Source organism: Corylus avellana, chromosome 1 (genome assembly GCF_965113065.1).
Source record: "Corylus avellana chromosome 1, dhCorAvel1.hap1.2, whole genome shotgun sequence".
NCBI lineage: Eukaryota > Viridiplantae > Streptophyta > Magnoliopsida > Fagales > Betulaceae > Corylus > Corylus avellana.
The window spans coordinates 38,894,318-38,958,826 of record NC_142490.1 but is presented as its reverse complement, the minus strand read 5'-3'; the positions used below and the strand labels follow the sequence as shown (position 1 = coordinate 38,958,826).

General features: G+C 36.0%; 4 protein-coding genes, 1 non-coding gene and 1 pseudogene across 5 annotated transcripts; 2 read left to right on the top strand and 4 right to left on the bottom strand.

Moving 5' to 3' along the window:
• The window catches only part of LOC132170354 (senescence-specific cysteine protease SAG39-like), a 2,026-nt pseudogene extending 751 nt beyond the window's left edge, over nt 1–1,275 (top strand).
• A 2,565-nt stretch (nt 1,276–3,840) lies between these two features.
• Nucleotides 3,841–12,479, top strand: LOC132170353 (long chain base biosynthesis protein 1). The gene is made up of 13 exons (XM_059581305.2): nt 3,841–3,982; nt 5,928–6,164; nt 6,264–6,358; nt 7,691–7,782; nt 8,061–8,154; nt 8,253–8,325; nt 8,462–8,594; nt 9,986–10,160; nt 10,775–10,915; nt 11,007–11,102; nt 11,264–11,405; nt 11,829–11,956; nt 12,061–12,479. Exons 2-13 carry the CDS (start codon nt 6,014–6,016, stop codon nt 12,229–12,231), a joined length of 1,491 nt encoding a protein of 496 aa, XP_059437288.2. The 5' UTR covers nt 3,841–3,982; nt 5,928–6,013; the 3' UTR covers nt 12,232–12,479.
• An 816-nt stretch (nt 12,480–13,295) lies between these two features.
• On the bottom strand, nt 13,296–16,678 carry LOC132171465 (ARM repeat superfamily protein). Its single transcript, XM_059582785.2, has 2 exons — nt 16,107–16,678; nt 13,296–14,426 (listed from the first exon to the last, which is right to left on the bottom strand). Exons 1-2 carry the CDS (start codon nt 16,571–16,573, stop codon nt 13,580–13,582), a joined length of 1,314 nt encoding a protein of 437 aa, XP_059438768.2. The 5' UTR covers nt 16,574–16,678; the 3' UTR covers nt 13,296–13,579.
• An 11,491-nt stretch (nt 16,679–28,169) lies between these two features.
• On the bottom strand, nt 28,170–28,240 carry TRNAG-GCC (transfer RNA glycine (anticodon GCC)). The gene has a single exon. It is a non-coding gene; the product is annotated as a tRNA-Gly (tRNA).
• Nucleotides 28,241–29,635: 1,395 nt separating this feature from the next.
• On the bottom strand, nt 29,636–34,797 carry APG7 (ThiF family protein). The gene is made up of 14 exons (XM_059583226.2): nt 34,610–34,797; nt 33,686–33,903; nt 33,296–33,487; nt 33,148–33,202; nt 32,957–33,051; nt 32,605–32,794; nt 32,384–32,489; nt 32,153–32,297; nt 31,814–31,972; nt 31,528–31,716; nt 31,147–31,344; nt 30,946–31,061; nt 30,686–30,845; nt 29,636–30,085 (listed from the first exon to the last, which is right to left on the bottom strand). The coding sequence occupies exons 1-14, from the start codon at nt 34,746–34,748 to the stop codon at nt 29,909–29,911; spliced, it is 2,139 nt and encodes a 712-aa protein (XP_059439209.2). The 5' UTR covers nt 34,749–34,797; the 3' UTR covers nt 29,636–29,908.
• A 25,323-nt stretch (nt 34,798–60,120) lies between these two features.
• Nucleotides 60,121–63,178, bottom strand: LOC132169746 (putative transcription factor bHLH107). The gene is made up of 2 exons (XM_059580729.1): nt 62,855–63,178; nt 60,121–60,633 (listed from the first exon to the last, which is right to left on the bottom strand). Exons 1-2 carry the CDS (start codon nt 63,176–63,178, stop codon nt 60,121–60,123), a joined length of 837 nt encoding a protein of 278 aa, XP_059436712.1.
• Between the last annotated feature and the right edge of the window lie 1,331 nt (nt 63,179–64,509).

The window sequence follows — 64,509 nt, the reverse complement described above, 5'->3', positions numbered from 1 at the left end:
AGGTCAACTCGTTTATTTTGTTTTTGACTGGTCAACCCGCGGGTAACCCACCACACCCGTTTAAATGATTTTTTTTTTTTTAAAAAAAAAAAAGCCCACATGTGCAGCCTTTAGATTAAAAGCCCACTTTATTGCAAGCTTACTCAGCAGCCCATACGAAGCTTCCTCCTTATTCTTTTACTCCCAAAACTGCACGTTTTGTACCTTGATACAATTGTTAAGCACTATATCAATAATGCGTGCCAGCTGATTTTACCCCCATGCAATGTGCTCCACGTGTCCAACTTTATTGAATAAGCTTCAAATCTATTTTCACTTCATCGAGAATGTTCCTGCCTTTCTCTTTTTGCAAACCAACCCTAGTCGTCTCCTTCTTCTTCCTTTCTTCTCACCCTAATTCCATCTCTTAGGTTTAACTCCTCATATTAAACCCTAACATGCCGCCGCTCGCCAGCCTCGCCCCTCTCTCTCTCTCTCTCTCTCTCTCTCGTCTCCATCTTTCTCTCTCTCGCACCGCCACCGCATCCCTCTCTCTCTCTCTCAGCTCGCGTCTCTTTCTCCCTCTCCCTCTGACTCCTTCTCCGATCTCTCTCTCTCTCTCTTGCTCTGATTTTGTCTCCATGTTGACCGGTTGACACGGTAGCCCTCTAATTTTGGCATTTCATGTCCAGGTTGGAGATTTTCACCCGTTTACCTAAACGGGCCATGTACGGGTAGAGGCTAATCGGGTGGCGGGTCATTAAAGGTCGTAAACGGGTTGACCCGTCAACCCGTTTTGCCAGCCTTAGTTATTGTCACTTGCAATGCCCAAAAGACTATTGAGCCTGCAGCCATAATAACCGAGTATGTAGATGTGCTTGCCAACGATGAGAAGGCTCTGTTGCAGGCGGTGGCCAACCAACCGGTCTCGGTTGCTATTGAGGCCAGTGGGGATGCTTTCCAATTTTACTTGAGTGGCATCCTCACTGGGACGTGCGGTACAAGCCTAGACCATGGTGTCATTGCAGTTGGGTATGGCACTACCGCTAATGGGACAAAGTACTGGCTGGTTGAGAATTCATGGGGCACTAGTTGGGGCGAGGGCGGGTATATAAGGATGCAAAGGGACATTGATGCCAAAGAAGGCATTTGTGGCATTGCCATGAATGCTTCTTATCCAACAGCATGAAATTAAGGAGAATGGTGCATGGCTGCTCCATATATATTAAATATTACTACTCCTAGATGTGGATAATCAATATTAAGTAATTTGGATAAACCTACAAATTGCATTATGCAACCTATCTTTCAATAAAGTGTCAATATTTGTGTAGTGTGATCAGAAATGATGCATTTTGTTGGCTTGCTTGTAGCCATGGGTGGGGTGTGAGTGTCCGTGTGCCTTCCTGCAGAGAAGTACCCTCTACCTAATCTAGAGGAAGTAGCCAAGATTTGGCATGTTCAAATGAAAGGAGGTCTCGGTAATTTTTTTAGGGTGAGTTTCATTACGATTTTATAAATTAAAAAAAAAAAGTGATTTTAAATAAAATCGCAAAAAATAAATTGTTTGACATTGCATTTTAAAAAAATTGCGATTTGAAAATGTAGAAAATCTACGTTTTCAAATCGCAGGTAAGAAGATTTTTTTTTTTAAAAACACAGAATTTTAAAGGGTAAATTGCAATTGTAAAGGTCAAACCATGATTTTTCCGAACACTTAATTGTGTCTTTAAAATTCACTTTATCGTATTTTTTGAAATCGCAAACCCAAACGGACCCTTAGAATCATAGGGTTTACAATTTTAAGGATCATTTATTTAGACCTTGTTTGAGATTGTGTTAGAAAGCTGTGCCAAATAAAAAAGATAACATGTTTGGTAAAAAAAATTTCAAATGTATTTCTTTGACTTTTTTACTTTGAAAATAGTCAAAACACATTTTTGAAAAAAAATTTAAAATTGATTTTTTTTTTTTCTCAAAAAACTCTTTCATTTTAAAAACTTTATTTCTTAACACAATTTCAAACATGCTCTTAAGGGTAAAGATATAGAGCACGCCCGGCGTGCTTCAACAGTGAAGCACGCCGGCCGTGATTTTTTTATTTTATTATTTTAATTTTTTTGAAAAAAAAAAAAAAAAATTTAGCCTGGCGTGCTTCACTTGAAGCACGCCGGCGTAAGTTGTATAATGACTAGCCTAGTAAAAGAAGTAACAAGCCGAAATGACTACCAACTTATGAGGGAAAAAACAAAATAAGCGTCAGCCAAGAGTAGCAAAGCCAGAATACCATTTCAAAACGAGTAACGACCCGGAACTGAAAGATTTTGAGAAGTCTCTGTTTCGTTAACTTATCAACAAAAGCAGAGTAGTTCTTTCTATTTACAACCAAAAAGAAGGTTTTGACAATAAGTTTAGAGAAGTAAAGAACACAAAAGAAAAGCTTGGTGATACACGAAAATGAAAGGAAAGAAAGAGAGGGGACTTCAGCTGCATCTTATGTCACACGAAACAATGTCACCAATCAGCGTAAAAATATGAAAACCAGTATTACACAATCCTCTTCTTAAAAGAAAAAAAAAAAAAAAAAGTTAAATACGTATGTTTGCTCAAATGAAAAAGTAAGTTCAAAATCATTCGTAGGGTTAGGTGAACAAGAACTTATCAAATTTGAAGCTGGACGACACTTGAACAAACGTACGTATATTCAGCTTTTTCAATAAGAGGATTGTGCAATACTCATTTTCAATTTTTTTTTTTTTTTTTTTAGAATTTTTTCTACAGAAACAGCGTTGTGCATGAGGAAGAAGAAGGCAGAGTAAAACGACAAATTTGTGTGTTGTTGTTGTTGTTCTTTTTGGTTTTTATTATTATTTTATTTTTATTTTGGTAAGAAAACGAGATATTTCGTTTCCTTAATAAGACCCAAAAAACATAGTATTTTTTTTACCTTTAAATATAATAGATGACCGATTTAAAAATTTGAAAAACTCGAATTCCTTAAAAATTAGAGGGGATCCGAATCCATAATGGTTCTAAAAGAGGCATTTAAACCAAATATCTAGTCCACCATAATGAACAAGTAGTACATGACTTCAAAGAATTTGAGAAAGGGAAGTCTTTTCAGGCTTCAGGGCAAGTATCTCTAGACCTCCCAAATGTGCCCCCACATTAATTCTTTGTTTTAGGAGAGTTGGATGTTACAGTGAACTGTGGAGGCACCTGTCCACTGCAATGGTCAGAATTCAACAAATGTAAGAAATCAAACTTATTAATTATATATATCCCTTGGGCTTGGGGGACCTCAAATAAGGGAAATTAGGAATTAGGAAGTGAGAAGTCCCTCATGGGTACAAATGAGTACTACAACTATTTTAATGACATGGAATAGACACAAATTCTGAGAAATCAAGTTAGATATAAAGTATATATATATATACGCATGTGTATTTTGTGATTAATTTCCTTACAGTTTTATAAAAAAGTATCATATATTATGAGGGTTTAATTATTTAAATTGAAAATATAAATACTAAATTGACATTTAGAGCATTATTAGGAGCGGATCCCGATCCCCTGGAATTCTTAGGAGAAATTTTAGTTTCTAAAATTTTAAGTCCAGGCCATTTATTTTTATGTAAGAGTCGTTATCCTGCTACGTGTTTTACTATTAATAAAATAAGAATAAATTTTTAATGATATTAATAATTATTATTATTTTATTAATAATAAAACATATTGCAGGATAATAACTCTAGAATAAAAATAAATGGTTTGAATATGAAATTTCATAAACTAAAATTCCTCAAAGAATTCCGGGAAATCCGAATCATGCATTAGGAGCTTCACCAAAATAAAATTACCTACAAGAAAAATAAAATAAAATTACCTTACTCTCAGCTCTGAGCTCAATCAGGCACTCTCTCCCAGCTTTCAATATCTCTTATAATCCAATTTCGGGGAAAGGACTGGCTTTTCTCATCTACTTCATCTTCGTCCCATTCAGGTATTTCATATCTCTTTGGGTTTGTTTAGTATAGTCAGTCCGATTCAGCTCCTTTATCTGAATCTGAGTTCAATCGGTTTTTATGTTTGACCATGCTGTACATATGTTTTAATTGCTTAGGATGATGGAAATTCTTGTTAGAGGCTTACTTGTACCCAAAATTGTTGTGGTTGAGTCACAAAAATAGACATGTGAAGAGGATGGTGGATCGAGAATTTGTATCTTCATTAACGTGATTTGAGATTCAGGGTTACTGGACATGGCCTTGTTCTTGACAACATTGTTATATATGTTGGATTTCTGTTTTATATGTAATTCTGTTTCATCGTCTTTTCTCAGAAATGCTGGAATTTCATGAGGAAAATATTGTAGGTGTAAGGTCAATGTTGGGATGACGATATTTGTTGGTGCATCCTGGTGCTAATAAAATTAAGGATTCCACAGATGTTTCTGTGGCTTTCATCTCTGGTAAATCTTTCACCTTGTTCTGCCCAGGGTGAGAGGGACCAGTTGGAAACTTTCGTCCCTCTGAAACTTCACTTTGATGGTTGCTTTATAAGTAACCCAGGGTGATTAGGGATTGGCGGTTTCCTTAGCGATCGTTTGGGAACATTGAACTGTCTTACTTGAAGCTGATCAGCGAGAGAAATGTAGTGATGGTGGGAATTCTCACTATGCTTTGGGAGTCATTGAAAGACCTTGATTTTGATTTATCTCATGTGATTACAAAGTTTGGTTCTTCAGTTATTATGAGTGGGCTGAAGTTTGTATCAAGATGAATGGAGATTGTTATGGAATCACAAGTCGAAAAAAAAAGAATGAGTTGGCTAATTTTAGGTTCTTAGATTCAAGGAGTCTGGAAGTGAACTTTATGCAATAGGGGGCTATCATCTTGGAGAGTTCTAATGGCTGTTTCCTTGAGTTGCTAATCGTTTTGGGTATTGTTGTAAGTGGCACTGGTTCAATGGCATCTTCCCTTTTCTTGGGTGAAGTAGAATATGGTCCATTCCAAAGTTCATTCCCATGAATGTCAACTGCCTTTTATGGTTACAAATTTGATTATGATCCATTGCAATTAACATACAAAAAAAAAAAAAACAAAAAGAAGTTAGTATAAGGAGATGGTGATTGTAAAAAGAAAGTTGGAAGGAAAAAATAACGGCACAGAAATTTATTTGTTGAAGAAAAGAAATGTTGAAACTTCTTACAACCAAATAAGGGGTAAGGAAGAAAAGAAGACACTTCTGAAATAGCTATGAGCCTATGGCAAGCCTAAACAAAAACAAAATAAGGGGGTGCAACTGGAAAAAAAAAGAAAAAGAAAAAAAAGAAAAAAAAAAAGGAAGTGACATGGGCTTGTAGCATGACAAAATCAAAATCATAAAAAGATGTTGGAGCCACTTACAAGTCATGCGAAAATGAAAACGCTCGCAAGCCATGCAAAGGAAAAAAAATACTCACTAATGAAAAAACGAGTGGAAATTGGATACAAAAGCTAGAGATGCTGAAATTATGCAGGACTCATGCCACATGATGGCCTGCTTTAAGCAAACCAATGAGAACAAGTGAGGTGTACTACAAATCATAATTCATTTAACTATGTTTGCCTTCTCTAGTTTTCAATTTGGCTCATGATAAAGGAATGAAATACCGACTGCGGATAAGGAGTGGAATAATTCGAAATTAGTTTTTAACTGGATGGCACCCTTGCCAACATTTGCTGGTTCTTGGTGACTGCTTTGATGATATAAGATATGGTTCTCTACCTGTAAATGATTTTTACTTTTGTAGGAATGTAAATTATGCAATATATGCAGTCACCTACCTGTGTAGTTGCATCTTACTACTTTTCCTTCTTTTTTCTGTTTATAATCTTATTTTGATGTTTATTTTATAATACTTTTTGCTACCATACCAACTGGGACATCACCATAACTATATGCAGGATCCAGGTCTCTTAAGCCTTTTATTGCAATGATGAGTATCAAGACATTGTACTTACAGGAAGTGAGTAACATTGCCTATTGATTGATGTTTGAAGCCTCTCTAAATCCCCAAATTGAGATATCCAGTGCAATGGCATCAGCTGTTTTGAAAATAGTGAATACCACTTTAGATTGGGTGACTTTTGCTTTAGATGCCCCTTCTGCTCGAGCTGTTGTTTTTGGAGTGCATATTGACGGTAACCTCGTAAACCTTAAGAGCTAACAGTGTCCTTGTCCACTTCTGGCTGATAATAGTTTGTTTAACTGTGTTTTGTCTTTTTACCTTCTGGTTGAAGGGCATTTATTTGTGGAAGTTCTTCTTTTGGTGGTCATCCTTTTCCTACTTTCCCAGAAAAGTTACAAGCCCCCTAAAAGGCCTTTAACAAAGAAGGTTTGTTTGACAGTTCAAATGTGTACTTTTTATTATGGCTGATAGTCTGCTCTTATTGATTTATTGGCCCTTAACTGCTCTAGTATTTCTTTAACATACTAAAGTTGAGAAGTCTTGAGTGTTGACAGGATATGGTATGACTAGCATATACTTTTCAAGCTGAAAGCAAAACCTTTTTATTTAACAACAATCAGCTGATCATGCTCTTCAAACAGAATACTCGGTAATCACATTTTTGCAGATATAATATGTAGAACATTTCTTCCCAATGATGATTGGTGTGCCAAAATACTATATTTGCTGCAAACCTTTTTTGGAGACTTAAGGCTCCGCTTGTTAAAATTTTCTTCTTCTCTCTTTTGTTTTTTATTCTCAAAACAAAAGCATTAACAAAACACTTAAAATCCAAAACACTCAAAGCTATTTTCACTATGTCACATCAGAAGAATTTTTCAAACTAAAAACAAGAAACACTCCCCAAAACACATTTACAAACATAGCCCTTTTTTATGTGGGTGTAAATGGGTGTTATTTCATTTTATTCTCTTAATGCTGTGTGGGTTATTAATGCTTCCCCTCTTTCATGGTCAACATAAATGAACGTTCTACTGCTGCTTAGAGGAAGTGTATTTTGACCCAGAAGTTTTCTTTTTACCTTTTCTCCCCCTGGACACTTTTCTCCATTGCTAAATTCAAAATATATGAAAAACACTTTGAAAAAAAATAAAAAATATTGAATTTGGTTTAGTTTGTGTGAGTTTCCTGAAAACATTTAAATATATACCATAAATCTAGCATGTCAGAAAATGTTGATATGGTGTAGAATCCAGGCTGAATTTATAATTATGTTGAAATCTAAAATCTTGGTAGAAGTTGAACGAATAAGATGTAATGAATTTGTCACCATGCTCACTATGCCTATCTATATGTATTTTTTGCTTTTTTGCCTTCCCTCTCTTTTTTTCATCCAGGGAACAAGACCCAAGTTTTGTGATTTGTATTGCAAAAGTTTCAAAATTAGATATTCCCTTTAAAAAATTCAGATTTTGCTCCGCCAAAGTTCTGTCATATAAAATCTAATCCCATCAATTACAAAACTTATTCAGTTTGGCCCTCCTACTTACCATTGTCTCGCATTGACTCTAGTTCCAACAAAGTTCCATCTGATTATTTTAATGAACCGCCTTTGGTATATATTAGTTATTAGTGGTGATACATGCGTCTAGAGTGGCTTTTATGCTTTGTATTCTGTTAGTTCTTGTATCTCCCAGTCTTATGTAGATTGTGCTCTCTTGACCAAAAACTAATGAAAGTTGTGCCTTATGTTTATAGGAAATAGATGAGCTTTGTGATGAATGGGTTCCAGAACCCCTCATTCCTCCACTTACAGAAGAGATGCAGAGCGAACCTCCAGTGTTGGAAAGGTGAAAATAGTTGTAATATTTATGCAGAGGATTTCTTTAATTCGTGTGAGACAATGCCTTTGGCCATAAATTGTTTTTTTTTTTTTTTTATATTTTATATTTTTTTATATAAAAAAAAATTAAAATTATTATCTTAAATGGACATATAATTGCATTTGTGGACTTTATTATTTTTCATAAGTCAAACATTTGAATAAAAACCATAAAGTGTTTCAGAAAAACCTTTAAGGTATTGAGTATTGACACTGCTCATAAGTTGCTTCCTTTTCTCCTGGCAGTGCTGCACGGCCGCATACAGTAGTCAACAGCAAAGAAGTTGTCAATTTTGCTTCGGCAAATTATCTTGGATTGATAGGACACGAGAAGTTGCTTGTGAGGAAATGCAGTTCCTATTATTAATTTTTTTTTTTTTTTCTTTTGTGATAATTTCTTTGTTTGATTATAGCCTTTATAGCAATATTTTACCTCAGGCATCATGTACCACTGCATTGGAGAAATATGGTGTTGGTTCATGTGGTCCTCGTGGGTTCTACGGAACAATTGGTAAGAGTTAATTTTGAAACTACTTTCATATGAGTCAGGTTGGAGGTCCCTTCCCTCCTCAAAACTCATGCCCCAGTTCTTCTCTGGGAAAACATTTTTCTTTTGACAATTATTTTATATTTTCACATCTTACTAGATGTACACCTTGATTGTGAGGCCAGAATAGCAAATTTTTTGGGAACTCCTGATTCAATTCTCTATTCCTATGGACTTTCCACCATGTTCAGTGCAATTCCAGCTTTTGCCAAAAGAGGAGATATCATTGTGGTGTGAGTATACATAATCTTTGACTATTTAATTATTTTTAGTTTTTGTGGCTGTTCTATAAAAGTTAGGTTCCTTTTGGATTCTTTTCCTTGTGTTTCTATCTATTATCAAAGGAACTAGTTATACTGTGTTAAAATCAATTCTAGGAGGAAAATCATTTTTTTAATAAGTAATTCTAAGATGAAAAATCTCGTATGGTAAATTCTGGGAAAAAAAAAAAAAGAAACCACTTGTGGTTCCAACATGGTCGATAATGAGATGCTTTTCTTTGTGGTGGGTGAGACAAAGATGGGAATGATGTTGGGGGTGGCAACTGAGGTGTCAAGATGCTAGTGATGGGATGGATGTTACAGACAGTAGCAATGATTGGTGGTGGAAATGGGGTGGCAAAAGTGTTGATGCAAATTCAGGTGTAAATAAAATAATGGGGACCGTGAATGTGTCCAAGTTTTGCTGTTTATTTGTAGAAGTCAAAACTTCTGAATCAAATGGAATTTTTTTTTTTATAAAAAAAATTGATTTTTCCTAAAAAGCTAGCCAACCTAGTCGGAGGAGAAACTGTTTTTCTACTTTTGCATACTTTATATAATTGCATTGAAACACAATCTTTGGTCACAATGTGTTATTGTTATGAAGGTGGGTGGTATGAATTACATGGCATGTGTGATTTACCCTATGTTTGGGAGTTTTGTGGAAGAAGAGAAGATAAGGAGGAAGGGAGGCAGAGGAGAAGAGGAGAAAAGAGGGAATGATTATCCCTTCTGTTGTCTGAAAGTTCTAATAAATAATAGGAGAGAGGGGAATATGTATTCCACCCATTGTTTGATTGCAGGGTAGAAAGGATAGAAAATGAGAAGTTATTATGTAAATAGACTATGGAGAGAGAGATTAGTGATGATTGTTTGTTTAGACGTCGTTGAAAATTTAATAAATTATACAGGACAAAAGGAAAAGTATAAAAAAAAATTTAAAACTTGGTCTCACCTCTTTTCAAATTTCCCCAATTTGAGGGAATTCATAAAAAAGAGCTTGGAGGGGATATGGTACCCTTCCAAATCCCCTCGAGTCCTCTCCCCCTCCCTAAAAGAAAAATTCCTAATAGGGGTTATCACGCCTCTTAAAGTGGTAGTTTAGGCCATTAATTAAAATGACTAGTGAGGTGAATAGAATTTCAAAAGAAAGTAATTATGAATGTGACAATTGCTTGGGTTTATTTTGCTGATATAAGAATATCATCGAACCTTGTGTCCTGTCTTAGTAGCCTACCAGAGCTGCTTGCAACATTTATCCTGTTGCCTTTCAGATTCCAGCATACATTAGGAGTTTTTGCTGTTAAAATGGCTTGCATCAAATTTTTGCTGTAAATTTTTATCTTTAATTGTTCCTTTTTCAGGGATGAGGGAGTACACTGGGGAATACAAAATGGCCTTCATCTTTCTAGAAGCACAATCGTGTATTTCAAGCACAATGATATGGAATCCCTAAGAAATACGCTGGAGAAAGTCACTGCAGAGAATGAGCGGGCTAAGAAATTGCGGCGCTACATTGTTGTTGAAGCTGTGTACCAGGTAAACTTTTTGTGCATTGTGCATATCAAAATTTCACCTCTTTTGTGTATTTTCACACAACAATTGAGCTCGACTTTGTGAACAAACATAGGAGGCACCTTGATGTATTGGCTCTATGTTGCATGCTGCAGAAGATGTTAGTTTCTTTATGTATGGCATAAATTCTGGCAGTAGAAGGAAGATGGGCAATTACAAATGGATGAGTGTATCTTTAAATGATGCAATCTTTCTAATTGGCTTGTTTGCCATTTTTCTCCAGTTCCAGAGAGAATTGAAAGAAACATAGCTTTTATGCTCAAAGCATAAATGCTAAAAGTTCGTCATTTGATATATTCTGCTAAGGTGCTATATATGATTACTTATATTATATGTATATAAGAGAGAGAGATTGCATTAGCTGCTAGAACTCCATGGTTTTGATCAAACTTGATAAACTAAGGTTGAGTGTGGTTTCTCTGTGTTATTGTTTCTTAATTTTCAATTTCTTTATGTGAGCAAGAGGATGATGGGATGAGGATATGGCCATCCCTCTCAAACTTGTCTTTACTAATGATATCAGTGTTAATTCTATGCTTGTAAATCCACCGTGCTATATTTGATTCCAAAATTTACAGAATTCTGGCCAAATAGCTCCCTTAGACGAGATCATTAGATTGAAGGAGGAATATCGGTTTCGTGTTTTATTGGATGAGAGCAACTCATTTGGTGTGCTTGGCAGTTCTGGAAGAGGTCTCACTGAATATTATGGGGTTCCGGTATGTTTTGAAAGGTTAACCAACCCCCTTTTTTTCTAAAAGTAAATTGAGCCAATTGCTGTTTGTGATTGATGGTGGTCTGGCATTGCAGATTGAGAAGATAGATATTGTAACTGCTGCAATGGGACATGCATTAGCCACAGAAGGAGGATTCTGCACGGGAAGTGCCAGAGTCATTGATCACCAAGTATGCAAATTATACATCATAGGAATGACATTCTTGTAAATGAACTATTGTGTTGATAGGATGGAAGTCTTAACAAGACAAAATTGTATCAATTATTATATTTTCGTATATATTCCAGCCTTTAAGTTACTAATGTCTCAGTCTATGCTAATTGTTGGCAGCGATTAAGCAGTTCTGGATATGTTTTCTCTGCTTCTTTGCCCCCCTATCTTGCGAGTGCTGCAATAACTGCTATTGATGTCCTGGAGGAAAATCCTGTTCTGTTAAAGAAACTGAAGGAAAACATTGCTCTATTATGGAAAGGTTGGTTCTATTTTACTGCTAAACAGGCTTCAATATATTTGTAAACAATAAAAATACCTTACATTGGGTGCTGAAGGTTTCTTAGTTCAGTAATGCATAGGTACATGAAACAGCCATTGATAGGGCATTACTCTTTAGAGAGAAAAGCTGTCAGACTTGATATCCTTTTTATAATGGGTTGCATTAGGTCTGTGAGGCCATTGGTATTATTCGTATGGATGTACCAGTCACTTATACCTTTTAGAAAATCTGCTCAATGTAGATATATGTCTTGGATACATGCTTATTCATATTAAATCCATTAAACACTAAAGTTTTTGTTCTATACATATGATATACCAAAATCAACCAAAAGCAAAAATTACATGCTTGCTAAAAGCTGCCTCAACACCTCTTTGATCTCAATATATTTTGTGACCGTAGGATTGTCAGATATACCGGGCCTCTCGATAGCAAGTAATGTGGAATCCCCCATCGTTTTTCTCAAATTAGAGAAGTCAACAGGCTCCGTGAAAAATGATCTAATTCTTCTTGAAGATATTGCTGATCGAGTAAGAAAATAGTTATCTGGTTTATATTCACAATTTAGGCAAATCAATTTCTTCAGTTTCTATTTTCTTATTACTGAATGCCTTTTTTTCTTTTTTCTTTTCAGGTTTTGAAGGAAGACAACATACTTGTGGTGGCATCCAAAAGATCAACACTAGATAAATGCTGCTTGGCTGTTGGAATTAGATTGTTCGTTTCTGCCGCTCATTCAGAATCTGATCTGCAGAAGGCGTCTGCATCATTGAAAAGAGTTGTGGCATTGGTGTTGAGGAGTTAAACTGAGTGGTGCATGTCAAATCTCTGTGAACCTGCTCGACCTTTGTAGGCTTGTGTAGATGGCCTTTATTTTTTAGACGATTTTGATAATTTATGTAGTAATTCTTGTTTGATTATTTTAGAACTTCAGTTTTTGCTCTTTTAACTCCATCGAGTAGGGTTAATACAAACTTGGAAGTGTCATGCTTTTGTTATTGGATGGAGAATTGGGATATTGATTGTAACAAATGTAGAGATTATGATTTAATTCTTCCGGATCTCCTATACTTGTAATTGCACTAATGAGGACGAGGAAAAGATGATTACTTTCAATGCCTTTGCTGTGGATGCATTCTGAAAACTGCATTTTTTTTTTTTTTTTTTTTGTGGACTCAACTCCGAGTTCTAAGTGCCACTTTGATTGGGCTATGTTGAATTACTTCAAATAAAATTTAGAAACTACTTCATAATGAACCTACAAATTTCTTTTTTCCCGAGTATAATTGCCTTTGAAGAAATTGCAGATAGGAAACAAAAACAAAATGGAGTTTGTCATAAGACTTGACTAATGTGGGGTTTTAGTTAGTTGCTAGAATAGGTATTTAATATCATTAACCCTTTTAGTCGGTAATACCTAACACCTAACAAAACAGAAAAGACGTTTTGAAGTTTTCTTTTTTCTTTTTTATTATTTAAACAAGTGTTTAGGTAAAAAATACAAGTTTTGTGTTTTTAAAAGTGTTTTCTAGTCAAGTTGTTTGTTATTTTAAAGTAAAAGTTTTAACAAGCATATTCATTCTCTGAAAGAGAGAAAAGGTCATTCTACTCACTGCGGTTGGCAATGCGATTTCGTAAACTTGAAAAGGTCATTCTAATGTGATTTTAAATCAAATCACAAAAAAAAAAAAAAGTATTTTTTAAAAGTTGAAAACTGCGATTTTACTAAATGTTCAATTGCGTTTTAAAATCACACGTATTGAAATCACAAATCCAAACGAACTCTAAAAGTGTGTCGGGCAGTGATCTTAGGTTGTGTTTGTACCCATCAAGGAAGACAAAATTGCAAAGAGAGTAGAAGACCTATGGTTGAATCCTGAAGGTATACACTTATGTATTCATCAAGTAACCTAGTTTCCTATGCCTCAACATCATCACAGACGTAGTTCCGTGTGAAAAGGGCAAGAATGAGTAACAAGCTTTTATGATTTTCATTTTTCTCCATTATTTACAACATTCATACTGCACAACGAATGCATCTCCAAGGCAAGGAGTAGATGATCATCTCCTCCCCCCACCCCCCTATGGAAAAACATCAATTTTCCCACAAATGCTTCTCAAATCATCTCCCGTGGAAGAGCCTGAAAAAACTTTCAATAAGGCAAGCTCTTAGAGCTTGTGCTGACCACAAGAGCCTTCAGCTTCGAAGCGTCTGCAGCAGGATTGGCTCGTCGCGTTATCATTTCCATGTTCTTATTCAAACTCTGCTTCACCAAACTCTTCATCATTTTCTTTCCTTCTTGAGTCTCCCTTCCATTCAAGGGCGAACCCATCGCAATCCTTCCGGTCTGCGGCCCGGAATGCGGCTTCATATTCGCGTGCCGCTCATCTTTGAACCACTGCAGTAGCTTCAGCGCCCTCTTCTGAGCCAGAGGGCTCCCCAATAGCGCCACTTCAAGAAGCACCGGCACAATCCCCGACTTGCACATTTTTTCCCGTTGGGCTGAGCTCTGGTGAGCCAAAATCATCAAAATGTAAGCCGATAATTCTTGGCATTTGGGTTTATCTTCCCACGTCAAAATCTCTATCAAACACTCCGGCACATTTGCACTATTTTCCATTTCCTTCTTCCCCATTAACGGCACCACCAAGTGCCCCATTATTGCAAGTGCTTTCTCCGAAAGTGGTTTCGATGTGGAGAGCATCAAGAGGGTGTTTACCAACCCGCCTGAGACAAGAGGTCCAGCGTGGTCCAGCACGGCGGAGAGGTTGTATAAAGTTCCTAAACATGGCTCTTTGGTTTCGACAGTTGAAGCTGACTCCAGAATGCCTTTGAGAAACGGGAGAATTTCCGATGAGGCAAGAGGGAATTGGGTGTTTGCAAGAGAAGACAATGATAAAAGCAACTCTGCCATTTCACGTCTCGTCAATTCATCGACGGCATCAATGTTCTTTGGCAGCTTGGATAAGATTCCTGCCTCCACCATCACCGCCTTGTTCCTGAGCAGAGAAAGAACAAAGACCAAATTTAGGAAGAATATTTAGGGAGACAACCTCAACTTGTTAAACAATAATGACAAATTGAAACTTGAATCAGCCAATCAACCAAACTCAAAATAATATCATAGTGGCCCATTATTGATTAGGCCAATTAGAAGGTTAGGATTGAGAAATTAGGATTCTCTTCGGTTCAGTTGAACTGGATAATATATAATATCCCGTTAGTTATATTTAAGGGGTATTTTTGTCCTCTCAAAAAGTGAAAAAACAAAAATACCCCTCAAATATAACTAACCAAGATCTTGTTCAAGAATTGAGGAGCCTCGTTTAATTAAATGGGTTGGATTAAAATTGACCTATATAATTTTATACACATGTTTCGACACGACCCGAACCCAATACGAAATACGCGACAATTAGACCTGGTAATTTTTTATACAAACCCAATATGAAATTAGCATGTTATAATTTATAAGTCTAACTTGTTTAATTAAATAAGTCATATCTAAATCGGACACGCATGCTAGGCATGTAAGTGCACCCAATTATATATAAACAAATTAAATAAAGAATACAGAATTTAAGGAGATGAAGTCAGTAAGATCTGTTTTGGAAAATGGGGAGTCAACAAATGAAGTAGTTAATCATTGTTGAAGGAGATTATTTGGAATCTTAACTACTACACTACTAGTTTAATAGGCTATAATTTTCAAAGACAAAGATGTCGCTTCAATCGACACTGTTCCCCCCTCTAAATTCCAACCACCGTGGAACTTAGTGGCTACAGTCGGCGCACTTCGTGGCCTTCAAGATTCAAGAAGATCACATTTTCTCCAATAATTTTTGATTATTCAAATAAATAATGCCCATCATTTTTTTTATTTTTGTAAAAAAATAAAAATAAAAAAGGGTCTGAAATATGTCAGAAAGTACGTAAGCTTTAGTCATGTGTGGGTGCTTTGGTGGGCACTGTGATCCCTGTGATAACTGATAAACCCACGGGTGAAGCTATCATGGTCGGACGACTATGACAGCACTTCTCTATATTGCTGCACACACTCATCGTTGCCTATTTTTTTTTTTGTAACATTTATTTCCATTCATATTAATTAGGATCACATCAATTTAATCCCTTTAAATTATCACTTTAATAACTATTTATCTTTTAAATTTACCTCCAAACTATTAAAACAATGACAATATACCCAATTTTTTAAAAAATAACGAAAGTATCCTTACTAAAATAAAAATAAAAATACTAAATTTTAATTTTTTTTTTCAAATTTCTAAGGGTATTTTAGTCTTATACAAATTTTATAGGGGTAATTTTGTCATTTTGCTAGCATTGAGAGTACCATTGTTTTGGGGGTAAATTGTCATAATTGATAGTTTCAGGAGTAAATTGTCATTAAGATAGTAGTTTGAAATGGGTTAAGTAGACTTTACTTTAATTAATTACGAAAAATTGGGTTCCAAAAATCCCAATGAGAATTATTTGCCCTATTTTGGGCTCCAAAGTCACAAATAAAAAAGATTAAGGAGAATTAACAGAAAATACCAAAAAAAAAGCACACTGCAGGGACCATACTTACTAAACTAATTATAGGGAATGTAAATTAAATTAATTATTTTAAAGTATATATATATATATATATATAAACAAGTAGAATAAAAACTTACGTGAAAGTTCCATTAGCAAGCTCTATCAAGGCCGTGACAGCCACGCGCCGGCGAGCCGCCACATCGGAATCCACCATAGCAATCAACACCGGAATAACCCCGAGCTCGGCCATCAACTTCCTTATCTTCCCGTCATCTCTGGCAAGCTTCCCAATATCCTGAGCCGCCTTCTCCTTCTCTTCCCAGCTCCCAAAGTGAAGCTTCTTCACCGACCTTTGCAGCGCCGCCGACTCATCCTCCACGCTCTCCCTCTCCATAACTTCGTTATCAACACCTTTCATCATCGTAAGCTCTACATCAAACGATTCAAACCCATCTGACGGCTCCCGTCGCTTCCGAGCCGCCGCTTTCGATCGTAGGAACCTCCGGATTCGAACAAAGAACCGAAGCTTCATGTAGCACAACAACCAAGAAGAAGAAGAAGAAGAAGAAGCATGCATGGTTGGACTTTGAGAGGGGGGGCACATAGTGAAAGAGAGAGATTGAGAAAATAGTTATTGGGTTTGTTCTGTAACTCTGACTTTTATGGAGAGAATATTATGGGTGTGTGTGGGACAAGGAAGAAGAAGACTTTTTTCTGTGCAAAAAGAGAAAGGGAGCGCATAGCACATGCAGAAGAACAGATATTTAAGACGACGGATCATGAGGAGAGTATATGCCCATAATGCCCATGCTTAACATCACTTTATTACAACATTATCATTTTATATTTTATATAGGATCAACCTAATTAACGCCGTAATTTGTGTGTTGAATTTCTATTAGGTACGCAAATTGTATAAAAAAATGTATAGATACATGCGTATGAGATTATACATATCAATCAGCCTCTTTAGAGGTGGGTAAATTAACTGTTTACCGCTTACAACTGACAACCAACTTTCGGCGATCAGTAGACGGAATAAAAATACTATTTCGACCTTAGTTTGGTTCAGTAGGTGGTAGAGATTTTTTTTTTTTTTTTTTTTTGTCGTTTAACCGACAATTAACCGACTTAACTGATTTTTCAAGTAAATTTTGAATTTTATCTAGTCAGTTAATTAACTGACAAATCGGTAGGCAAAAATGCCCCTACTGACACTGACCGAACGGATACCCACCCCTACACCTCTCAATCACAAACCGTTCGTGTTAGATTTATATGGGATTTGTGGATAGTGCAAAAATTGCCGCCTAATTGCATCGGATTAGCCGATAAGGATTCCCTCTAACTTCAAAAGATTTTCAAATTACGCTATTTTCACATCATTACTTGCATTGAACGACTTGAAAAATGCTACATATTAAAAATGTGACATGTTACAAAAATAGTCAAAAATAATTTTCCTTTTAAAAGGCTTCATATTTATATTTGAAGAGATGATTCTTCTTTAGAAAATTAAAATACTATTTTTTGCTTAAAATTTTCTTACAACATAAAAAGTAAAAAACTTTATAAAAATATACTCAATTCTCATTGGTAGAATGTCACACAATTTTAATATATGATATTTTTCAAGCTCCTAAAATAACTAAATTTGAAAATTTACAAAGATTTCCTGATCCAATTGAATAGAGCTAAAAATTGGGTTTAATCATGTGAGATTGAGATAATTTAATATAAATTTTTTTTTGATCAATATCTACTATATATATCTTCAAGGATCTTTGACTTTTTTAAATGTTCTTCCTCTCATCTTGATCGTCAAGTCTAATTAAGGCAATGGATTTTTGGACGGCATAGGCTGCTTGGTGGCTGGTGGGGCCTATAAAGCACCTAACTATTTCATTTTGGGGGGAGTTTCTTGGATGCATCATAATCAGGGTCTCAGATATATCTGTTGGATTCTTAACGATCGTAGGATCTTGTATAATTAATCTCAGGAAGGATTTCTCCCGTTAGGGTGGAAATCCTGTGGAGATCAAGAGAACTTGAACACACATTCTGTACGTAACAAAATCAACGTACGTTAGATTGAGATAGTGTTTGTGTTCTCATGAGACTCTATTTATAGAGTTCCAACTTAACTCTTGACCAAGAGTTATGTCTCTTGACCGGTTACCTCCACTGGAAGTTATATTACCTTCCTGTATATATTATACAATCTGGTGTGGGTATGACCACACTTATAATAGTGTGATCATCTTATGCACCTTCATCTCCCACTTGATCATACTATTATGATCGGTAATAAAACCCTAGTTGTACATGTTTAACTTTGGTACTTTAAAACATGTCAACTCCTTATCTGCTAACGCTTGCAGACAATAATCAAATCATAACATCTTTGATGTGTACACACTTATGTTATTTCATCTAATTGCACCTTTTTACCATATGTGTCTTATCGACGACATACTAGTGGTGACTTTACTTGCTATATTATCTAAGCAAATAACATTAATTATCCATAGTTGGGAATACAGTCCACACCCAAACTACAATTAATGATTTTTACATAGTAACCATATGTAAACTTGTATTGAATTTTTCATTCAATTTCTTATCTCCAAGGTTATCCCTATTTGAGATTTACATTGACACTTCTTTCCGATGACTATCGATATATAGATGTTATACCAAACTTAACATAATGCTTTTAAGTGGACTTTACACATTTATGTCTGTTTATGATATCTATATTCACAAGTGTCATTCACCCAAGAATGTTCATTACATTTAATGAGGCGTAAGAAACGCATACCATCATTCATTCAGGCATTCCCTGAATCCTTCTGATTATGCCGTTTTTACCATTAGTTGAGCATGATTACCATGGTAGTAATAATTTTGCCCCATGCCAACTCTCATCTGTAAAACCTACAGATTGTCGTCAGATCATGACATGGCTATACGTGAGCACGTTTTCGTCATCTTATCTGACCGCATCCTTTACCATATACTTCCTTACCGATAGTATATTAGGGATGACTTCATTTCGCTATCTCTCAAACGAACGGCATCAATTCTCCATGGTTGGGAGTATAGTCCACACCCATTCCACAATTGACGACTTCAATCGTACACAAAACCATGTGTCAATCTGCGCTAAATTTTTGATCAAGTACTTCCTTTAAAACCATTATTCCTATGGTTTTCCTTGATACACCTTATTAGCGTCTTTTTCCACTCTCTGAGCATAGATACTATCCAATCTCAACATAATGCCTTTCAGTGGACTTTACATTTATGTGAGATGTAATATCCGTACCTCATTAGTGTCATCTGCCCTTAACTGACCAATTATTTTCCCATTAGGCAGAAGTGCATAAAATCTTTCTTCCAGGCGTCCCCGGATCCTTCCGACTATGCGTCAAACCATGTAGCTCTCACCTAGGTGTATTTAAATCCCATTGTTGCTACATGCCCTCTGAATTTATCCAGAGGCAATCCCTTGGTCATAGGATTGACTACCATCTCTATTGATGAAGTAAATTCAACCTTTATTTCACCTTTCTCCACTATATCTTGAATATAGTGATAACTTCTATAAATGTGTTTGTCATTGGAGCTATGTGCTCCACTTTTTATTAAAGAGATAGCAGACTTATTATAGCAAAACACATTTATTGGTCTACTAGGTATACCTAAATTAAACTATCGACAAAAAATTAAATTCAGCCCAAATTACTTACCTTTGTGCCGCATGCAATATACTAAGCTCCATTGTGAACTCAGCAACACAACCTTATTTCTTTCTCAAACCAAGAAACAACCATTCCACCAAATAGAAATATGCATTTATCTACATAACCTGCAAAACTTGCATCATTATAAACAATAAGGTTAAGATCACTTAGCCCAATACACAATCTTGGTGCCATGCAAATATCACAGTATTTGCTTCATTGCCTGTCAATGTACTCTAATTGGATTGAATGTGAAACATACTTATCAATCCAATTGCATGTAATACTTGTCATAACATACATGAGGATGCCCAAAGCCTGGGCATAGGAGACATTTTCATTTCTTTGTTATTTACTCCTCATTCCTAGAGCACATAGTCGCTTTGCCTTTCGCAGACAAGTGTGCTCAAAACTTTACAATTCTCCAAATTGTACCTTTTGAACACTTCATCCAGATAATCTTCGATCCAAAAACAATAATCCAGAATTTCTATATCCAGAAATTCTTGTACCAAGAACATGAGTGTCACTACCCATGTCTTTTTATTTTAAATTTGGATCTTGAGAATGCATTTTATTTCATTCACCATATCCAGACAATAACCAGCTAACAATATATCATTAACATATAATGGCTATATTGTTAACTTATCTTGGCACCTCTATGTGTAAACACGGTGATTTAACGAACTCATCTCATATCCTATTTCTAGTATAACTTGGTGGAACTTCAAATACCACTGTGTCATTATCACTCAGAACATAATGATCTCTGAGTATTCTTGACGGTTGCTTTTATCTCTTACTCCCACTGTTTCCATCACTTGCATCCACAAATGATTGATCATTAAACTTTCTTTTACTCCCACTGTTTTGAACATATGTGTCTTGTTCATCTTGTAATGGAGTATTTTGTAGTTCTAGACATTGAGAATCTACATTTTGTGAAAGTTAGATCATTTTCATAAGAGTAATTTAGTTGATATTTTGAAGAAAGATAGCATAACTACTTTCTATCAATCTTCTCTCAGAATAGTAGATTTTGTACCCTCTACATAAACCTGTAGAGCTGTAGCCCTTCGAATAAGCTTTCCAATGGTTTTTGAACGAACCAAATCGGAGTTAAAACGAGCTAGAACAAGCAAAATTACTAAAATCCTCTTTGATCGGCCGGTTCAGGTGAACTGGGCGGTTTTCTGGTGCTGGACCGGGTCTGGTAAACCTCTTGAACCGCGGGTTGAATCCCGGGCCGGTAATCAGATACGGGCGGAATTGCGGGTCGAGCTTCAGCGGTTCGGACATCGGTGCTACGGGTCGGACTTCAATCTAGGCTTGGGCTCGCAACACAGACTTTCGGGCCGAAGTGGAAGGGCTGACGAATCGGGTCGAGATAAGCTTTACGGGCGTGCTCCAGAAGGCGTGGAGGGGGTCGGCTGACCCGATCCAAGTCCGAAACGACATAAAGGTTGGAAAACCAAACAAAAAAGCGTGACTTCAATCTAGGCTTGGGCTCGCAACACAGACTTTCGGGCCGAAGTGGAAGGGCTGACGAATCGGGTCGAGATAAGCTTTACGGGCGTGCTCCAGAAGGCGTGGAGGGGGTCGGCTGACCCGATCCAAGTCCGAAACGACATAAAGGTTGGAAAACCAAACAAAAAAGCGTGACTTCAATCTAGGCTTGGGCTCGCAACACAGACTTTCGGGCCGAAGTGGAAGGGCTGACGAATCGGGTCGAGATAAGCTTTACGGGCGTGCTCCAGAAGGCGTGGAGGGGGTCGGCTGACCCGATCCAAGTCCGAAACGACATAAAGGTTGGAAAACCAAACAAAAAAGCGTCAAAGCCGTGGTTCGAACCGGTTCCTTCTTCCTCGCATTGTCCAGATCAAAGCCTTGACCATTAGACCAAGCGCGGCTGATGCTCCATTTTAACCGAATAAATATTAAACCTTATTTGGAAATCTGTTTCCACCATTGTCTTCTTCCTCCAGACCTCCTTCTTCCTCTGAAATATTTTCTTTCTCCTGCGATACTTCCTCTGCCCAAACCGGTGCCTTTCGGGTCTGTTAGGGATTTTTCTCGAAAAATCTCTTCCTGCAGTCCGTCTTCTTTAGTGAATCCCGACTGACCATCCTTGCTTGCTTCTCCATCATTGTCTTCACCGAACAAACACTCTATTTAATTCCTTGTAAAAAGAACAAAGTCCCATAATCTATTCTTTCTCACTTGCCAAATCCGAGAATACAATGCCTTCCTTTTCTCAATGGGTGCGAGTTCGCGTCTCAATGGTTACACCTTTTTCATCGAAAAAAAATGGTTTTAGTTAAAAGCCAAATAATCGCCGACACTGTGGGTTGAACCGGTGCCTTCTCTTCGCGCTTCTCCTTCACAGGCAAGCACGATGAAACCAGAGACAAAACCTCCGACTTTCTCCAACAAGACTGAAACCAAAAGTCCGACACCGACAGCGATCTTAGCCGTCCAGCGATCCTCGGTAGCCACTCCGCCGTGGCAGCCCCCTCGTACTGGGACTGGTCCCACCGATTCCTCCTCTTGGGACCCTTATCCTCAGCAGCCTTATTCTCATTGACGACGGCCTCCTCTTCCTCTTCTTGAAGAACTCCTTCCGATTCCTGTGCAATGGTTCTGGCGGCATGACAACCAACCCAATCGCATGGGCAGCCACAATCCCAATCCGCAGTCACAGAGAAAACCAAACAACATAAACCCCACCGAGAGAAGCAATCCCTCTAGTTTCCAAACCCAGATCGCATGGGAAAGAAACCGTGTTCACAAAAGAGCGCCCAGATGAAGACGCCTTCAGGTCTACCCATTCTGCTTCCTCGCCGGTGACCAGCGACTCAGACTTGGCTTTGAGAGACACCAACATCTGTCGCTGTTCACCCACAAACAGATGGCAGACTTTCGATCTCACGCATCTGCATGAGTATTTGCAGAATTTTCTTGATTCTCTTGATCCTCCACAACCTGGCTCTGATACCACTGTTGGATTCTTAACGATCGTAGGATCTTGTATAATTAATCTCAGGAAGGATTTCTCCCGTTAGGGTGGAAATCCTGTGGAGATCAAGAGAACTTGAACACACATTCTGTACGTAACAAAATCAACGTACGTTAGATTGAGATAGTGTTTGTGTTCTCATGAGACTCTATTTATAGAGTTCCAACTTAACTCTTGACCAAGAGTTATGTCTCTTGACCGGTTACCTCCACTGGAAGTTATATTACCTTCCTGTATATATTATACAATCTGGTGTGGGTATGACCACACTTATAATAGTGTGATCATCTTATGCACCTTCAATATCGCTGTTTCCAAATAGGCATCAAATTTTTTGATTAATTAATCATGGTTAAGATGTGAGCAACAATTATGGCATGTGAGAATCAGGTGTACAGGTCTACCAGCATCGATGTTCCCGCGAAGGATCATAATTTTTTTTTTTTTCTTCTAAAACCCAATTTCAGAGTACTGAGATATTCTCACATGCATTACTGATTTTTTCAAGATTTATGGGCAGGAAGGGGGACATCACCATTCAATTATGATTCACTTGCATAGTATATATGAAAGATATCATCATTCACTCTATCAATGGAATCGGATCTGGTTAAGAAGAGGGGACATCATGACAAATTTTTATTTTAGTGAATTTAATAGTGTACAATGTTGGATCGTATTTTAAATTTTGCATCAAATGTTTAAAGTTAGTAATATATTTTATCGAATTGTCAATGTTATCTATCTATTAGTAAATTTCGTTGAAAAAATGTCACGTGCGTTGCATGTGGCTTGGCCACTTCCAAGGGCTAAATGGAGGTAACTCAAACCACCCTGAAGGGTTTGGATGGCCGTTTGAGCCAAGGTGGCGGTTGAGTCACCCCTTATTGGCTGGAATGGGGATGGCTCGGCCACCCTCAAACTAGAATTAAATCCTCTCCATTTCATTTTCATTTAGTGTAAAATGAAATGTAATATTATAAATTTTGTCTTTTAACTTTAATATTAAGACAATATTACCATTTATTTTACGCTAAATTGATATTCTTCATTTTCTTCCAAGCGTCCCATATACCCGGCTATGGCAACTCCTAATCTTTTTATTTTTTTTTCTTATATATATATAAAGAGGGACATTTTGGGAAAAGCATGCATGAAGTTGGGGGTAATTTGAGGACATTTGCCTCCTAAAAAACCATGTGCGGCACATATGACCAGTCTTCCGCCCTTAGAAGAGATAAAATTTGTTAATGGGTAGATTACATTGACAGTTTCAGAAACTTCGAGAAGGTATATTGCCAAATTGTAAACATTAAAAACAAAAATTTAAAATTTAAAATTTCAAAAAAAAAAAAAAAAAAAGGTTAAACTTCGGTGGATAAATTATTTTTTAAAAAAATAATAAATAAATATTTAATAGTATGGTGAATATATTGCTTGGTTAATACATTCCACTTTTTTTTTTCCTAGGCATAACGCATCCTCAATAGTCCAAGCTCTTGATCTTATGGGCTGCCCAAGAAGAGCCGACGTGAATAAAATAAACAAATAATTACAAAAAGTTTAATTAACATTCTATAAAATATAGTCCACTAGATAAGAATTAACGAGTAAATTTGGATTAACAACTTCAAATTCTAGCCGTACGCCCCTTGCCCTTGCCTACCATTATAGTCAAATATCTACACTTAATTAGTGCACCACTTCGGACACATTGATCACCATTATTGACCCAATTTCACCCAAAACAAATGGGTGGAATTGCACTATATATATATATATATATATTTATCATCACCTTTCCGATTGCATACGTGGCATTTTCTTGGTATCCAATCTTAAAATTTGCCCTAATTGGAGTTTGCCATATCAACTATAATCCCATCTTAATTAGCTCCACCTTTGTAATTATTATCAAATTTCCCCACGTGTAAAATAGTTGGGTGCAAGTGTGCCACGAGCACGGTTTGTGGCTACAAAAAGCAGGCGTACTTGAAGAGGAAAAAAGGCAAAGAAGTGTTGCTTGCATGATGTGTACCACTATTGATCCTTACACTTGGGATAACCCCTCCTTTGGATTGATCCAATCTTTTTCTCACGTTTCCAAATGCCATGTGTTGAGATCTTAGCTGCTATCTTTTTTTCATATTGTACATCCTATTTGTAACCATTCGGCCAACTTTAAAAAATGTTGTACATACATTTATAAGATTTATGTTTCATATGAAAAAATTATTAAGAATAAGAGTCGTTAATATACGTAAATGGGCCCAATGGGTCACCATGCATGGTTAGTTTTCTCCTTGGGTGGTTGTGTAGCCACTGTTTCTTCTTGGGGGTGGTTGTACAATCACAATTGATTACTTTAGAGTTGTTACGTGAGAACCTATTATTTTTCCTCTCTTCTCTTAGGGTCTCATCGGCTAGAGAGCCATGTCCATGCCGGGCATCCATCAAGACCACAATCATAGTGGACTTTCTTTCTTTTTTTGGCTAAAAAAAATTATCTAAAGGGCACAATTGTCTTTTCATACATTTGAAAGTGCTGCCCACTTTAAGTCATGTTTTTAGAGTTTGGTAAGTGCTTGCAAATAGGGTGCGACTTCGAATGGGATAAGTGTAATTTCTGTTATCTATTTCTTGGTGTTGATAAACCATCTTGGAAGTGCCTTTAGATTTGTTACTTTTGATAATACTTTATTCTAGTTATGCTTGTAAATACACGTGAGCTTAGCGTGTCTCAGCGAGCCTAAAAATAAAAAAAATAAAAAAGCAACAGTTTTTTTCCCCTTTTTTAATTGTCAAAATGACCCATCATTAATAAATTGTAGTTTTATCTTAATTGTAGCTTTTCTTTTCTTTTCTTTTTTTTATTCGAAAAGGCAGAAGGGGACGACCAACTATGACTACTTTACGGAAGTATTACCATAGTAATATCTACCCGCTGTAAATCACTTAGAAAAAGTTTAGACGGTGAAAATTGTAAACACTCTTTCAAGACTAATTGAATCATAGCTTGACCCAGTCCTACCCCAGAACATTAATAGATTCTTAAGACGGCTAATACTAATAAGGTTTGTGTAAGTGATTCTCCATTGCGAAGATTCGAATCTACACCTTAGTCCATACTAGGACCTCATATTGATTTCTTTGAGACCATTGAACGCACAACTATTCACTACTAATATCTTCTTCTTCTTTTTTTAAGTCACTACTACTAATATCTCAAAATGCTTGATTTTGGAAATTATACATGAACAAAATTCCCACGTGCCGTAGAAGTTGCAAAATCATTTCATTGGCAATGGCAGAGGCAACTAGTAGTGGCCACCCAAATCAAATTAGAGGTATGCATTAATGATGAGGCTAGTGGCATATTCACAACCAAAAATGCTACATATACTCTCGCTCTCATACTTCTAAATATACATCTAAAAATTATTATTCAATGTATTTATTATTAAATATTGAATCCAATAATAATTTTCACCGTCACGTTAAAGAGCGTATACTTAAAAGTGTAAAGAGCAAGAGTGTGTGTAGCATGTGGAGCATTGTTGCAGCAACGGCCATAGATACAATGTATGTGAGACACGGGGGATAATGAAAAATGGAGCTTAAAATGGGCACTCCACTAATATATAAATTCAAAGCCAATTAAGGTGGAAGTAATAGTCAGATAACTCCACACAAGGAAGCAAAGGATAGGATGACATCACCCATAGTGACGCACATTTCAAATATGATGGTTTTTGCGACTCTAATGGCAGAAACAGCAAAAGCCATTGGCTGAATCTCCAGGAGGACTTTCGAGACTTGAGACTTTTGAATTGTCGAATGCATTTCCTGAGCCCTTTTTGTGAGAAAACTGTTGCTTTTTCTGCGTCGTTACTACGAACTTGAACCTTCCCTCCCTACTTCTGATCAAACTGCATGCGTGTGTTAACATTTTGGAGCAACTTCACCGCGTGCTTCTTCAGTGGGCATGAAATTAATGTCATATGACTCATATTCAACTTCATCGTACGTTGACGATCATCATCAATGAGACGTCATCAATGAGACGTACGTTTTCACTGTCAACGTACGACCATCATCAGTACATAGTGACACAGAGATATACGTAGTTTGACCATCATCAGTATAGCCCCCAATTTTATAAGGCCACCAATTAAGAAAAAAATTCCATTAAAAAAAAAAATTTAAACCCTTATTACCCTCTATATTCTTTAATTAAGGCATCTAATCATGGTAAATAAGTAATTTAATAAAGGCCTCAATTTAATAAGGCCCCCAATTAATGAATTCTAATAAAACAATTTCCATAAAAAAAATAAAAAAATAAAAAATAAACACAATCAATATATATGGTTAAATTAAGGCCCCCTACTTAATTTCAAAAAGGCATTTATATCATTAGATTCTCTAACATTCTCAAATAAATAAGGCCTAAAAAATTGATATCAATAAATAAGGGAATCAAATAACAATAAAGATATTCTTAAATAAAACCCAAAAAGCGAGAAGAATGATTTTTAAATAAAAATATAATTAATATTAAAATAAATTTTATTTAATTAATATTGAAATATAAAGAAAAAGACCCCACTTAAACTTTTCCCCTAAGCCCTCAAAATATATCGGCCTGGCCTTGATCACGCCTATGTATAATAGCTACTGTTAATTTCTCCCACCTAAAAAGAAGTTTATAGTTGACTAACCCATTTGACATTTTGAAAGAAAGCTTGGATTGGTAACCTAATATTAAGGTGAAATACCATAAAAACCCCTTTTGTGATTTGTTTAGCAAATTTTGCTACTCCCTCTGAAAAGTTGGCATCATTGACAGCCTTGTGTGTCCAAAGTTTGTTAATGTTATTGCTATGATACCCTCTTTATAGGTAGAAAAGCACTGCAGCCAATTGAGAGTTAATTACTTGCAAAATGCATATATATATATCAACAATGTTGGTACTAGGTTTGAATATTATGTCGGAGAGACAAAATTTAATTAGGCAGTGCTCCTAATTTGTTCAAAGCTGCCAAACACAGGTTTAGGAATTTATGGTCCCTTCCTTGAAACTTTACACAGAGTGGTTTTTGGCCAAATAAATACCAAAACTGATAGATAATACACGTACGATGACTGTTGACTGCTTTTGTTTTTAAAAGAAAAGTAGTTGTGGCGTCAAACAGCGACTCTACTCATTTCAAGTCGTCGAGACCAAATTGGAGATTTCAAATGCAATCTTGCTCAAATTTCTCAACCCTTTTGTAGACCCCAGACCCATGAATCAAGCTGATAATCCCTTTTTATTTTTTTTTATTTTTTTCCTCTTTCCAATTCAAAAAAAAAAGACAAAATTATATATATATATATTTGAAAAAATTTGACGTTCATTATTAGACTAGGACAGCTGGACTGGTAAAAAGAGTGCACCAGCCGGGAATCGAACCCGGGTCTGTACCGTGGCAGGGTACTATTCTACCACTAGACCACTGGTGCGTCGATGCCTATTTTGACAAAATAGAAATTATCTTACTAGTTTTTTTTTAAACATCGCCGCCATTGCCTGGCGGCTGCCACTACTCTTTTAAATCTTTGATTCACAAAAGTAATGAAATCAGTTTTTAATTGGTCCTCTCATTTTCAAGTTTTTTTTTTTTTTTTTTTTTTTTTTCTTTGTTTTCAGTGAAGTCGGATAGTTCAAAATTTATTTAGGTAGTTGGGTTTCATATGGGTGGGTTGTTAGATAATTTAAAATTTATTTGAGTAATTGGGTTTCACATTGGATTTCTCACGTAGATAATTGATGTAGATCTCATTTGCAGATGGGTGTGTAAATTAGATTACTCTCAATCAGATTAAAATCTCCTATAATCCTCTACTGATGAGAGGAATTTTTTGCAAATATGAAAGACTCTCAGTACAACCCACTTATCCGAACAGTTGCTTAAACAAGTGGACTCTCTGTTCAAGCAACTGAACCCTATCAAAAACTTTTCACAATTATTTGCCCTATTATATGGAGCAAAAAGAATCCCAATTATAGGAGATCACATGCTTCCAGCCAGGCAGGCCAGGGCTGCTTTTGGGCACAGATTTTTTTTTTTTCTTCTTAAGTTTTATAGGCAAATGAATTCAAATTCAATGACCGAATAATTTTCAAATGATGTCTTTGAAGACAAACGGCAAAAGAATACAAATCAGACATTGCTTCCTTTCACTTGGTTTTTGTACAATTGAAGGTTAAAGTTGATACCCCAAAATATCCTCAACAATTTCATAACAATTAAACATCTATATTAGGAAATTATTGCAATTCAAAAAGACGATGGAAACCATCATATATCACAAAAAAAAAAAATTTAAAAAAAAATTATGTTATATAATGATTTTGAATTTTTTCTTGGGAGGGGGGGGGGGGGGGTAAATTTATTTGTTATTAATAGTTTTAATAAAAACGTATGTTCTTAATTATGAATAGAAAAACATTTTCCTCCTTACTAATAAGCATATATTATTATTATTATTATTATTATTATTATTATTATTTTGTTATTCAATAAGTAATATACTCTTTACACCCATTTAACACCAGCTTACATAACTGTTTTAAGAGGCTGATATAGAAAGTTACTTAAGACAAAGCACCCCATTAAATCAATGGACACTTGTGTTAAAACCATGATTAGTATTTATAGAACTCATGGTTCTCAGTGGTTTTCCAACATGATTCTGTCGTTGACAAACCAAAAAAACAAAACATGATTCTGTAGATAAATACGCTTTCAAACTAACAAAAGTTGGAAATTGAGATAGAAAAAAAAAATGTTACTATCTGAATGATTATAAAAAAATGTAGAGTTATTGGTAGATGACAAGGACAATATTTCATAAATATTTGCATTCGATTAACAAATAATTAATATTAAGTACATCACATAAGTCTGTATACAAGATGACAAGGATGAAAACCAACTATTGCATGCCTACTAATGGGTATTGGATAAGACAATTATCCCAGAGTGTTAAGGTGGAATTGGATACAAAGGTTTGGCTAAACAAATATGAACCATTAGTAGTGAACTCCAATATGGTGACTAAATTAGGTTTCACATGCCAACTCTAATACTAGTTTAATAAAAAATGCAAATTAGCCAAAGGAATTACTTAAACTTGGACACAATCATCATCTTCTTCAAGATCCGTCTCATTATCCCAGTCAAGGTTAAAGGAGCTGGCTGATTTCATCAACTCTGTTAGACCAGTGAGATCTTCTAGATAGGTAGGATGGTTGATTGCTTGGATAATAAATTCCATTCCTCTTTCCTGATATTCTGATACCACCTGAACAATTTGTTGTGATAGAAATTTAGAACTAACGAGTGAAAAGAAAACCAAAAGAAAAGAGAAAGAGCAAACGAAAAAGTAGTAAGACAAAAGGTATGAATGCTGAAAACAAGTAATCCTCCTCTGATTAGTTCAACTTGTGTGGCAAATTTATCTCATTGGTTTTGTTTTCCTTAAATAAAGAGGCAAGCAAGAAATATATCGTAGTTTTAAACACAAGATCTTCATACAAGCATGGACCAGGCTGATTCAGAAAAAGCTTGTGTACAGACACTCATGTAAAGGAAGAAAAGGAACCCACCCGCCGGGCCTTGGGGGGAATATTTGAATTTTTTTTTTAATATGATCAAAAGAATAAATAGCATATTAGTACTATTAATTAAAATATTCGCTAGGAAACAGCGTCAGCAAATATTTTACTGGTTAGGCTATAGCTTTTAATGTCACAACTAGAATCGAAGCATGTAGAATCCATCCAAGCTGAAGAACAAACGTAATGTTTGAGAATGAGCGATTGAGGTTATGGTTGAAATTCTAGGAAGTGGATCTGAAGGACAGCACTAGGAAACATTAATCAAATAAGCAAGCAAAACTTACAGTGCTGGAACAAGCTGTGCAACTGTTTGAGGAGTGACCCACAAGCATCATCTGAGAAAATTGAGAGAGGGAACCTCGAATCTGGTGGGGTAAAATACCAAGAGGCTGCTCACTGCTTCCATTACTACTGGAGTTTGCAACCTCACCATCTGCAAATATTCTGTACGTGTAGAGTTGAACAACAGAATGCCAGGTCAACTAAAAATCTTTTCAAACTTGGAAAATTAGCAAATAATCAGGCTTTCTTCACATAGCTTTACCCTTGAGGGTGATGCAGGATCCCCACCAAAAGTTCAACGGCAAGAGCCGAAGCAATAGGAGCAAGTCCTGGTCGTGTAACAGTGCATTGCTGGTCCAAGGTGCGGTTGGCAGTTGACTGTAAAAAGAGCATGGGACTTATGGTTGAGTTTTTATAAATAAAATAGCTAAAACATCCGATCTCTGGCTTTCTAGAAAATTACATCAATTGGCGCAATCACGTCGTTGCAGAAGTAACAGCCCAATCTCTGCCTTCCATCGCTATCAGTTCGAGCAACATTTCCAATAGCAGATAAAGCATTAGCAGCTTCAGCTCTGAAGTCATGGTTAGAGCTGAAAGGACTGGCTCCATGGCGCATAACCAAAAAGCTATCAAACCCTAGAGCTGCAGTTATGGTAATCTACAAAGTGAATTATATATTTATATAAGTGAAGTGGATATCAATAAATTAATACTCCTTATATTGGAGTTGCACATATAAATCATCCTGATCATGAGGTGACCCCAGCTTATTGTAAAATGCAATGCCAAATATAATAACAATCATTCCAAAAGCAGAAAACAACAGAATAAAGATATAGACCTTGTTAGTATTGGCACAGAGAAGTGTAGGTAGCCACCGACTTTCCCTTGTATCAGTCAACAAGAAAACCGCATCATGAGAATCAATCAAATCATGAAGGCGTCTACAATCTTCAAGCACACTATCCTCTTCATGGTTAGGCACAGGATGCCCAGGCATTGGTATAGCCATCACAATACCTTCTGCATCCTGTAAAAAGAATGATGAAACAGATGAACAGTATGAAAAATTAACATCTTTTTAGTATAACCTTTCTGATTAGAGGCCTAAGGATGAAATCACTAACCACAGCTGGAAATATCCGAGTGAGACTTTTGACTGCTGCTGTGGCTTTAAATTCACCACCATTGAGGCAGTCATCCAATGTATACAGGGACTGCCTCAATGGATTCGACATGGCAACCCTGCCATTGTCAAGCAGTGTAATTTTTCGGACACCCCAAGCCTGCAATATGCATAATTTTGGTCACCCAATAAATAGAATCAGATATACTCAACCCATGTGGAGGGGGCGCTTTACACGGTGTACCAAGGATATAGTCGAGCCTTCGCCCCAGATACTCCAGTTAGCAAAAACAAGGAAAAAAGAATCAGATATTATAATTATAATTTTTTGAGCTCTCACCAGAAGCATGCGAGCCACCTGGCATCCAAGTGTACCTGCTCCTAGTAGTAGACACTTGATAGATGACAAGGCATCTAAATTCAGAGATGGCAAAGCACGCCATCTCATTAGTTTTAAATTCAAATCCGCAGCAGATATGGCCAACCTGTAAAAAGAATGTGTCAACATTCTAAGGTAACAATTGGAATAATACCATTATGGACAATGAGTGACAGTGCAGAGACAGCATACCTTGTTGGATCCATGGATTTAGCAAGGTTAATACACCTGGATACTTGCCTCCCTTTGTTATGTTCCCAACCCACTGCATTAGGTAAACATTGATGCTCTCTCCAGCCTAAACCGTTTTTAACAAAAAGTTAGAAAAGCCAGATAAAGAGAAACAAATTCAAACTGGAGAAAGAGAGACAATTAATAATAATAGAGCTGTTACCCAATTTTTGCCGCTCTACCTTGTGGAACTGTAATCAAGGCTTCACCGACAAGAGACAACCCCAGATCTGCGAAACCACGATTCTCTCTATAACATAAAAAGCGAACTGACTTGAGACTCCATCTCACACAAATAAGAGCAAGGAAGTTGCGAAGAGGCCAACCAGGATTATTTGGAAGATGACACGGGTCATAAAAACCGAACAGCAACTGCCAATAGCATGTATTGTAGCTTTAAGAATCAACCAAAAAATTACGTATCTATATTTCATTCCAGTAGTGCATCAACTAAACATTCCACTAGAACAACTCTCTCTATTAGCAAAAGCCCACTAAGGCTTCCACATAACTTGAAGAGTCATGAAGACAAACCTTGTGACCATCGCTTTGGCAGGTTTCCCAATCCTTTAAATGCTTAACAGTAGCTTGTGAATTTGGATCAATACTGACCAAAAAGAATGGAACCTCTGCGGCAGACATTATATTAAAAAGAACATAAATCACACATAAATTAAAATAAGAAAAGAAAGTAGAAGTTGCAATTAGTGAGGAGCCACATCTACCGGCTGTAAAGCTTGAGTTACGCCACTCATTACAAGCTGCAGAAACAGATTCCGCCTACATGTTACAACAACAGTCCAGACATTAAAATGTAATTATAATAACAATAGCTAACTTCTAAATTTCCAACTATTATTATATTCTCAGCACCTCTTCTAAGCTAAAATACTCTGACGCTCGCCTTAAATCAACCAAGGTTGCTGGAGGATCAAGCACCAGAGCAGGGAAAGCAAACCAGTAATGAAAGGTCCAATTTTTCAGGTCTGCGAACGAGATAAGAAGGAACCTTGAGAGTAACGCACTGTCCTCTACGGCTTTTCCAGTATGCATGTCGTCCCAAATCTAAATATCAATAAGAAGTAAACTTGTAATGTAAGATCTTTATTTGCATTTGGCAAACCAGAATTCCTCTACTCCTAATCAAGTCATACAACAACTAAAATTCGCTATTGCTAATCGTCACAATAAACTCATCTTGTGCATAGAACTACAAGCTAACCACACATAAACTCCAAGAATTAAAACTATTTCAAGGGGCACCTTCTTTGCTTCTTCCTTTAGCAAGTTCTTCTTGTCAAGCGCATGGAAGCTTTCTATTGTATTCATGTTGTAAAGAGTGCCCTGGACAGGGCACCTGTTCCTGTTGCCATGACTTGTGGCTGCTGTTGAAGATTGCTCGCTTAATTCAGTAGGCAAAGACTGAGCTAGTAGAGTTAAATTATTTGGTACTTGAGGATGTGACCAAGGCGCATAAAATCCTGCAAAAAAAGAAGGGTCAGCTTGTACCTTAGATTTCAATGACCCATAAAACTTCATATCGAATACTTGCTAGGTGTTGTTGATTTTCTTGCTCTTTTTTCCCCTTCTAGTTAGGTATTTCTCTTGTATACTTTATTTGTACCCAGGTGTGCTTTAAGCTTTTAATGATATCTTGATAACTTTTAAAAAATCTTCATATCAAATCACAATTTTCATTAATAGTGATTTGAGAAAACAAAAACTTGCTTCAATCATATATTTCCAAGACAAAAGATTCATAATTTTAACATAAACTGGAGGGGTTTCTTACGGTTTCACTGATAAGAATTCCTACACAAAGAAGAAACCAAAATGTAAACTTTCCCTTAAAAATCTGAATTCTTGTTCAAAAGGCACTCTTCATTATTTGGGGATTTCAGTCTTCACGCAAAGGAATCTAACACAATCATTTGGATTAGCTCAGTCCAAACTTCCCAATCCTTTCAGAACAACAACAAGAAAACGCATCTACTATAATTTTCTATTGGTTACCTTTACTTTCCCATCAACCAAACAGTAAGATTACAAACTAAAAAGAAATAACTACGATCTCACAACCACTACACCAGCCAAAACAAGAAATCACAAAATCAGATTCTTGATTAGGGGCAAGGAGAAGCAAAATTAGAAGCAGAAAGAATTCGAAGAATAGCGATTGGTGTGTACCAGTGATGGGAATGGGAGAGTCGTCGATGCCGAGCTTGTTGAGCTTGAGAGAGGACAACCTGTGCCAGAAACCCTCGTCCACCTTGCTCTGGAATTGCGCGAATACCAGTATGGATCCTTCGCTATCGTGGGCAGCCATGGATTTTCGGTTTTGGATTTTGGTTTTTGCACTTCTTTCTTCTCCTCCTTTCGAAGATACCTTGGTTGTTATTCATAAAAAAATAAAAAATAAAAAAATAATTTAAAAAATAAAATTAAAAAATTAAAAAAGCCTTGGTGGCTGGCTCCCAGGCTCCCAGCTGGCAGCTATGTTGCTTCTCTCCGGTTAATTCGGTTTGGTTGTAGTATTGATGGCATCAAGTCTTGCCAAGTGGAAATCAAAATCTTCTAAATTTCTCAGTGAAATTTTATTTAATATTCTAAAAATTAATAATATTTTAAAATTTATAAAAAGTGAGATAATAAACTATAGATAATATTATAGGTATTGAGATGGTAAAATTTAAATTAGGAACTTAAAACTCCATAAAAGAACTATTTTCAAAAAAAATATAAAAACGTAGAAGACATCAATTCTTAGAGCATCTTCAAGAATGATAGCTACTTTAGCCCTTCAAAATACATCTTTTTTTTAAAAAAAAAAAAATTTAGCTACTAACTTTTCATTGCGAGAGTATCTCCAGCAGCTTAGTAGCTATATTCAGCTATTATTATTATTTTTTTAGCTCCAACGGAGTAGCTTGCTATTAGCTAGAATAGTTACATTGCTACAGAGAATAGCAATTTAGAGCTATTCACTGTAGCACACTAAATGAATAAAATATTATTTATTTTTCTTTTGTTTATTGTTTCTTTATTTCACCCCTTTGCACCCAACATCTTTTATTTGTTCTGAACACTTCTTCACATTTGCTACATTTTTCTCTCAAACACAAAATTTATCTCTCACTCACAAAATTTCTTCACACAATTGGATGAAAAAATTGAATGCAGAAAAAAAAAATATTTTAAGGAAACACACGGATGGAAACAAATCAATTGCAGTTGAATGAAAAAATTTAATGCAAAAAAAAATTTATTGCATAAAAACACACGGATGGAAACAAATCAATTGCAATTGGATGAAAAAATTTATATGTTATTAATTTTAAGAATTAGTACCTGCATGTGAGATAAATGTTCTTCATATGTGTTTATTTTTGTTTTTATGAATGATTTCTATATATGTGTTTGTTTTTCCCTTTAATTAAGTGTTGGCAATAATATAATAAAAAAAGAGTGAGAAATAATATTTTAAAGCAAGTAGAGAATGAAATAGAGAATCTGTTGGATTGTGTAGTGAAAAAACAATAATTAAAGTAAAGAATTGTACTTGTTAATATTTTTGTTGGCTTAATTCGGTTCCAAAATGCAGAGGTTACTATCCACGGGCTCAAACACTAATATAGAATGCTCATAATCCAATCTCCACCGTTCACAATGAGGATTCACGTGTTAAGAACATGCATGTAAAGTTTCAGCTCAATCGGACTACAAACGCACGCTCATCGATCGGAGCTGTTGATCAAGGCCGATCAGAATTTCCAGAATGCGATTTTCACCCTCGGCAGGCCCTATCTGGACAGCCCCTCCCCCTGTCTGGACAGAAGTTCCAGAAACTTGTTTTCTTTGTCTACGCAATGCCCTTGTTCAAACAACAAGCTCGTCTATCCGGGCAGCCCGTAAGTTTTTTGCCCAAAACGTGTTTTTAAGTGGGCCCAAGTCTAGGGTGTTGTATGTAATATAAATACAACTTTATAGAAAAAGAGAGGCATGAATTTTAGAACCCTAGAATTGATGAGAGGCTGTGTTTGAGTGATCAATTGTTGTGAGCCTTATTATTCCTCGTAGAGGATTTTGTGTTAGTTTCATTGTGCTTAATTGAAGTCAATCGGAAGGATCCGATAAATTAGAGTCATATTGAAGAAGATTGTGAGCAAGGAGACGAGTTGAAGGTTTGTCGATCTTATAGAGTCAAGGGCTTGCATCGGGTTGTAAGTGTTCCTAGTGTCTCTAATTTCTGGATAATCTTTTGATAGTGATTTCTTGGGTTTGGCTATCCCGGAGAGATTTTACTTTTAGATCATTTTCTAAAAGGTTTCATCTTCATCACCAAAATCCTTGCGTGTGATTATTCATATTTTGGTGATTGTTTGTTTAGATTTAAATATCCATTAACTTCGCATAAACTGCGATATTTTATCTGTTAAGCATTTTTCAATTGGTATCAGAGTGGGTTCACTTCCTGAAGGATTAATTTCTTGAGTGTGATATGTGTTTCTTGTCTAAGATGTCTCAAATCCTTAACACTGTGCCCCATTTTGATGGATCAAATTATGGTTATTGGAATTCTCGTATGTGATTTTTCTTAAAATCTATGGATGTTTGGTCTGTCATTGAATCTGGATTTAAAGCTCCAGATAAGCCGACAGCCGAATGGTCTAATGTTGAAAACCAAACTCGTATGGCGAATGACAAAGTTATGAATGCCCTATGCTTGACAATTTTACAAATTGAGTTCTCTAGAATTTCAAATTGTGAAAATGCCAAAGATGCATGGGAGATTCTAGAAACTACTTATGAAGGAACAAATCTTGTTAAATCATCAAAACTTCAAATGTTAGTTTCTTAGTTTGAAGAAATTAAAATGTTAGAGGATGAGACATTTAATAATTTCTTTGGTAAACTTAGTAAAATTAGAAATTCCATGAGAAATCTAGGAAAGAAAGTTTCTGACACTAAGCTGATTAGAAGAATATGAGATCACTCTCTGAAAGATTAAGAATGAAGGTAACTGCTATTGAGTCATGCACTGATCTTACTACCATGAGGATAGAAGAGTTAGTTGGTGCTCTTTAGACTTATGAGTTTTCTTTGCCTCAACCTAGGAAAAATAAGGATCTTGCCCTTAGAACTATTAGGAAGAACTCTGATGAGGAATCACCAGATGATGAGGAACTTGCCTTGATAGCTAGAAAGTTTTATAGGAATGAACATAGAATTTCCAAGGGATTTGGAAAACAAAAAGAGAGTACTCAGAAGAGATATGAAAGAGACCCATGTGGTCCAAGGTGTTATGAGTGTTCTGGCTATGGTCATGTGGGCAAGGATTGTGCTAACCTCAAGAGTAATAAGTCAAAAAATCAAAAAGCCTTCAATATTACCTTGAGTGACACTAATGAGGAAGAAACTTTAAATTATATGGCATTTGTTGCGTCTTATGATTCTGATGATTCTAATAAATCAGATGTTCAGTTTGCATCTGATAATGAATTAAAAGGGGTTAGTGATCTTCAAAATTCCTTTAACAATTTAATGGAAAAGTTTTCTATGCTTAGAAATACTAACTTGAAAATTGTTAAGGATTTTAAGAATCTTGAGCTTGAAAGGGATAATTTGTTGAAATCTTTGAGTGATTCACATGTTATTTGCAATACTCTCAAATCTGAAAATCATGTGTTAATTGCTAAAAATAATCCCTTCAAAATTATCTGATTGCATCTAGAAATCACTTGAGTAAATTCTCCAGTGAAAAGCTTGATAAAATGTTGCATATTCAAAAGCATTCTAGTGACAGATCTGGCTTAGGATTTGATAAAACTGCTTCTTTGTCTTCTAACCGTGCTTCTACTTCAAAGATTGTTTTTGTTAAACCAATGAAAGTAGAAGAATCTTCAAGTGAAGAAAAGCAAGTAGTTGCTCTGACTCTCCAAGGTAGGAAATGTAAGAAAATTTCCATTGAGCCTCATACATCTTACCCTAAACCTAGAGTCCTGCATCCTCCTAGGAAATTACCTCCTTAAAGGTTTGTCCCTACATGTCATCACTGTGGAAAAGTTGGTCACATTCAACCTCACTGCTTTAATTTGAAATCTCATGTGCATAAAATGAATATTCCTATTCTAGGAAAGAGAGTGAGGGTTTGATCATGATAGTGAGAGAAGTGCTATATAGGCTAGAGAACTTTGAACAAAGTCATAAATCTAGACCTAAGATTTCTCAAGTGTAGGTGAGGAAGGATGATACCATTCACAATTTAAGGGGGAGTGGTAGTGCTCTCACCTTATGTTAGGTGAGTCAATAACATGCCTAGAATTGATTTTCTTGCATATCTTTGCATAGCTTTTTTTTTTTTTTTTTTTGCATTGCATTGCATTTTTCTTATATATATATATTTTCGTTTGTGTGCATTTCGTTTTTTGAAAAATTTCAAAAAGACAAAAATAGTTTACCTTGGTTGTTTTCTTTTCTTTCTTTTGTCTTATGTACCTAGATAATTCATTAATTTTTCATGTTGCTTTCATGGATTTAATTCCTTGCGTCTTGGAATATTCTTAATATGCATGAGATGAAAATTTGTGTCAAATGACTTATTTTTATGGTTACCTAAAGCCTGAGCTTATGTGGTACGTTTTGCCTATACTTTATCTCTTGTGCACATTTAAGTTTAAATTGGGGTTTTGCTTAACTTTTAAATTTATTTGTGAGGTCTGTTAGGTAACCATATGAGGTTTTTGACTAGTCATATTTTTCAAATTGACCATTTGCCAGTTGAACCTAGGGCTTATAAATTCCTGATTTCTCTTTTGTGATCAGCACCAAAAGTTTATGGAAAATTTCTCATAGACAAAAAGAAACAAAATAATGAAACAAATAAAATCAAAAGATCATATTCCAAAAGGAATTTATTTCATTGTGTCAAACTTGTGCAAATTATTTTACGAAGAGAAATGTATAGGATGAGAGTAGCTAGGCCTTAGTTTGATAAGGTTTGACTTTTGATTTAATATACTTGTCAAAACCTCATGATGATGAAGCTTTTTCCGCATTTTGTACGTTGATAATTTTTCTCTTTGAATGGCTTACACACATGCCACATAAGTATGGGTTGAATGAAACATTTTCTTTGCTTGGGTTAAGCAATATGAGTTTCTTGCTATTTCTAATCTCATGTATATTTTGCATAGTTGGAGCATGTTTGAGATATTCATTGCTGAAATACATGAGTCTTTGATGTGTGTATCATGTGTGTTCATTGGACTTATTGAGAGAGAGAAAACTTGTTCATTTCAAGTTTCTTGTTGTTATTAAGTCATGCATTGAGGGGGAGTTTTGTTTATGTCTTTCATAATCTTGCATTTTATACTTCTTGTATTTTTCTAAGTTTTGATCATGAGTATTTTTGTGTTGGTGACACTTTTATTCCTGTTCTTCATATGTTTGATGTGTTTTGTGAAGTGTTTCAAGAATCCTTTTCTTAATTTGTGACAAAAAGGGGGAGAAAATTGGATTGACAACAACCGTTTATCACGCATATCCTACATTTTGGTTGTCTTTGGATTCTGCTGAGTTTTGTCACTGAATTGCCAAAGGGGGAGTTTGTTAGTATTTTTGTTGGCTTAATTCGGTTCCAAAATTCAGAGGCAACTGTCCACGAGCTCAAACACTGATATAGAATGCTCAGAATCCAATCTCCACCGTACACAATGAGAATTCACATGTCATGAACATGCCTGCAAAGTTTCAGGTCAATCGGACCAACGCTCATTGATCGAAGCTGTTGATCAAGGCCGGACAGAATTTCCAGAATGCGATTTTCATCCTCTACAGGCCCTGTTTGGACAACCCCTCCCCTTGTCCGGACAGCAGTTCCAGAAACTTGTTTTTTCTGCCTCACAATGCCCTTGTCCGGACAGCAAGCTCCCCTGTCTGCACAGCCCATAAGTTTTATGCCCAAAACGTGTTTTTCAGTGGACCCAGGTCTAGAGTGTTGTATGTGAAATAAATACAACTTTATAGAAGAGAAAGTCACGAATTTTAGAACCCAAGAATTCATGAGAGGTTGTGTTTGAGTGATCAATTGTTGTTAGCCTTATTATTCCTCGTAGAGGATTTTGTGTTAGTTTCATTGTGCTTAATTGAAGTCAATCGGAAGGATCCGATGAAGGAGAATCACGTTGAAGAAGATTGTGAGCAAGGAGACGAATTGGAGACTTGTCGATCTTATAGAGTTAAGGACTTGCATCGGGTTGTAAGTAGTCCTTGTGTCTGTAATCTCTGGATAATCTTTTGATAGTGATTTCCTGGGTTTGATTGTCCCGGAGAGATTTTACTTTTAGATCGTTTTCTAAAAGGTTTCTTCTTCGTCACCAAAATCCTTACGTGTGATTGTTCATATTTTGGTGGTCGTTTGCTTAGATTTAAATATCCGTTAATTCCGCATAAACTATGATATTTTCTCTGTTAAGCATTTTTCTATACTTTTTCACTAGGTAACAGATTATCTACTTCACTATTTATTTTAAAAAAATATTATTCTTCAATTATTTTTTTATTATTTGTTTCACTTCTCTCTCACTCTTGCTCAACATTCTCCCCCTACTGATTTTTCTCCTCCTTCTGGGCAAAGAACCATGGACACCAAAAGGAAGAACAACACAGAAATTTGAAATTTATACAATATATTTGGGAACCAATCACCTGTAAATACTATGGAATAAGGTTTGATCCTATTCACGAGAATTTGTAAATATTTCATTTTGTAATGATTTGGAAAAATATATATATTTTTTTAAATTGAAAATGTGTTCTATTGTGATATAAAGGTGAGATCCATATATGAAAGCGTATATGTTTTGCATTGTTTGGAAATGGCTTTGAGAAAAGTTTTTTTTTTTTTTTTATTTATTTATTTTTATTATTATTATTATTTTGAATCGCCTAAAATATAGACTATTTTACAATTAAAAAAATAGAGAATTTTTTATTATAAGAAAACTCCACCAATTATGGCTAAGGTATCCACTGAGTTTTGTTTAACGTGTCAATCTAAGGATAAGTCAGGATGGTTGATGGCCATTGATACTATTTGAGATTGATATAAATAATGCAGGATTTTAAAAATTAATCATCACACAGACATCCCCAAAATATATTGAAAGCATTACAACAATCAACACATATAATCTGGTGTTGACGAAGTGGAAACCTTTTGAAGAATTTTTCAAAATTAAACCTATTACATGGCAGTCAAACCCTAGAAATAAATCAACTATAAAAGAACGAAAAAATTATAAGATATTCATACTTACAAAACATTTGCAATTGACAAACTCTCGTAATAGACAAACAACCCACTTGCACTCTACTACAGTAACTCCCCCAAAACCTCTGAACGGTGTTTTTTTACTTGATCTCCTTTATTTGAACTTTGACAAGTTTTATAGTAAATAACTTGAAACATTAAAACCCTTGTTATTTAGAGCATTCATATCTTAAATTTTGAAGAAGAACAATCCCACTTTTTTCATTTTTAATGAATCACTCTACATCACATTCTTTATATTTCTCTCTACTTCATTCTTTATTCCATTAAAATATTCAAGCTTTTGGAGAGAGATAAAAGTATGAGAGTCTTTTATTAGGCTTGAAGAAAGAGAAATGAATAAAATAAAAAACGAAGGATCTACAATAATTCTTGTTATATGTAGGATCAATGTAGCATTTTCTTTAAAATGAAGGATGAGATAAAACCGAATGAAGCTATGGTGATTTTAAAGTGTGGTTCTTCAAAATTTGAAGAAAAAAGGTGTTTGAAAAACCGAATGTAGATGATTTAACACATTGAAGTCTCTCTCTCTCTACAGTGATTATTCATATATGAAGGATTACTGTAGTATTTTCATTAAAATGAAGGATGAGAAAGAACATGATGTAATGTGATTTTAAGGTGTGGTTTTTTTCAAAATTTGAAGAAAAAAGGCTGTTAGAAGGATTGAATGTAGCTGCTCTAACATATTGACACCTCTCTCTTTCTATCTCTCTTCTTTACCTAAATAAAGGAACTCTGGTTATAATGGGAGTGTTTCTTCTCCCTTTTTTCGGAAAGTCTCAAAGTCTTTTAGAGAGTGGCATTTGTTGAATAATTTTCAAAATTAATATATATATATATATATATATATATATATATATATATATATATATATATATATATATATATATATATCGACTTTATGGTTTGAGAATGTTTTATTAAAGTTTTTTTTTTTAATTTAGAAAAAATTACAGTCACATTGAAAAAGGATCACGAGCATAACGCCGTTACATCACATAGCAAAAAGCCCTGAAAAATCATAGCCGAAGCTACAAGGTTACAAATCATAGATGCTTACATAAAAATCAAACATTCATGACCTATCTATGACATCAATATCTGCTAACCTATGACTACTTTTCAGTTATAACACCAAATCTATTCCAAACAGACTCAACTCAATGCATAGGTAGCTCATCTTCCTCGCTCTGAAAACATATCACATCCACAATTCAAATGTCTAGACAATCCTTATTCAAACAAAAATGCAGACGACAAAAAATAGAGAAAACTCAGCCCTAACAGAAAAACAGACATAAAAGTACAGATCTGCTCTTGAGAAGACTAGATCTACTCCTCAACGACCCAAAACAGTTGGAAAACTACATCATTTTTCTCGCAGATAGCTCACGAGAGCAGATCTAACGAGAAAACTATTATTCAAAATAAACAAAACAAGCAGCACAGCCAGCAAATCAGCAGCGACCGGGGTGGAGGAGATGATGAGCACTGGATAGCGTTGGCACGTAGTGGAGTGGATGGAAGAGAAGGGAGGCACAACACCTTGGGGGTCGGGCGGTAGAGGCTGGAGTTGCTGATTTCTGGCCGAAAAACACCTACAAAAACAAAGAAAACCAGAGAAAAAGGCGCAAAAGTGAAGGGGGGATTAGGAGGGGGGAGAGGCTCCCTCCTCCTCTCTTTGACGGCTAGGTTTTGTGAGAGTATCCCAGATTTATTAAATTTATTAAAAATTATTGAAAGAAGAAAGTCTTACATGAATAAAAGAAAAGGTCAAATTGGTATTTATAAGGCCAAACTAACACCAAGCTATTGCTTTAAAATAATGTTTGGGTGCATTTACTTGTATGTATAGTCTAGTACGGTGCGAAGCACCAGACGTACACACATATGAAATTGAGCTCTATTGAAGCATATCGTTATCCATCCTCAACAGCACAACAATCACCTCTCCTGAAGATTCAGCCAACAACTCAACAACTAGATTATCAACCAAGTTCTACTTCAAACTCTACGTCTGTGATAGAGTGCAAATGATAAGAATGTAAAGAATTCAAATATTGTAATTATCTTCATGAATGAGCTGATTGAGTTCATCTTGTTATCTATTTCACTATAGATACAACACACATCCAATGAATTAATTGGGCTGACACATCATTTGATATCTTCATCAAATTCCGGCCATAATAGCCAATGCCAATCTGAATTATTGAATGACCAAAGGAGCCCAACAAAGTTGACACATTGGGTGATGTTTTTTTTTTTTTTTTTTTTTTTTTTTTTTTTTTGTTTTAATAGTGATACAAGTACGCATGATTTATGGTGTGGAGATTTGCAAACGTATTGACTATCACTAACAAGAACTAGACAATAAAATTTTTTTAAAAAAATTCACAGGACCATTAGAATCGAACACTGATGTAAGCCTATAGCTTTGATACCATGAAATAAAAGATAATAAAATAAAATTAAAGCAGAATAAAGAAAATTGAGACAATAATTTTACATGGTTTAGTCTATGACCTACGTCCACAGGATAAAGCTTTTAGAGCTACATTTACTCTAATTCAATTGACATTGTTACAGTACAAATACTCATATTTATAGGAGAATTAAAGTTAGATAAGTATGGTAATCAAATAAATGTGATTTGAATCACCACTACATTTAAGTGAAGCTTCATGTGACAACTATCCAATCCAGCATACTGAAATTGTCCCTTACCTTGAGGGCAATGAATTGTTTGGTTTTGTCACAAGTGAGGTGCCGTGTCCACCTTTCTCTCCCACCATTGCTACCGACACCTCCCCTTCAATGCTTATAAAAAATCCTTTATAATAAATGTTGATTTGTATTCCCTAAATTAATAGATTTAGATGACATTTGTTTACCCTAATTTAATGGATATGTTTGTATTTAAAATTATTCAAATTACATATAAAGCTTTATAAATAGAGCCTTGTACTAAAATGAAATTTCAAAAAAATATGTAGCCTATAAGATTTTAACGTGTGAATGTAGGTTATAGGCTGGACCATCAATCTCTTTAGATTATTATTGTTTAGTTTCAATATGGTGTTAGAGCCCTTTGGCTAATTCCAGGATTGATTCCAAATGATCATGTGGAATTTTCTATTTCTTCTGCCATTGCAGAAGCACTAATTCATGTTGCATTCGTTACATCACATCTATTCAGTGAGATCACCATGAGTTTCATGCTCATTGTGTTTCAGTTCAAAAAAAAAAAAAAAAAAAAAAAAAAAAATCTAAATTAGTTGAAGCATCTTCTTTATTAAATTTCAGCCATAATGTCATATGCTAGCCAAAATCGTTGATGTCCAAATTCTGGACAAAGTCGTTGAAGTCTCTGTTTCGGCCATAATAGTCGATGCTGGCCAAAAAGTTGCCGAATTCCAACTTCCAGTCATAGCAGCCTTGAACATTGAGTGGCTGAAGAATGACTATTATGGCATGAATTATAACGGCTGTTATGATCGGAACTTGAACTTTAGCGTCTTTTTGGCCGACATCGACTAATAAGGCCGAAACTGAGACTCCAATGGCTTTGGCTGGAATTTGGACATCAACGATACTGGCTGGCATCAACTATTATGGCCGGAATTTGATGAAGAAGATGCTTCAACTATTTCATTTTTTTTAATTGAAACAAAGTGAGTCTAAAACTCACGGATTAGTGCTTCTGTGATGGCGAAAGAAGTAGAAAATTCCATAGAACCATTTGGAATCAATCCTGGCGTTAGCCGAAAGGCTTTAATATCATCAAGACAAGATTGTCCTCGGTGTTCTCATCTCTACTCTCACCGAAGGAGTGTTAGCCCATGTTGTGAGCATTCAAACCTCATGAGATGTGTGGGTTCTACTTTAGAAGATGTTTGCTTCAGAATGTAAGGTCTGTGTTATGTAAACTCGCTTCCAATTGACTACAATGAAGAAAGGCTGCCTTTTTGTGGCTAATTATTTCCAACAAGTTCAACACTTATCTCATATTTTGATTGTTGTTGAATATTCTCTTAAAGATTGTAAGTTGATCTATTACATTCTTGCTGGTCTTACGGCAGAGTTTGATTCTTTGGTTAATTCCCTTACAACTCGTTTGGAGCATCTCTCCTTGGAAGATTTATGCACTCATCTACAACATTTGAGCAAAGACTTGAACGGGCACAGTGTTTCCTGACTTGGCTACTTCTTTGATTCATGTAGCCCAACGTCAACTTGTCCTAAATGGCAAGAACCAATGTCCAATTTCTCCCTCCCATGTGGCGCTCATGGCTTCTCTTCTTCGTCCTTGGGCTCCTCAAATAGGCCCACTTGACAATTGTATCTAAAAATTGGCCATATTGCTACCAAGTGCTACAATAAACTTGACCATGCTTACCAGGTGCCCTCTCCTCCCTAGGCATTTCTCATTACCAATCATAATTCCCCAAACATGAATTGGTATCTTGAGACGGGTTCTACCGACCATTAGTCCAATGACCTCTCCAATCTCAACATCTGATCTGAGGAATATACTGGAAATAATCAGATTTGTTTCGGCAATGACCAAGGTTTGGACATTCTACACATTGGTTTAGCTTCTTTACCCACTCTATAGAAAAAATTATCTTTAAAATCCTTGTTGATGTCCCTGCTATTCAAAAAAATTTAATGTGTAAATCAATTTACTTGAGATAATCATGTTTTTATTGAATTTCACCCGTTTGATTTTCATGTCAAGGATCTTTGCACCAAATGTTAACTGATGCTAGGCCCAAGTAAAGGTGGTCTTTATCCTTGGTCCTCTTCTTCTTCGTCTCTCTCTCTCAATCTCCATTTGCATGTATTGGTGAGGGTGTCTCCATGGATTCTATTGACGTAGGTGTCTTTTACCCATCAAGTAGGCGGGACCCAATGTGTTACTTTATTGGTTTTACAATTACGTTTGTGGCTTGGATTACTTTTAGGTTTTGAAGTCCTAGTAGGACTTGTATTGGCCAGCCGAATTCACCTATATATATAAGGACATGCTTCCTTTGTTCATTCATGCACAAAACAGGAGCGCCGCACTACAAGAGAGAAATAAGCCGCAAGGTTTCTTCTTGGTTTTGAATGATCAAATCAAGAGAGAAAATTGAGGGAGCTGCTTGTGAGTTGAGGTGCTGAGAGATAGAGGTTCTGTTTTCTTTCTTCTTGGCAACATAGAGTAGCAAGAGAGAAAGAAAAAGAAGCCTTGTGCCAGTGAGAGAAAAAATAGAAGAGACCAACCGCCATCGTATCCCAGCAAAAGAAGAAGAGTTAGTATTTCTGTCTTCTGTTTTCTCTTTTGAGAATAATCTCTATTGTGTGATAGTGAGATTTGAGTGTATTGGGGTTTTGGGTCTGAGTGATTTTTTTTTTCTACTATATTTTTGTACTCCATTTTTCATAGTGAATTTCTTCGTGATCGCCTTTGCCAGTGGACGTACCTCACATTGAGGAAACCACTTAAATTTTGGTGTTGTCTTGTGTGTGATTGTTCTCACTTTATTTAGCCGTAATTGTGATCGTGTGGTTTTTGCACAACAAGTGGTATCAGAGCTTAAGTTCGAGAAATCAAATTGATGGCAAATATGGCGAGTACCAAGTTTGAAGTGGAGAAGTTGAATGGGAAAAATAATTTCTCTCTTTGGCAAAGAAGGATGAAGGATTTGCTGATTCAACAAGGAGTTCACAAGGCATTATTGGGAAAGGCGAAGAAACCCGAAAAGATGGAGAATGATGTTTGGGAAGAGATGGATGCAAAGGCTGCCAGTGCGATCCGTCTTAATTTGTCAGATGAAGTCATTCACAATGTGATTGATGAAGAAAAAGCAGAATCAATTTGGCAGAAATTGGAGAGTTTGTATATAGCGAATAATTTGACGAATAAGCTGTACGTGAAGAAGCAGCTATATGGTTTACAGATGGAGGAAAATACAGATCTGCTGGAGCATCTCAACAAGTTCAACATGTTGAATACACAATTGTTGAATTTTGCAGTGAAGATTGGAGAAGAAGATAAAGCGATACTTCTGTTGGCATCAGTTCCCCCTTCTTATGATCACCTGGTTGCAACATTGTTATATGGGAAAGAGACTTTGGCGTTTGAAGAGGTAACAGGATCTCTCTTGTCACATGAGATGGGAAGAAAACCTATCAATGATCAAGCTGATGGGCTTGTGGCACGGTTTAAGCCAAAGCGTGGAAGAGATAAGTTTAAGGGGAAGAATGGCAGAGGTAAGCAGTATCGGTCTATGTCACGATCGGCACAGAGTGGAGAATCTCGGTCAGATGCAAAATATGTGGAGTGCTATTATTGTCATAAGAAAGGGCACTACAGAAAGTTTTGCAGGCTGATGAAACAAGATCTTGAAGATAAAAAGAGACAAGGTTCTGGAGATTCAGTCAGTGTGGCCGATGGTGAGTCTGATGATAGCGAGGTTAGCGCAGATGTTCTTTCAGTTTCCTCAGGTAAAATTCTCTCATAGACTCTTGGGTTTTGGATTCTGCTTGTTCATATCATATGTGTCCGAATAGGCAGTGGTTCGACACATTTAAATCCTGTAATGCGGGTACAGTGCTAATGGGCAATGATGCTAGGTGTAAGGCCATTGGACTAGGTACCATAAAAGTCAGGATGTTTGATGGGATTGTCAGGATACTCACTAATGTTAGATATGTTCCCGACCTTAAGAAAAATTTGATCTCATTAGGCACATTAGATTCTTTGGGCTATGGTTATTTAGCCAAAGATGGAGTTATGAAAATAACTAAAGGTGCTATGGTGATAATGAAAGGCAAGAAAATTGGCAATTTGTATAAGTTACTCGGGGACACAGTTACAGGTGGAGCTGCAGTGTCCACCTCGGCAGAACCAAATGATGATAACACAGTTTTGTGGCATATGCGGCTTGGTCATTTAGGCGAGCGTAGTATGTTTGAGCTTCACAAGAGGAATTTGTTAAAAGGTGTGAAGTCATGTAAATTGGGTTTCTGCAAATATTGTCTATATGGGAAGCAACGAAGAGTCAGCTTTAAGGTGGCTTCTCATACAAGCAAAGGTGTTCTCGACTATGTTCACTCAGATGTTTGGGGACCAGTGGTGGTGCCATCAAAAGGAGGTGCACATTATTTTGTCAGTTTCATTGATGATTTCTCAAGAAAGGTCTGGGTGTATTTTATGAAGCACAAGTTAGAGGTTTTCACTATCTTCAAGCAATGGAAGGCGCAGGTGGAAAATCAGACTGGAAGAAGAGTAAAGTATCTGAGATCCGACAATGGGTTAGAATACAAAGACACCGCATTCTTGGAATTCTGCAAAACAGAAGGCATTACTCGTCACTTCACAGTGAGAGGGACTCCACAGCAAAACGGAGTTGCCGAAAGGATGAACAGAACACTATTGGAAAAGGCGAGATGTATGAGGTTAAATGCAGGATTGCCAAAGAGTTTATAGGCTAAGGCAGTTAATTATGCATGCTTCGTCACCAACCGATCTCCAGCCGTTGGGATTGACTTCAAGACTCTAGAGGAAGTATGGTCAGGTAAACCGGTTGATTATTCTATGTTGAGAATATTTGGTTGTCTGACATACGTTCATGTGCAGAGTGGAGAACGATCGAAGTTAGATTCAAAGTCAAGAAAATGTATTTGTCTTGGTTTGGAATCTGGTGTTAAAGGCTATAGGCTCTGGGATCCAGTCTCAAAAAAGAAGATTGTTAGTAGAGATGTGGTATTTGATGAGGCCTATATGTTAAGAAAGGGTGAGAGTGAAGCATCGACTGAGAGCCAGAAAAGGAAACAGGTCGTGGAGGTGGAGCTTGATGAACAACGTTCACTCACGGACATATGTGATGACGAAGAATCGTCAAGAGATTCAGAGCACTGAGAAGAGCCTTATTCTTTAGCAAGTGGCAGAGAGAAACGTGATCGAAAAGTGATAAGTGCTAAAATATTTATATTTTCAGCCCTTAACTTGCATGTTTTAATCCTTTGGTTTTGGTTAATTAGGACATTTTACTGCCTTTTTGTATTTTCTTTGTTTTATAGGCTTTTGGAAGAAAAGAAAGCATTTCTGGAAAAATTCCATGCTTAAAGGGGCAAATTGGGAAGACCTAGAGGATATGGTTAAGCTTAACCAATCATGGTTAAAGTTTAATCAAATAAAGGAAAGGATTAATTCGGAATTTCTCAATTTGAAGTCAAATCGGATTGGATGCAAAATTGGATTCTGAATACGTCTTGGTATTTTGACCATAACTTTCATCTCAGATATCCGATTGAGGTGATTCAAGCGGCATTGGAAAGCTAACTCAAACTACTACAATTCATTGTGAAATATTATTTTCCCAATTCGGAGCGCCGCAAGGCCAAAATCACGCCGCAAGATAGGACCGCAATTCTGGGCGAATCCTATTCCGATTTGGGCTTAGGTTTACTTTATCCTAATTGGGCTTGGACTTAAATCTCCGAAATTCCTAGGATTACTAGGGCTTATAGGGCTCTCCTAAGCCATATAAATAGACCTCTAAGCCTCACAATTGGAGGAGGCCGTTTTAAGCTGAATTACGACGTATTGCCGTGGGGAAGCTTTTGCTTTGTTTTCCATTGTAAGTTTTATTCTTTCGAGGATGACAATTCAATTTTTGGTTGTTATTGTTATCATGAGAGGCTAAATCTTTCAATTAAGGTTGAAGATGAAGCTTCGTCATTGACAAACTCATGTATTCTCGTATTTTGTTTATACAATTTTGACTTCAAATAAGAATGTTGTAGATTTTCATTCAATTGGTTGATTTATATCTTTTAATTGAATGTGATGAACTGTCATTGTTGAAGTTGGATATTTAATGTGTTTCATCCTTCGGATACATCAATTCATTCGATTGAAATCGGATATCCGTTGTGATTCGTTAACCAAATGGATACATAGGATGATTTAATTTCAATTCGGATAATTGTTGTGATTTGTAAAATGGGTGGATTCATTGAATGATTTAAACTTGATATTTGTAAAACATCGAACAACAGTTTGAGCACAATAGTTTGTCGATTGTATGAACAAATACGAGAATATAGAGTTAAGATTTAGCGAAGTGGATTCTGAAACCTTAGTGTTCTTTACCATTTTATTTAATCATTTTCTTTAGTTTATGTTTTGTTTTAGCACGACAAAAATCATGAAATTCGGAACTAGGTTAAAATAGGATTAGTTTAGATAAGAATTAGTTTTCACAACACAATTCCCTGTGGATCGACCTCGCACTTGCACACACGCTATATTGCACACGACTCGTGCACTTGCGAGTACAATTACATTTGTACATCAAAAAGCACCAGAGAGGTCTGGATTTGAGGACAAGGTTTCCTTTGCTCTGACAGCTGGTAGTGGAGTCTCATAGTCTGTTCGGAATGGCATGTCGACAGAGGTGGAGTTACTAGAGAAAGGTAAAGCTTGGGAATCGACAGAATTGCTCAAGACAAAGAAGGCTAAAGGGTGCAGATGGGTCTACAGAAAGAAAGAGCCAACAAAGAAAGTTGTGTGGCCAAGAGGACTGGCAGAGAAGCATGGTAGTCTGTCTAAACTAGGTCCTATGCTCAAGGTCAAGAGGTGCTTGGACTTGAGTGTCACTTGTGGAATGTGATAACCCTTAGGGGCATGGGCGGAGGCATTAGAAGGAGATTCGTTTTGTTGCGACTTGATGGGTTTCAAGTTAAGGTGGAGATTGTTGACGTAGGTGTCTTTTACCCATCAAGTAGGTGGGACCCAATGTGTTACTTTATTGGTTTTACAATTACATGTGTGGCTTGGATTACTTTTAGGTTTTGAAGTCCTAGTAGGACTTCTAGTGGCCAGCCGAATTCACCTATATATATAAGGACATGCTTCCTTTGTTCATTCATGCACAAAACAGGAGCGCCGCACTACAAGAGAGAAATAAGGCGCAAGGTTTCTTCTTGGTTTTGAGTGATCAAATCAAGAGAGAAAATTGAGGGAGCTGCTTGTGAGTTGAGGTGCTAAGAGATAGAGGTTTTGTTTTCTTTCTTCTTGGCAACATAGAGTAGCAAGAGAGAAAGAAAAAGAAGCCTTGTGCCAGTGAGAGAAAAAATAGAAGAGACCAACCGCCATCGTATCCCAGCAAAAGAAGAAGAGTTAGTATTTCTGTCTTTTGTTTTCTCTTTTGAGAATAATCTCTATTGTGTGATAGTGAGATTTGGGTGTATTGGGGTTTTGGGTCTGAGTGATTTTTTTTTTCTACTATATTTTTGTACTCCATCTTTCATAGTGAATTTCTTCGTGATCGCCTCTACCAGTGGACATACCTCACATTGAGGGAACCACTTAAATCTTGGTGTTGTCTTGTGTGTGATTGTTCTCACTTTATTTAGTCGTAATTGTGATCGTGTGGTTTTAGCACAACAGATTCTTTGCATCTTCGACTTGGACATCACTCTCTCCGAATTGTCCACATCGTTTTGTCTAAACATTTTCTTCCAGTCTTGTCGAATAAGCCTTCACAAGTGTGTCCCATTTGTCCACATGGCAAAATGCATTGCTTTTATTTTGGGTCTTCGCCTTTAGTGTGCGTTGCTCCTTTAAATTTATTATTTCTTGATGTATGGGGCCTACTCCAATTCTTTCAATGAATAATAAACGTTTTTATTTATGTATCATGGATGATTATAGTCGTTATTCTTGGTTATTTCCTTTAACATCCATATTTGATGTGATTTTTGTTTTTCTCAAATTTCAAACCTTAGTTGAATTTTTTTTTTTAATTTTTTTTTTATCTTTGCATAAAATCAGTTCAAACTGATGGGGGGAGGGGAATTCATTCATTTTTAAAGGCATTTCAGTTCTCCTGGTATCAATTATAGACAAATTTGTCCCCTCACCCATCACCATAATGGGAGTATTGAACGAAACATGATAATATGGACACCGGTTTATCTCTTCTCTCTCACTCTCAGGTTCCTTTCAAATTCTAGGATGAAGTGTTTGATACTGCAACTTTTCTAATAAATTGTTTGCCATTATCAATCAATATGTGCAAATCACCTTTGGAAATTTTATTTAGTCATTGTCCAAATTATACATTCCTCAAAATATTTGGTTGTGAGTGTTTTCCCTACTTAAGACCCTATAACAAACATAAATTTTCATTTCGTTCTAAATCATGTGTTTTTCTAGGTTACAGTAGACCTCACACTGGATATAAAATGCTTTTGACATTCAAACTGGTAAAATGTTTATTTCATGACACATCATTTTCTATGAAACCACGTTTCCCTTTAAACATTACTCCTCTTTAGAATCCTCTAACACATTATCTCTCATTGTCCTTTCAATGAAACCACGTAAACCCCATGTGCTACCTGCCATTCCCCCCCCCCCCCCCCAAAATATCTATGTGATTTATCTGTTGTTCAGTCTGCTGTGACAGCAGCTATTCCTAAGTCTACTACCTCCACGTCTGCTATATTTACTCCTGAGTCTCCTGCATCACCAGCTCATGTGTCTTCGGCGTTGTCCTATGTCTCCCTTGCCAATGGCCAGTGATGTTACTCCTTAAAACTCTGTTAGACCCATGACTAGTGATGTCTTGGAACCTAAAACTCCTGCTGACACAGCTGTCCCATCACATAACTCTCCAACTCCTACATCTCTCTGTGAGCCTATACCTATTGCTCCTACCAATACCCATGGAATGCAAACCCAAAATAATATCTACAAACCCAAAATTCCCACCGATGGCACCATAAAATAGCCCTTACCTCATGCCTTGATTGTATCTCTTACGACTGCTGATTCTGAACCCACCTGCTTTGCCAATGTCTAAACATGTTGAATGGAGAAATGCAATGTCAGAGGAATTTAATTCACTCATAAAATAATGGGGCATGGGATCATGTGGCTTATAAACCCTCCATGAATATAGTTGGGTGTAAATGGGTTTTTTGCATCAAAAGGAAAGCTGATGGGAGTATTGAGCTATACAAGGCCCGACTTGTTGCCAAAGGGTTTCATCAACAACTTGGAATTGACTTTGGTGATATGTGTAGTCCTGTTGTTAAGTTTATCATTATTATAATTGTGCTTTCTATTAATGTTTATAAGGGTTGATCCATCAAACAAATAGACGCGAGTAATGCATTCCTTCATGGCTATCTACAATAATCAATTTATATGATTCAACCTCCTAGATTCATAAATTCTCATGACCCAACTAATGACAACCATCTCAAGAAAGCCATCTATGGCTTAAAACATGATCCTTGTGCATGGTTATAGAGGCTTAGTTCCAAGCTACTTGAAATTAGATTCCATTGCTCTCATCCGATAATTCTCTCTTCATTTATAATTTTGGTGGTGTTCATTTCTTTGCTCTTGTATACGTTGATGATATCATTCTCACGAGATCCTTTGCAATTGGTATTGACTCTTTAATTCATACACTTTCAGCAACATTTCCAATCAAAGATCTCAGGCAACTAAACTTCTTTTTAGGTGTTGTGGTCTCTCACTCTGCTGCAGGTCTTCATTTATGCCAACAATGCTACATATCATATGTTCTCAAACATGCCAACATAGCTCTTGCCTAACCCATCTCCTCACCCATGTCCTCATCAGCACCACCGAGCCGTTTTGATTATGTTAGGTTTGAAGACCCTACATTATATCATAGTATAGTTGGAGCTTTGCAGTACTTATCAATCACAAGACCAGATATTGCTTTTGCTATGAGTAAAGTGTCTCATTTTATGCATGAGCCTAGGGACACTCATTGGTCTACCGTCAAGAGAATTCTAAGGTATTTAAAGCACAATATTGACCATGGCCTAATTATTAAAACCATGTTCGCCCTCTCAAATGTTTTCTTTCTCTGATGTTGATAGACACATTACATCTCGATTTTGTATTATTCTTGGTCCAAATCTCCTTTCTTGGAGCTCCAAAAAGTAAGGGTGTCAACCTTGTCCCGGTTCCCGGTTCTCGGTTATTGGCCAAAACTGAGAACCAGAACCGAGGTACCCTGATTATTGATTTTGGGAAACCGGAACCGGATAACCGGTTCCCAATTAACCGGGTCCCGTTTAATCTACCGGTTCTGATTTGTACCCAATTATCCGGACCGAGTAATCAATTTTTTTTAAAAAATTGTTTTTAGGCTTATTTTAGGTATTGGGCCTAAAATAAGCCCATTTTTTTTGCATATAGTTGGTCCATTTTTTAAAAAACTATTAGCCTTTTTGTCTTAATAAACTGGGCTTTGTTGTAATTGTTCCATATAATAATTTTTTTTTTTAAAAAAAAAAACCTAAAAAAGCCCAAAAATCCTAAAAAAAATTAATGTTTTTGCCTATATGGGCTTTAAAAATAAAAATACAATTTTTTAAAATGCCCTAAAAATCATTTTAAAAGCTTACCTAATACATAATATATGTAAACAAATCAAGAGATATCTCCTCACAACAACTACAAATCTAAAGAAAACAATAAAAACAAGTACTAAAAACTAAAAAGTAAAAATAAAAGCAAAATAAAAATAAAAATTATATATATATATGCACCTAGTTACCTGCTTACCCTGTTATAACCGGGTGCCAAAAACCGGAACCGAAACCGGTTTTCCAGTTCCTCGGTTCCGTTCACGATTTCTCGGTATTTTTTGACACCCTTACCAAAAAGTAACTTATAGTTTCCCATTCTAGCATTGAGTTTGAATACAAGGCTTTAGCCAACACTGTGTTGATCTATGCTGGATTCAATCTTTGTGAGTTAGGTATCTCTCTCCCATCCGCTCCGATTTTATTTTGTGATAATATTGGTGCCACTTACCTATCTTCGAATCCAACATTTCATGCTCGAGCCAAGCACACTGCCATTGATTATCACTTTGTTAGGGATCAAGTTGCTGCCAAGAGTCTCACTTTTTAAGTTTACCTTTAGCAACGATCAACTTGCTGATCTTCTCACAAAACCACTAGTTGATGCGCAATTCCACTTGCTCAAGTCAAATCTCAAAGTTTGCCCTCCTTCGTCTCAATTGCGGGGGTGTATTGAAGTATATCTTTATCCATCCTCAAAAGCACAACAGTCACATCTTCCGAAGATTCAGCAAACAGCTCAACAAGTAGATTATCATCCAAATTCTACTTCAAACGCTACGTCTATGACAAGTGCAAATATTGTAATTATCTTCATCAATTGATTGAGTTCATCTTGTTATCTATTCACTATAAATACAACACACACCCAATGGATTAATTGAGCTAATTAAACATCCTTTTATATAATCTTATAAGCTCTAGGGTGCAATTAATTTGTCATAATTTGTAGAGACAAATAATTTCTTAAGAAAAACGAAAAAGACAACTTAGTAATGTACCTTATGCTCAATTTGTTTTGTAGTAAAATGATTTTCTGGAAAATGTTTTGTATTTTCGGGTGTTTGGTACCACGTAAAATAATAGTCAAAATGAAAAATATTTTCTGATTGACCGAAAATTCTTCTTTAAGTTTCAGAAAATGGTTTTCATTTTTGAAAACCATAAATCATTTTTCGAGCTTGAGCATCTCATTCTCAAATCGATAGACCCCTCCGAGACCCGCCCGAGACCCAACCAGACCTGCGCGAGACCCTGCTGGGACCCGATGTCCAAAAATATTTTCCTAGAAAATGATTTCCTATAAAACATTTTTCGATATTTGGCATGTACAAAAAATCAGTTAGAGTCCCGATCGGGTCCTTGCCGGGACCAGACGTCGGAAAATGTTTTCAGCAAAAAAAATTTTCCTAGAAAATTTTTTCCAGTATTTGGCATTTACGCAAAATTATATTAAACTCTAAATTACGAAAATGTCCATGTCGGGTCCCAGGCAGGTCCCTAGTTGATCCTGACGGGGTCCCGATGGGGTCTAGGCAAGGTCCTAATCGGGTTCAGGCGGGTCCTAGGTGAGTCACAGTGAGGTTCCTGTAGGACTCGGTTAGGACACCTCCAAAACTTGGGGAGGACATTTTCATAATTTAGAATTTAATATGATTTAATGAAAATATATTTATAAAAAAAAAATTTGTGATTTTTCGTACGCGCAAAACACAGTAAAATGTTTTCCAGGAAATCATTTCTTAATAAAATATTTTTTGCAGAAAATATTTTTCGATGAAAAGTATTTTACGTCGAAACAAATGGAGCTACTTAGTGTTGAAATATATAAATATATATTGTATAGCAGAAGGAGAGAGAGATAAGAGAGAGAGAGAGAGAGCAGAAGTATGTAATGAACTACATTGTATTAAGACTGATAAAATAAAGAGTATTACAGAGGCCTCTATTATATATATAGAGGTTATGAGTGATAGTCAAGTAACCTAGTAAACTAAGGAAAGAGAGACTATGAGTGATAGACAAATAACCTAGTAGACTAAAGAAAGGTAAACCTAGTAGACTAAGGAAACCCTAGAATCCATAAGGAAGTAAATAACCTTAGAATAATTTCTATTATATTCTTAATAACCTCACCCCCACCCCCACCCCCCCCCCCCCCCCCCCCTCAAACTCAAGGTGGAACTTATGAAATCTTGAGTTTACTTCTTTATCAAAGCACTGAAGTAGGTCATTGATGGCACTGGAATTGGAAGCATTGGCGGCTCTTGAACATCGGCATCGTTTGGCCAGAACTTGTGAAATCTTGAGTTTCCTTCTTGATCACAACACTGAAGAAGGTGATTGATGGCGCTGGAATTGGAAGCATCGGTGGCTCTTGAACATCGGCAACGTTTGGCCAGAATGGGCCAACTATGAGCCTTACATGAAAGCCAACTATGGGCTAAGAGAGAAATGAGATGGGCAACTATGGCCTCTTTTAGAAAAGAAAGAGCCAACTGTGGTCTCTTGCATGCCTGCCAATTCTCTTCTACTTTCTTATCTTTCTCTACATATTGGCAAATCTGCGTTTTGTGCTGCAACAAAGGTGGCTTGAAGGAAGGACGCCGGCACAAGGTAGTCTGGGAACGTCTTGTGGAGGGGAGGTCTCTGGTATAGGGAAAGGACACTGGCACAAGGTAGTCCAGGAACGTTCGATGGAGGAGAGGACGTCGGCACAAGTTAGTCCAAGAATGTCCGATGGAGAGAAGGTCTCTAGTACAGGGAAAGGACGCCGGCACAAGGTACTCCGGGAACATCCGATGGAGGAGAAAAGAAGTGGGCATCTTTGGCCTCTTTTGATTTTTTTTTTTTTTTTTGAAGAATATTCTGTTCATAAATTATATAAACTGGGATAAGGAATACCTTAATCCTGTAACCAAATAGAACTTCAAACAACTAAATCAGAATATCATATTCCTAAACTAGAATAGGAATAGATGTATACTCGAATAAGGGTAAATCAAAACCTATAGCCAAACAGGCGTCTTCTTCTCAATGAACCACAAAAGAAAACTACTGAAACACGATGCAGAAGAAGGACGGCGGGCCTGTAGCCAAATAGGCGTCTTCTTCTTCTATTGTCAGAGAAGAAGACACTAAGGAATGTTTGTCGTTTTGCTGGTGCTGTGCGGCGGCATGATGCAGAAGTGATGAGTCGACGACAAATCCCTAATTTTCTTCCTTTTTTTTTTTCTCTCGTGAAAGGGAGAAATAAAAGTAACTCCATAGGACCCTTTGGATCAAACACTGGCATAAGCCGGTGTCTCTGATACCATGTTGAAATATATATATATTTCAACATGGTATCAGAGACATCGGCATATATATATATTATCTAGCAAAAGAAGGAGAGAGAGAGAAGAGAGAGAGCGAAAGTATATAATGGACTACATTGTATTGAGACTGATAAAATAAAGAGTATTACAGAGGCTTCTATTTATAAAGAGGTTATGAGTGATAGTCAAGTAACCTAGTAGACTAAGGAAATAGAGGCTATGACTATGAGTAATAGTCAAGTAACCTAGTAAACTAAAGAAATGTAAATCTAGTAGACTAAGGAAACCCTAGAATAATATCTATTATATTCTTAAACTTAGAAGCATTTACTTTTCTAACAATATCTTGATTAATTAAGACTTTAATAACTAATTAGCTGACAAGTCCCTTTTGAACCATTATTGTATTTGGTGAATTTTTTTCTGAGTAAAAAAATTGTAAATCAGCCACCCAATTCAGAAGGTCGGCTCTGATTCTTGCATCATCGCTTACCTCAAACAAGCAATTCGAAATCGAATCAACGTGCATCGTTCACGACGATGACTTTTATATAAATTATATATTATAAGGACTTCATAAAAAAACTGAATAATTACAATCATTAGATCTGGTTGGTTTCTTGAGTGATTGATTTAATTGTAATCTATTAATTAGTGGATCCTAATTAATATTTTTAATTATATGACCGAACATCCATTCAAGTCTGTATGTTTGTTTATTTGCTCCCTTTAATATATCTTTTTGGCTGGGGGGGGACCAGGGTCTTACAGGTTAGCATCCTAAGAATTCAGAAAGATTTAATAATTGAATAGCATGCTCTATTACATTTCTTTTTTTTTTTTCTTTTGCAATTACATTTTAAAGTTAAAAAACTGTCAATTTTTTAAAATATAAGATTATCATATTTTAAAATTTGAGCCATCAATTTTATCTGACGGTTTAAACAAATACAGAAGTTTGTGTGTTACTTAGATAATTAATTTTAGTTTTTTAATATGTAAAATCCACTTGTCTCCGTAACAAAAATTTTTACATTTGTTTAAATCGTTAGATGAAATGGATGGCTAAGATTCTAGAATATGAAAATCTCATATTTTAGAAAATATAAGGGGATCTAAATCCCAATTTACTATATCCAACTTAAAAAAATTTACAATGTCAATCATCCATTAGACTTTAAAGCCTTGAAAATTCTGAATATATATATATATATATATATATATATATATATATATATATATATATGTTTTAAAAAATTACTTTAATATACGTATAAAGGTTATTTCATTTCACTCATTTTCCGTCTGATTTAATTCAAAAACCGGATGGGTAACATTGTAACATTTTAAAATTTGATACACAAAATTAAGATTTTTTGAACTGTAATTACAGAAGTGATAAAATACTTAGAAAGATTAAGCAAGTTTTCTCTCTCTTTTTTTTTTTTTTTTTTTTTTGCTGAGCCTCTTACTCTAAATAGTTGCTAAAACTTGAGGAAATTATTCTGTACCCATTGGATATCCAAAGACAATCTTGAATGCATGTCCATTAATTGGAGGAGGTGTTGTTTATATCATCCCATACATAAAATATTTAGCCTATGAAGACATGGTGTGCAACAAATAATGCAGAATCAGTCACTGCAGCATTTAGGCAGCTTTCCTGGTGATGAAGTAGAACTGGAGGTGTCAAAGAAAGCAGCCCTTCGCCTTTTACTTGGGATTACTTCGGTTCTTGGAAAGCATTCTGGCATGGCTGCAGCTTTATCAAGAAGAGAACTCAAGGTCTGGTGAACATGATTTGCAAGGCTTTGGCGTTCTTCAAGATTAATATTATCTCCTCTGCAGCACGTGAAAACAAATGCATTTTTCACCCTGCTTCCCAAAGTTGATGTTTCCACCTTCACCATCTCAAGCTGAAGAGCATCAATGGCCTGTCTTAGCTCAGAGTAAAGCTGGGGTCTGTAATCGCAGCAGATAGATGCCTTGTAACACACGGCTCCTTCTTCTTCTCCATCTTCACAGCTTTCAACCCTAACTTCGTCAGCATCCATTGGAATGAGAAAGCCTTGGCTTGCTTCTGCTACTGTGTTCTTCATTTCTCTCACTTGTGTGATCACTTCAGCCAGCAGTGTGGCCTTGTCCATCTAAGAACATAAATTCACAAGAAATAAATAAATTACTATATATATACTTCTATAAAAATAAAAAAATAAAGATGGGCATTGCTATTGTATATATTTGTTTCACATATATTAAACAATGGTCCTGCAATTTGCTAAAGTAATGATTAAGTGATTAAATTTATCTCTTTTTATCACTTTAAGCTTTTGAAATAACTGATAATTTAATATGGTATGAGAGTCAAATGTCATGAGATCGAGCTTTGACTGCGTCAAATCACCTCAATTTAAATTAAATATTCAACGTATTAGGCCTCACATGAAATTAACTACGACACGGATCAATCTAGTCTTAACAAACAAATGGACGTTGACCCGCCGATGTCGTTTGTTAAAATTTTTGTTTTCTCTCTTTGGTTTTATCTTTTCAAAATTAAAATATTAACAAAACACTCTTAAAAAAAAAATAAAAAATGCCTCGAAAACGCGTTAACAAACGCAGCAAGCTTGAAGTTAAAAAAATGTGATGATTTTGGCTTGCTTAGGGTGCAAATAACGAAGAGAAAATATGGTATAATAAGTTGAGCAACACAGACCAATTAGCATATATTAATAGTTAAGAGATAGACGTCTTATTTTGAAGGCATCTGTAACACACCAACTGGCACTCGGTCCCCACAATCCAACCAATGATCATCCAACACATATACATGTCACCCTACTGACTACGTTTACTCATAAAATATTTCTATCCAATCACACCTCTGTGGTAGACAACCCCTCCACGATATGAACATTCTGCAGATTACGCGCAAAGAAAACTGGAGAACTTGAAGTACTGCATTTATCTTGTGTTTCATTGGGTTTCAGAGTGGGACTTACTAATAAAATATTATTAAATCTCTAATTGTGAAACGGATTTCTGCAATTATGGATCCTGGCCTATTATTACTTTTGTTCCCTCCTTTCGGGACAATATGCGAGTGAGGTTCTTTTGTCTGGGTAGGAAACTCCGCCCGAGCAAAGAGCCTACCTGATATGGCTGGCAAGATATCCAAATTTTGGATTGGGATTCGAAGTAATTTGGACAGAAATATGAGAGGGCATGTATAAGCTAGACTCGACTGCTTAAATAATTATTGAACTGACTAATCACCTACTCGAACGGATTAATTCCTAAAAATTTGGACAAATCTTAGCTAGAGTGTCTTGGTTTTAACATCCTTGTATTATATAAAGATGATGTATCTCATGGTTTACTTTAGCAACTCCTAGGTCTAGAGTTGACCATCCAAGAGCACAAATGACGCAATGAAAGAACCATTTGAGTTCAATAATGGAGATATCAAATCTTAGAATAGTATGCACTTGTTGAGTAACATAACTTTGGGAGTTCAATTTCTTTCCCAAAATATATACACAAATACCACAGCAGGTGGTCAATAAGATATTGATAGCCTTGAGCTTGTTACCTTGTTTGGAAGTGGACTCGACTCAACTCAAATTTAGATCCTAATTAAATATTAAAAATACATGTATAATATAAATGTTTTGAATGTTTGAAATTTGTATTGAGTGTGGATTTCATGATAAATAAAAATAAAAATAAGCATAAAAAGATGCATACAATCAGCTAGACCTCACAATTTTCGTCAGTGTATCTCTTAAACCTCCATTTATAAGTTGTTGCTGCAGAAACGAAAGAGCAAGTAAAATAAAAGTTTAAAGTTCATCTTTCGTTTCATTTTTTCTTCTTCTTCTTCTTCCGAATCATTTTCTTTCTATGAAACGGAATATGAAGAAAGCTAATTAAGTTTACAAAGATCATCTGAATGATTCCTTTTTTTCTTTCACTCAAATTCTCAAGTTTTTGAAGCTCGACAAATTTAGATGAACAGGCAAACCAATTAGCAAACCAAACAATCTATAAAACTGACAGACAAAATAAACTGATCAGAATCTAGTACTAGCTAGTACTGCCACTGATTACGACCAACATGTTTAATTTATTGTACTACTATTAACATAGATTATGACCAACATAAATAAAAACAAATTAGTTCAACAGACAAGTTCCTTGATCTACTGTCTCACGAAGTATCAGGTCTAAAGTTTAACTTTTTTAAGTGTAAATAATTTCTTGGAACAGACCCATTTTAAATTAAGGGGCGCTTTGCATGATGTTGTCGGAATTTAGTTGGGGCGAAGGCCAGAATATCCCAATTATTAAAAAAAAAAAAATTACCTTGTCAGTGGAGGGCACTAGGCCACGAAGAGTAGTGAGATGAGCATTGATTCTCTCTCTTCTCCTCCGCTCCGCCTCGCTGTGACTCTTCAAAGCCGCCAAGGTCTTTTCCTCCGACACCCCTTTCTTCCCTACTCTCGCCGGAGCTTTCACAAGCTCTCCCTTCTCACTATCCAACACCAGAGAGTGAGATGGCGCCGCTGACCCGCCTATCACAACCCCATTAATACTAAACGGGTCGAACAGCCTCTCAAAGTCAGACCCGAACGAAGTATTTGGGTCATACACGTATGAAGAATTTGAGTTGTATGAGTAGGAATCCATTTGCGTCAAAACTAGTTTAAGTTTGTATTCAAATATTATGAACCAAAGCTTGAAGACAATAAACCGGGTGGGCGAGTAATGGGGGAGAACCAAAAAGAGAGCTTCAAGCTTTGTGGGCAAGCTTTGTTCATACCTTCCATTAGGCTAAAGGACAAAGGTGGGTGGTTTGTGGAGAGGAGAAATCAGTAAGAAAACATTTTTACATTTTTTTTTCTTCTTTATGGTGTTCAATAAGTAGCAGTGGAGCATTTCGAGGCAAGGTTTTCGGGGAGGGAGAGAATTTGGTGGCTGTTGATCAATTTATCTGGGATTTGGATGCATGTGATGAAGAAATTGGAGAAAACCAGAAGGGAAAGGGATGATGATCAGCAACAATGATTTGCGATGAGGGGAGTGAGTAAGTTGTATGAACATATTAATATATAGCACTCATTTTCAACTCATAATCTATCAATATTGTATGTAATTTAATATAAAGCTCAACTATCAAGTGGGTTCAATATATGTATCATACAATGTCATTTTATGATGTGGGTGACTGTGATTTTTTTGTTTTTTCGTAAGAATTTATTCATTAAAAACTCTAAGCCCCACTATAGTTTTTTATATATTTTTTTTTTTTAATTAAAAAACTTTAAACTGTGAATAAAAAAATTATTTACTCCAACTAAAACTTCGCACTTGAAACAATGTTTGAACAATTTTTTTTTTTTTTTTAATTTTTATAATCAACTTTACCACTACATCTGAATTCATCATAAAATATTTTTACATGGGAGAGTTATCTTATAGATCATTATATTGTAACAACCTGACACCGATTTGAAATGGAGAGCCAGTCTCTTACTTTAAGAGGAGTAATATTGTTGTTTTATTTTATTTTATTCTTTTTTTAGAAAGTATTGCTTCTTTAGAATTAAGGGCTCGGGTTCTTCTCCCTTTCAAATAAGATTGATCTAGCATGACGTCGTGGGTGTATAGACAAACTGCAAGAAGAAGGGATAAATAACATTTAGATCTTGAGTCTATCAAAGATCTAAGAAATCTTCTCAAAACGCTAGAGTCTATTTAGGATTTAAAGAAAAATAATAAAGAAACTCAAATTTGAACTTTCTTATTGAGAAAAACTAAATAATAATAAAAAGCGACATTCTTGAGGCTATAAATATGTATTTATAGCCCCAAACTCCTAACCCTAGTAGTAAGAATAGATTAAGTTGGTTTAAACTTCTATGCTAGCCATATGGGTAGAACATACCTTCATCCAGACGGTCACTAAATAACTGAAATTAAATTACGTGAAAACCACTGGCCGTCCAGATGAAACAACT

What these genes read in the sequence shown, in the direction of transcription:
- APG7 (XM_059583226.2), bottom strand. Translation starts at nt 34,748, where the DNA reads ATGGCTGCCCACGATAGCGAAGGATCCATACTGGTATTCGCGCAATTC. An exon ending in CTCTCCCATTCCCATCACTG is followed by an intron (nt 33,904 to 34,609) that starts GTACACACCAAT and finishes CTTTTTTTGCAG; the next exon opens with GATTTTATGCGCCTTGGTCA. An exon ending in AAATCCATGGATCCAACAAG is followed by an intron (nt 32,298 to 32,383) that starts GTATGCTGTCTC and finishes TTCTTTTTACAG; the next exon opens with GTTGGCCATATCTGCTGCGG.
- LOC132171465 (XM_059582785.2), bottom strand. Translation starts at nt 16,573, where the DNA reads ATGTGCCCCCCCTCTCAAAGTCCAACCATGCATGCTTCTTCTTCTTCT. An exon ending in CTTGCTAATGGAACTTTCAC is followed by an intron (nt 14,427 to 16,106) that starts GTAAGTTTTTAT and finishes TTCTCTGCTCAG; the next exon opens with GAACAAGGCGGTGATGGTGG.
- LOC132170353 (XM_059581305.2), top strand. Translation starts at nt 6,014, where the DNA reads ATGTTTGAAGCCTCTCTAAATCCCCAAATTGAGATATCCAGTGCAATG. An exon ending in AAAGGCCTTTAACAAAGAAG is followed by an intron (nt 6,359 to 7,690) that starts GTTTGTTTGACA and finishes TTATGTTTATAG; the next exon opens with GAAATAGATGAGCTTTGTGA. An exon ending in GAACCTCCAGTGTTGGAAAG is followed by an intron (nt 7,783 to 8,060) that starts GTGAAAATAGTT and finishes TTCTCCTGGCAG; the next exon opens with TGCTGCACGGCCGCATACAG.
- LOC132169746 (XM_059580729.1), bottom strand. Translation starts at nt 63,178, where the DNA reads ATGGATTCCTACTCATACAACTCAAATTCTTCATACGTGTATGACCCA. An exon ending in TAGTGCCCTCCACTGACAAG is followed by an intron (nt 60,634 to 62,854) that starts GTAATTTTTTTT and finishes TTATGTTCTTAG; the next exon opens with ATGGACAAGGCCACACTGCT.